The 72,089-nt window shown below is 41.3% G+C and overlaps 1 protein-coding gene across 2 annotated transcripts; it reads right to left on the bottom strand.

Moving 5' to 3' along the window:
* Positions 1-45,718: 45,718 nt before the first annotated feature.
* On the bottom strand, positions 45,719-66,659 carry LOC140196577 (myosin regulatory light chain 2, smooth muscle minor isoform). 2 transcript variants are annotated; one of them, XM_072256031.1, is made up of 4 exons: positions 66,574-66,659; positions 52,602-52,803; positions 51,981-52,142; positions 45,719-46,652 (listed from the first exon to the last, which is right to left on the bottom strand). In XM_072256031.1, the coding sequence occupies exons 2-4, from the start codon at positions 52,783-52,785 to the stop codon at positions 46,480-46,482; spliced, it is 519 nt and encodes a 172-aa protein (XP_072112132.1). In that variant the 5' UTR covers positions 52,786-52,803; positions 66,574-66,659; the 3' UTR covers positions 45,719-46,479. The 2 variants fall into 2 exon arrangements, with proteins under 2 accessions (XP_072112132.1, XP_072112124.1); XM_072256023.1 differs by having other exon boundaries at positions 66,546-66,656.
* Between the last annotated feature and the right edge of the window lie 5,430 nt (positions 66,660-72,089).

The following is a 72,089-nucleotide window of genomic DNA, read 5'->3' as shown; positions in this document are numbered from 1 at the left end:
TTTACCTCAAGGATGCATGCTTAGCCCACTGCTCTACACTCTCCATGCCAACAATTGTGTGGCTAAGCACAGCTCAAATGCCATTTATACATTTTCTGGTGACACAACTACAGTATTGTTGGCAGAATTTCAGATGGTGATGATCAAGCACTGATGATGTGGATTTGATTTCAACATTTAAGATGTTCGGATGTTATGGGAGAGGTATGGAGGCTATGGTCCATGGTGTGGGCCAATGGGACTGGGCAGAATAACAGTTTGGCATGGACTAAATGGGCCAAAGGGCCTGTTTCTGTGCTACAGTGTTCTATAAATAATCCCATTTTATTCTTCTCACAGTCCTATCAACTCAACCCCTTCCCACTCCATTTCTGTAGATCACTTCCTCTGTGGTCTTCCCTTTACCTTTCATGTCAATTTTTTTCTCCTTTATCAGGAATATGCACCGGCCAGGTCTGATCCTGAGGGGATAGCTTTGGCAGTTTAATCCTGTCCTCATCTAAATAGAGAGGCTTGAGGCCTACTCTTGACAGAATGCGGCAAAGATGGGCTTCTGCCTGAACTCCATTCCATTACTTGTCAGTGGAAAGCACTGAGTGATATTCTATTGCACTTTGTAAAAAATTGCCAGACCCTAATTCATTTCTACAGACTACTTATGTTGCCAAAATCAGATGCTTATGTAACCCTCATGTTCTCCTAGTGGCTTAATCTAGGGAAAAGCAGCCTCCAGCCCAGCCAAGCTCGAGAAATCTTGTTTGGGTGGATGCTGCGTCATGGGTTCCCTTGTTACAAACCAGTATCATGAAATAACAAACAGTACATTATGTGCTATTAAACGATTGAGCTTTATAATTGTTAATTTGACTACATGGTTAGTAAAGAAACAAAAAAAAGGAAAAGGGCAAAGAAGAGGGCCCATTCTCATGAAACAATCTAATGCAGCTCACGGTTCCATCCATTCATTCCCCATCGAACTCCTTTGAGCATCGCCAACCCTTGGACCCTCACTCCAAGTCCGCTCCGGCGGTCTACCAACTCTCTCCACTCGCGTCTTCTCTCTTCATCTCTTGCCAACAAAAGACCACGAATCCTTTCTCTCAGGCTCACAGGACAGAAACAACATGCTTCTCATTGGATAGCGCACATTCCAAAGCCCCCAGTATCTCTAGTCACAACGCAAACACAGCTGCTACAGGGAAACCATTGCATTAGCAGTGAATCATTACAGAGAGGCCATTACATTAGCAGCAAAACCTTACAGCGTGTTACACTTACAATGTGGAAAATTCCAGATGTAGAAGTATTTTCCTTTTCTATTTTCTATGCCTGTGTTTAGAAATTAGATAACAACTGCTCTGCCGGAGATGAAGCCAGGGTCAGTGATGCATCAGTTTGTGAAAAGGTGACCCAGTTGCAACGACAAATTGATTTTTTTTGTCTGGAGTGAAACACAATAGAAGCCATTGTTTCACATCACTCACTGTGGTAATTTGACATGGTTCTTCTGGCCATGAGTCACCCTTGTGCCTTGATATGAGTTCTACTTTGGTGACGTGTGACATGATGTCATTCCTTGTGCAATGCTCATTTTGGAATAGGACAAGGAAATATGACCCATTTTGTTCTTGGGGTGCAGTTTGTTGGGAATACTACAACAAGGTGGTTGGACAGCATAGTATTGGACTGTTAATGTATTATTTTTCAGGTCCTTACCTCTAATGAGCACCGATTCCAGCCCAAACACCCTAATCTTCAGACCTACCCTGACCTGGTGATCATCTGAATCAGAGACACTGATCAAATGATCCACTTCCCCAATCCACTCTCTTCCAAAGAAAAACACTGCTATTTTATCTACACCACTTGCAAACTGAAAGTCTCTCAGTTATGTTCTCTATCCTCTTGCCCCTTTCCCACCACTCCAAAACAACTGTCTTTCAAAACATGCTTCTTCTCATTGTTACCATCAGGTAGGAGGTACAGAAGCCTGAAGGCGCACAGTCAGTGATTCAGAAACAGCTTCTTCCCCGCTGCCACCTGATTTCTGAATGGATATTGAACCCATGAACACTACCTCAATACTTTTTTTAAAATTTCTATCTCTTCACCATTTATCTTACTTTAACTATTTAATATACATATATATTCATGCTGTAATTCAATTTTCCCCTATATTTATCATGTATTATATTGAACCACTGTTGCACAGTTATCAAATTTCATGACCTATACCAGTGATATTAAACCTGATTCTGATTCTCCTGTCTCCAACCCATGCCTTTTTTCCCAAAGTGTCAGGCTTCTTATTTATCTACCTTCCAACCCCCACTGCTGGACCTGATTAACTCTGTAAAGCTCATTCCAAACTGTAGGGTTACTCTGCTCCCTTCCCATGAGCGGCTGCCCTCCAAGCCAACAGCTTCCTGTCATAGCACAGGCACAGCCCAGTTGGGCCTATTGTAATATTCTCAGGTGAAATTAAAAACATCATTGGAGGATAAATGGCTGAAGTGGCTGCCAACCCCACATAGCGAACACCAGAATTCTTCTGCAAGTTGTTCTTGAGCACAGATGCTCACAAGAAATGCTAATCTGAAATAGGAAAACATTATTTCTGGCTGTACATGAAGTGCAGAAAAAAGGTCTGATTCATGTAAACAGTTTACTATCAGATTCTGATTGCTTCTCCATCCTTCACTTGCTGGGACTGAAATAGGACACCAAATGATGTTTGTTTTACCTTGACTCCAAGATGATACCATAGGAAAGATTTTACTTTGTCTGAGTCAGATTAAGTTTGGAAGGTGCATACTCTGTGCTGAAATGACAGTAGTTTATATATGCATCTTCAGCATAATAAAGTATCCCAAAGGAACTGCTTGGAAAATTGTAAAAACATAATAATGCACAGATATTCTTGCATTACATTACATTACATTAATTATTTCAATATTCAAAAATTGTCACATTTCATGATGTGTTTTGTACATTTCTAAGAATATTTGTCACCAGATATTTCAATTCTTAAATATGATAATTAAATTATCTGTAATCATTTTCCTGTCCATATTCTCTTGGAAAGATCAATAAGATTAACTCCAAGCCATCTCTTCTGTATTCTGCAGGACCTTTGGAACTTGTGTAAACATTGCACCCTTTGTCAGGGAATCCCCTTCATAGCATGTCAGTTAACTTTTATGTATAATCTGTGTTGTTTTGCAAGCAAATGTGTTCAGACAGCAAGTAATTTGAACCATCTAGATTGCTTTGATGGCATTAACTTAAAGGCAGAAAATGTTTACCAAGATAGGGGAAGGGATTCCTTGTCCTTCTCTAAATAGTACCGTGTAATTTTTTTCATCCTATTTAAACCACCAGAATATATAGACACATTCCCAGTTAAATATTTTTAAAAATATATAATGTTGCTTCTCTATTCTCTGCTGACATTAAGGGTGAAATTTAACTTTAGCAGGAATCCAACGATAAAGTTAGAGTCTTGACATCAAAGAAAAGCTTGCAGTTGTTATAAGGCTCAAATCTATATTCGTAAATTTAAGCTCATTTCCAAGTTGAATACAACTCAGTTAATTAGTTGAGAAGATTCTATTTAATTGTAAATACAGAGGAGTGGACACATTACATGAAATATAGGCAGCACAGATAAGCCAAAAATTCCAAATGCAAAATTATATCACTAAGTGGCACTGTACTGAACAAGAGTTTTGGTTCCTCGATGTACCTGCCACAGAGCGTACTATCAGAGATGTGAGCAAGCATTTAAAAGCACAAAGTCTACTATCAGCTCAACCTGGTCCTTGTTTCAAACACATATACATGTATGTTTTACTTTTAAGGTGATTGGAGGAAAGTATAGGGGTACGTCTGATGTAGGTTTGTCTCACAGAGTGGTAGGTAGATGGAACACACTGCCGGGGCTGGTGATAGAAGCTGATACATCAGGGGACATTTAACAGAATCTTAAAAGGGCACATGGATAAAAGAAAAATGGAGGGCTATGTGAAGGGAATGGTTAGATGTGGAGGGATTGGTTAAAGGGTCAGCATAAAATTGTGTGCCAAAAGGTCTACGTTCAGCATGCCAAATGAGTGATACTTGGGAAAGCATAATTTGTCTCTATTCAGTTTATTTCCTATTGAATTAGAAGCTCCCTTCATTATTTATTGCTTTCCTCAATCCATTGCCTAACTGCATGCTTTCAAAAATAATAAGATTATTTAAGATGAACAAAAATAATAAAGATTATAAAACCAGTCTGAGAATTCATGGCTCACAGAAATGACCCAAACAGTTTCACATACAAATCCAACACATTTTATGTGTTGGATTTGAACAATATTAGCTTCTGAATTGTCCAGGTGGCCGTAAGGTAAAGCCTCAATAAACAGTATTATGTAGAGTATGGAACAAACTGCTGGAGAAAATCAGCAGGTAAGGCAGCTTCTGTAGAGGAACTGGACAGACAATATTTCAGGTCAAGACCCTTCAACTGGACTCTCTTGTCTCTTGTGTCTCCATTATGCAGAGCATAATGATTTCAGGTTTGGTGTTCTGCTTAGTGGAAGTTGTTATATCTGGAAGTCAGGAATTATTGAATAAAAACCACACTGTAGACCTTTTTTTAAAAGAAAATTTAGGGTTTTTTCTGTCCACTAATTAAACACAGTGTTGGCAAAATGCAAGCCACTGCATCTCAATATGTTCAACATCTCAACAGTTGGTCCTGACAAAGGGACTCGGCATGAAATGGTGACTGTTTATTCCTCTCTATCAGTGCTGCCTCACATGTTGAGCTCCTCCAGTGCTTTGTAGTCATTACTCAGAATGTCCAGCATCTGCATAACCTCTTGTGTTAGAGGTGATTCCTACCCTCCAATATTCTTCTGCAATATCCTTCTGAAATGTGGATGACATTAAGCAGGCACTTCCAAGAACTGGAGAGGTACCACCAATATTGTATCTGCAAAATCCTTCAGATACCCTGGCTGGAAAAGCAACTAACTTCACAGTCCTCTTATACAGGCCAACACTTCCAGCAGCAGAGTGCATAAGGCATCAATTCACAGCAGTTTGGTGCTTGAACAGCGGCCAATCAACGATTAGAATTGATTGACAAGAACAAATAAAATAAGGCAGGAGCAAGTTGAGCTGCCATTTTTGGAGCAGCCTTTGTTGGAGTGGACAGTGTTAGAGTGGTTATTTAAGAACTTAGCTCTTCGAACGTTCAGCATAGAGAGGCTTGAGCGAGAGAAGGTAAAAGAGCTGTAGGTAGATTTTTTTCCCCAAGTTTATTAATTGATTCCTTCATTATATTTACACATTTAGAACAGTAGGGATGCCAGGCAAAATAGTTGACTGCTCCTCTTGAGAGACCTCCAGTCACGCAAGTCATGGAGACCTCCAGTCTCTCTGATGACTTGACCTGCAAGCAATGCATCCACCTGCAGCTTCTAATACTTCGCGTTAAGGATTTGCAGCTGGAGCTGGATGAACTCCGGAACATTCAGGAGGCCAAGGGGTTGCATAGGACATATAGAGAGGTACTTACACCCAAGGTGCAGATCACAGGAAACTGAGTGAGAGTCAGGAAGGGGAGAGGGGCTAAACAGTCAGTGCAGAGTACCCCTGTGGCCATCCCCCTCAGTTACAGGTATACTGATGGTGTAGATGACCTAGCAGAGGAAAGTTGCTGACGTCAGTTCTCTGGCACTGAGTCTGACTCTGTGACTCAGAAGGGAAGGGGAGAAGAGGTGAGCTGTGGTGACAGGAGATTAGTTAGTAGGGGAACAGGGAGGAGGTTCTGTGGACAAGAGTGAGATACCCGGATGGTATGTTGCCTTCCAGGTGCCAGGGTCCAGGACATCGCAGGCTGAGTCCTCAGTATTCTTAAGTGGGAGGCTGAGCAGCCAGAGGTCATGGTCTATGTAGGTACCATGACATAGGTAGGGAGGGTGACAAAGTTCTGCAAAGTGAGTTCAGGGAGTTAGGTTCAAGGACAGGACTTCAAGGGTTGTGATCTCAGTATTGCTAGTGAGGCCAGAAATAGGAAGACCATACAGTTTAACATGTGGCTAAGGCATTGGAGTAGGAGGGAGGGCATTTGAATTTTGGATCATTGGGCTCTCTCCCAGGGAAAGTGGGACATGTACAGAAGAGACAGTTTGCTCCTGAACTGGAGGGGTCTATTATCCTGGTGGGTGCTGCATGGGAGGTGGGGTTTACATTAGGGTTGCAGGAGGATGGAAACCAGAGTGCCAGGACAGATAGTCGAGCTGTTGTGGAGACAGATTTTGTTAAGACCTCAGACAAGGTCAGGAATCAAAAGGTTGAGCATTGTTCGACTAATGTTCCGAGCTACATATATTTCAATGCAAGAAGTATCGTAGGAAATGCAGATGAGCTCAGGGCATGGACCAACATATGGAATTACAAGGGGTGATTGATAAATTTGTAGCTTAAGGCAGAAGGAGTCAATTTTAGAAAACCTAGCATATTTATTTTTCCTACATTTGCACACTTAGTCCAGCGGTCGTGGAGCATATGGATCCTTTCTTTGTAGAAGTCGGCGTCTTGGACCTCCAGAAAGTGGTCCACAGCAGGAGTGGTTGATAAGTTCGTGGCCTAAGGTAGAAGGAGATGAGTTATTAACTTCAAACTTTCTGCATTTTCACTCAGAGTTGAACTGCACGTGCCTGTAACAAGAGCTGTATAACTCATCTCCTTCCACCTAAGGCCACGAACCTATCAATCACCCCTGCTGTGGATCACCTGGAGGTCCAAGACGCTCTCGTTACATGCACATGCAGTTCAACTCTTTGAGTGATAATGCAGAAAGTTTGAAGTTAATACTGTAACTCACCTCTTTCTGCTTTAGGCCACGAACTTATCAATCACCCCTGCTGTGGACCACTTCTACAAAGAAGGGATCCATATGCTCCACGACCGCTGGATGAAGTGTGTACATGTAAGAGGGTACTATGTTGAAAAATAAATGTGCTAGGTTTTCTAAAATTGACTCCTTCTACCTTAGACCATGAACTTATCAATCACCCCTCATCTGATATTGTAGCCATGTGAGATTGGTTGCAGGAGGGGCAGGACTGGCAGCTCAGTGTTCCATTGTTTTAGATGTGACAGACAGGGAGGGGTTAAAGGGGGAAGGGTGGCATTACTAGTCAGGTTCTCAAGAGATATTGAGGCTGTGGTTAAGACCAAAATGGAGGTGCATTGGAGGTATAGGCAGGTAGGAAGAAATGAGGTATTTATGGAATATAAGAAATGCAAGAGAACACTTCAGAAGGAAATCGGGAGAGATAAAAGGAGGAATGAGGCTGACCTAGCAGAGAAGATGAAGGAGAATTCTAAGAGATTCTACAGACTAGATGGGCAAAAGGGCCTGTTTCTGTGCATTACTTTTTTATGACTATGACACTGCAGCTCTAATGACACACTGTCAACTCCAGTAGCCAAATTATGTTTGACACCGAACTCCCAATATAGAAGACTCAGTATCTTGAACCCTGTCATATAAAGGCATATCAGCTGGGTGGAGGAAAAGATTCATGGAAGTTCATAAAGCCTCCTTGAGAAAATATAGCATCCCCACTTGACTCTGGAAAATTCTGGTCTTGTGACTGATAAAAGTGGAAAAGGAACATTTGTGTTGGCACAGGACCATGTAAGGGAAGCCCCAGGGAAAAGTGAAGGAGAAGCATTAAAGTACCAAAGTTACCCACTCGTCCATCCCATCAAACATCTCCTGACCCAACTGGGGGGTGGTTTCTGCAAGAACCAGACTGACCTCATCAGAAATCTCAGTACTCTGAGATTTGGAGTGCAAAGAAGTTATCCTTGGCTCTAACGCACTGCCTAAGAAGATGATTCTGGAGAGGTTACTGACTGATCACATTTGTTATGTATACGTAATAACATCTATTAGTCAGTGCATGTCTAGGGTAATTTATTGGGGGAAAAGCTGGAATAAGAAGGTTCAAATTAATTTATTTATCATATGTACATTGAAACATACAGTGAAATGCATCATTTGCTTAACAACCAACTCAAACAAAGGATGTGCTGGAAGCAGCCCCCAAAGTCAGATGACTTTGAAATTCTAGGCAGATCATGCATTTACAGCCAAGAACTTCCCTACACAGCATGGAAGACTGTCCTTGAAATAGTTGCTTGCCACAGAGAAGAGATTATTTAGAGCTCTCAAGGAATGCAAGTACTGAACAAAAAATCTGAAGAAAATGTCACTGGTTGCTACTGAAGCATAACCCTAACTTGCTGTTACTGAAGATTCTGTCCTTGATGATTTGTTCCATTGAAAGCACTCTTGAAAGCATAGTTAATTATTCATCAATTTAGGCTAAAAACACTGTCTCATGTATTTGAATTTTACTACCTGTCAACACAATGTTAGACTTCTCATTCTAGCCTCACAGTTTCCATGATTTGGGGCCATATGCTGGGCTTAACCAATTCACAGACAAAATAGAATGGGCACTGTTCACTCAATGACAGAGTATATCCTTATAAATACCTTTCAGATTAAAACACCATTTACACTTCAGAGGATTTATCAAACAGAAAACAAGTTTTGTTGCTCACATTGCATAAAATGTTTTCAAACTGCAGGAATATCTTGTCCTGATATATCGGACACTTTTTATTTATGACCTTCTTTTTGAAAATCATCAAATAACAATACACCACGTCTTAGCTGGCACAAGGTGAAAGACTGTAAACTGTAAAATGTTTAAAATAACACATTTATGAATGTAGGACCAGATTTTAAAACAGTCAGCCAGCCTAGGAAGGGGGGACACCAAAACAGTACATACAGTATATAAGCAACACACATCAAAGTTGCTGGTGAACGCAGCAGGCCAAGCAGCATCTTTAGGAAGAGGTGCAGTCGACGTTTCAAGCCGAGACCCTTCGTCAGGACTAACTGAAGGAAGAGTGAGTAAGAGATTTGAAAGTTGGAGGGGGAGGGAGAGATCCAAAATGATAGGAGAAGACAGGAGGGGGAGGGATAGAGCCAAGAGCTGGACAGGTGAAAGGCAAAAGGGGATACGGGAGGATCATGGGACAGGAGGTCTGGGAAGAAAGACAAGGGGGGGGGACCCAGAGGATGGGCAAGAGGTATATTCAGAGGGACAGAGGGAGAAAAAGGAGAGTGAGAGAAAGAATGTGTGTATAAAAATGAGTAACAGATGGGGTACAAGGGGGAGGTGGGGCCTTAGCGGAAGTTAGAGAAGTCGATGTTCATGCCATCAGGTTGGAGGCTACCCAGAGCTGCCCATAGCTACACCTTTAGTTTATACGGGTGCCCATAGCTACACCTTTAGTTTGGAGGAAGTGAGGTCTCCTCCCACTTCCTCCAAACTAAAGGTGTAGCTATGGGCACCTGTTTGGGTCCTAGCTATGCCTGCCTTTTTGTTGGGTTTGTGGAACAATCTATATTCCGTGCCTATTCTGGTATCTGTCCCCCACTTTTCCTTCGCTATATCGACGACTGCATTGGCGCTGCTTCCTGCACGCATGCAGAACTCGTTGACTTTATTAACTTTGCTTCCAACTTTCACCCTGCCCTCAAGTTTACCTGGTCCATTTCCGACACCTCCCTCCCCTTTGTAGATCTTTCTGTCTCTGTCTCTGGAGGCAGCTTATCCACTGGTGTCTACTATAAGCCTACTGACTCTCACATCTATCTGGACTATTTCTCTTCTCACCCTGTCTCTTGCAAAAACGCCATCCCCTTCTCGCAATTCCTCCGTCTGCGCCGCATCTGTTCTCAGGATGAGGCTTTTCATTCTAGGACGAGGAAGGTGTCTTCCTTTTTTAAAGAAAGGGGCTTCCCTTCCTCCACTATCAACTCTGCTCTTAAACGCATCTCCCCCATTTCACGTACATCTGCCCTCACTCCATCCTCCCGCCACCCCACTAGGAATAGGGTTCCCCTGGTCCTCACCTACCACCCCACCAGCCTCCGGGTCCAACATATTATTCTCCGTAACTTCCGCCACCTCCAACGGGATCCCACCACTAAGCACATCTTTCCCTCCCCCCCCCCCTGCGTTCCGCAGGGATCGCTCCCTACACAACACCCTTGTCCATTCGTCCCCCCCATCCCTCCCCACTGATCTCCCTCCTGGCACTTATCCGTGTAAGCGGAACAAGTGCTACACATGCCCTTACACTTCCTCCCTTACCACCATTCAGGGCCCCAAACAGTCCTTCCAGGTGAGGCAACACTTCACCTGTGAGTGGATTGGGGTGATATACTGCGTTCGGTGCTCCCGATGTGGCCTTTTATATATTGGCGAGACCCGGTGCAGACTGGGAGACCGCTTTGCTGAACATCTACGCTCTGTCCGCCAGAGAAAGCAGGATCTCCCAGTGGCCACACATTTTAATTCCACATCCCATTCCCATTCTGACATGTCTATCCACGGCCTCCTCTACTGTAAAGATGAAGCCACACTCAGGTTGGAGGAACAACACCTTATATTCCGTCTGGGTAAACTCCAACCTGATGGCATGAACATTGACTTCTCTAACTTCCGCTAGGCCCCACCTCCCCCTTGTACCCCATCTGTTACTCATTTTTATGCACACATTCTTTCTCTCACTCTCCTTTTTCTCCCTCTGTCCTTCTGAATATACCTCTTGCCCATCCTCTGGGTCCGCCCCCCCTTGTCTTTCTTCCCAGACCTCCTGTCCCATGATCCTCTCGTATCCCTTTTGCCTTTCACCTGTCCAGCTCTTGGCTCTATCCCTCCCCCTCCTGTCTTCTCCTATCATTTTGGATCTCCCCCTCCCCCTCCAACTTTCAAATCCCTTACTCACTCTTCCTTCAGTTAGTCCTGACGAAGGGTCTCGGCCTGAAACGTCAACTGCACCTCTTCCTACAGATGCTGCTTGGCCTGCTGCGTTCACCAGCAACCTTGATGCGTGTTGCTTGAATTTCCAGCATCTGCAGAATTCCTGTTGTTTGCATACAGTATATAAGTGTCATGGATTAAATGCCTTTCATTTATGGTCTATTGCTTAAACATCATAGCTTGCTTCAGTTTTCTCCCCCAAAGCAGAAAGATTAAAAATACACACTTCCACTCTGCAGTGAGAGAAGTTATATTCAACAGCCTTGTCCAAGAATCAGAATCAGGTTTATTATCACTGGCATGTGTCGCGAAATATGTTAAATTTGCAGCAACAGTTCAATGCAGTCAACAGAAATTCTGCAGATGCTGGAAATTCAAGCAACACACATCAAAGTTGCTGGTGAACGCAGCAGGCCAGGCAGCATCTGTAGGAAGAGGTACAGTCGATGTTTCAGGCCAAGACCCTTCGTCGGGACTAACTGAAGGAAGAGTGAGTAAGAGATTTGAAAGTTGGAGGGGGAGGGGGAGATCCAAAATGATAGGAGAAGACAGGAGGGGGAGGGATGGAGCCAAGAGCTGGACAGGTGATTGGCAAAAGGGATACGAGAGGATCACGGGACAGGAGGTCCGGGAAGAAAGGCGGGGGTGGGGGGAACCCAGAGGATGGGCAAGAGGTATATTCAGAGGGACAGAGGGAGAAAAAGGAGAGTGAGAGAAAGAATGTGTGTATAAAAATAAATAACAGATGGGGTACAAGGAGGAGATGGGGCATTAGCGGAAGTTAGAGAAGTCGATGTTCATGCCATCAGGTTGGAGGCTACCCAGACGGAATATAAGGTGTTGTTCCTCCAACCTGAGTGTGGCTATCACCTATCACCTGTCCAGCTCTTGGCTCCATCCCTCCCCCTCCTGTCTTCTCCTATCATTTTGGATCTCCCCCTCCCCTTCCAATTTTCAAATCTCTTACTCACTCTTCCTTCAGTTAGCCCTGACGAAGGGTCTCGGCCTGAAACGTTGACTGTACCTCTTCCTAGAGATGCTGCCTGGCCTGCTGCGTTCACCAGCAACTTTGATGTCTGTTAGTTCAATCCAGTACATAATATAGAAGAAAAAATATATAAATAAATCAACCACAATATATGTATATTGAATAGATAAAAAATCATGCAGAAAGCAGAAATAATATGTATTTAAAAAGTAAGGCAGTATTTTTAGGTTCAATGTCCATTTAGGAATCAGATGGCAGAGGAGAAGAAGCTGTTCCTGAATCACTGAGTGTGTGCCTTCAGTCTTCTGTACCTGAGGGTAACAGTGAAAAAAGGGCATGCCCTGGGTGCTGGAGGTCCTTAATAAGGGACCCTGCCTTTCTGAGACACTGCTCCTTGAAGATGTCCTGGGTACTTTGTAGGCTAGTACCCAAGATGGAGCTTACCAAATTTACAGCCCTCCGCAGCTTCTTTTGGTCCTGTGCAGTAGCACCCCACCCCACCCCCCGTACCAGAGAGTGATGCAGCCTGTCAGAATGCTCTCCACAGTACATCTATAGAAGTTTTTGAGTGTATTTGTTGACATACCAAATCTCTTCAAAATCCTAACAAAGTATAGTCACTGTCTTACCTTCCTTATATTTGTATCAGTATGTTGGGACCAGATTAGATCCTCAGAGATCTTGACACCCAAGAACTTGAAGCTGCTTGTTCTCTCCACTTCTGATCACTCTATGAGGATTGGTATGTTGTCTTTCGTCCTATCCTTCCTGAAGTCCACAATCAGCTCTTTCGTCTTACTGACGTTGAGTGTAAGGTTGTTGCTGTGACACCACTCAACTAGCTGGTATATCCCACTCCTGTACACCCTCTCATCTCCATCTTAGACTCTACCAACAATGGCTGCATCATCAGCAAATTTATAGATGGAGAAAATCAGCAAACTTATAGAAAGAGAATTTCTGGGTTAGGAAAAGTTTATCTCACTTTGATATAGCAACTCATGAGCAGCTTTTAATTGGTGGTGGAAAGAAAAAAAAATCATTGGAATTTCTGGCTGATGATTCCATCTCTGCAGACTCATTCCACTTTTCTAGATCAGGTTCATTAGGAGTTATGGACACGCCAATTTCCAGAGCAGGCACCAGAGTAAAGTTCTCTGTGCAGGAAACTTGCTACCATAGCATCCTTTCTTATTTTCTGTCATCCACTAGCCTTTCCTTCCATTAATCTTCAAGTTCATTTCAATCTCAAGGAAAACCTGATTTCTATTTTTTATTTTTGGGCCTAACCAGCATTATGCTTTGAAAGCATTTTCTATTTTCATTACTAAGACTTCCCACACTTCAGCTTTTTTCTCCGATTCCAATATTTTCTCACATCTTCATTTGTGTAAACCTTCAACATGCCAATGAACCCTATGAATCATTGAAAAACTCTTTCATGCCTTTTCCAGGCCTTACAGGGATGATGTCCTATGTGAAGACACAAATTGCTATTGATACAAGTCATTCAGTCATTTGGTCCCTTTGGAGTATTTTAACACTCCCCCCCCCAACTCAACAACTCCCACTTCACCTCTGGTGATGCTGCTTTGATTCACTTGTCTATATCCATCATAATTTGATGCACTTTATTCACGTCTCCTCTTAACGTTCTCTGCTCCAAAGAGAACAGACCCAGTCTCTCTGGTCTTTCCTCATAACTGAACTGTCCTATCACAGCCAATATTCTCATGAATCTCCTCTGCATCATCTCCAGTGCTATTCTATCCATTCCATAGCTTAGTGGCCAGAACTGCATGCAGTCCTCCAGCTGAAGTCTGATCAGGTTATATTAAGTTGGAGCATATCCTTCCTACTTTGGTACTTAATCTCCTGATTAATAAAGGTCAGTATCCTATGTGCCATCCTAACCATGTTACCTGCCTGCATTGCCAACTTTGTAGATCTAGGGACATGTACTCCAAGGTCTCCTATACTCCCTAAGACCCTACCATCCAATGTTTTTTTTCCCTAGCCTCATTACAGCATAAAATGCATTATATCAGATTTGTCTGGATTAAATTTTAACTGCTTTTTTTTCAAAATTCAAATTTCAAAGTAAATTTATTTTCAAAATACATATATGTTACCAAATACAAACCTGCGATACATTTTCTTGCAGGCATTCACAGGAAGTACAAGAAACACAAAAGAACCGATGAAAGACCACACCCAACAGGTAGACAACAACCAACGTGCAAACAAAAAACAAAAACAACAAACTGTGCAAATACAAAAAGAAAAAGAGAAAAAAGAAATAGCAATAATAAAAAATAAATAAACTATAAATAATCGAGAACATGAGATGAAAAGTCCTTGAAAGTGAGTCCATAAGTTGTGGGAACAGTTCAAAGATGGGGCAAGTGAAGTTGAGTGAAGTTATCCCCTCTGGTTCAAAAGCCTGATGGTTGAACCAAGAATTTCTTCTCTTGCTTCTGACAGAACCCATCCAGTCCTGAATATTATCCATCCTTAGCTCACCAAGGCACTTTTTTATGGAGACTGCACTAGAATTTCACCAACCCCTTCAATGAATTCTCCAACTACAAAGTTTATTTCCTTTCTGAATACCAATAAAATAAAGACAATCTTTTAACACCTCACCTATAGTTTATTGCTGTATGTACAGATTAAGCCAGCCAGTGGTGTAGTGACATCCGCACTGGACTATGAGGCAAGTTGTCCTGGTATCGAATCTGGCCAGCATTTTGCATGCTTTCCATCTATTCTGGGTTGAGCATCGAACAAGCAACTCAGCCTTGTAAAAAACACAGACAGATGCTAAAGAAATGGCAAGGTTTCTACCCGACGTGACACAAGGCGCAGAGAGATGCTAACTAATCCACAGATTGCCCCTAATGTGCCTAACTCTTGCCTTGGTTAGTCTTTAGCATATAATATACTCATAGAATATCTTTAGATTTGCTCTAACCCTTTTTGGTAGTGATTTTTCATGACCTCTTAGCCTTCTTAATTTCCTTTTTATGTGCCTCCCTACAACTTTTATACTCTTGACAGGTCTCTCTGTCCTTAGACCTTTTATGTTTCTTTCCATATGTTTCCTTTTCTCCCTATCCAACCCTCAATATCCCTCAATATCCTGGGTTACTTTTACCTGATATCCCTTGTTTTTACCTTTACAAGAACAAATTGGCCCCAAACTCCAGCTATTTGTCATTTGAATTCTCCCTTTTATGCAAGTGCAAACCTATCTGCAAGTGGGTGCTCCCAATGTACCTTTGCCAGGTCTTTCCTTGTTAATGAAATTGGCCTACTCCAAACTAAGACCCTTACTGCTGATCCATCATTACCCTTTTTGATAACTGAATTAAAGTGAGGTGAACAAATTTTGGAACAGGGTATTACATTTTGTTCGTCTACAAGATACAATATGAAGAATTTTTTTCTGTGGGTCTGTCCAGTAACAACCTGATTTCCACAGCTGCCTGTGGTAACAACTTCAACAAATTCACTGCCCTCTGACTAAAGAAATTCCTCCGCATCTGTTTTAAATGGACACCCCTCTATCCTGAGGCTGTGCCCTCTTGTCCTAGGCTCCCCCACCATGGGAAACATCCTTTCCACATCTACTCTGAAGACGGCCTTTGAACATCTAAAAGACTTCAATGAGATCCTCCCTCATCTTTCTAAATTCCAGTGAGTACAAGCACAGAGCCATCAAATTTTCCTTGTATGATAACCCTTTCGTTCCCAAAATCATCTTTGTGAAACTCATTTCATCCCCCTCCGATTCCAGCACATCTTTTCTTAGATTCTATGCGACACTGTGCCATTTATAAACGTTTTTCATCCAATCTGGATTATTATTTGCAAGTGTAGTCACTTTATAATGGGAATAGTCTATGGCAATGAAGAAAGTGCATTAAATAATGATAAATTCAATATTTATATCATACAGCTGAACACGATGGAGGAATGCTCTAAAAAGCTACAAATTCCCCCTCTTGGGATTCAGCTCCAATCAGACTTTCCCAATCTACCTGTATACTGAAATCCCCCATGAGAATCATAACATTGCCCCTTTGACATGCATTTTCTGTCTCCCATTGTAATTTGTAGCCCTCATCATGACTAGAAACTCTTATTTACTTACTCAGAACCTCCTAGTGCTTGCCTAGGCCTGTTGAGCCAAAGCCGGACCACTCCAACAATGACAGCTCCGCTTACACCTCCCTTTCTTTTATTGGCCTCGCACTAATTTCAGCCCTCCAAAAGAAAGTTGAAAGCTCCTGAACTCTTTTGAAACTTTGTGCTGTGTTACCAACCTCTCACACTGATTTCAGCCCTCTATTATGTCACCTCTCATCCTCTTTTGCTCCAAAAAATGAAGCCCTAGCTTGCTCAGCCTGTCCTTCTAAGACGTGCTCTCCAATCCAGGCCTCATCCTGGTAAATCTCCTCAGTACCGTCTCTGACGTTTCCACGTTCTTCCTATAATTAGGTGATCAGAACTAAACACAAAACTTTCAACATTATCTCACAGCTCTTGAAATCAAACCCTGACTAGTGAAGGCCAACACAGCCTGCACCTTTTATACACTCTCACAAACTGTGCAGCAACTTCCTAAACCTTAAGACAGCTTCTTTCTTCCTCTTGATTAGTTGTTCCACTTCACTTGTCAACCTTAGTTTCTTCATCCTACCACCCTTTCCTTGTATCAATGGACAAACCTATCCAGAACCCCCTGCAAGTGCTCCCTAAAAAGTGTTCATATTTCAGATATACGTTGGTTCCCATTGGCTCCATATTATAATTCTCCTTCTGTTAATTAAATATTCTTCTGAATGTTCAGCTGACTTGAAGCTGGCTTTCTGTCTATTGTCATTGGGGCCACTTTACATTTGACAAAATGGGCATTATTAATGCATGAGTACTTAACTGTTACATGACCTCTAAAAGCTTCACAACCATTTCTGATTCTGTTCCACCCAATAGCAATATAAATGCATTTCAGAAATGCCTTCTAAACAGGGTCTGAATCGGAATCTGAATCACTTCATTGCCAATATGTGAAACTGGCATTGAAACCATTGTGGTTCGGTGCCAAACATGCAACACAGGACAAAACCATAACAGACAATCAACAATAGCAACAAACAATTTACAAGACAATAGTGCAAACAGACATGAGCAATCAACAATTAGCAGAATGGTCACATGTGCAAATGTCAAACTTAAATAAATGTGAAAGTATGAACAGATTCAGTAATTATCGACAGAACAAGGAGAGCAGGAAAAACCATTTAACGGATTTTTTTTAATTAAGTACAATCGTGAACAATAGCCAGATCAAAAATGATGATCAAGTCAACTAGTTCCCAAAGAGAACTCTGATAGGCCAATCAGATGGTTCACTGCTGCTCAGCGAGAAAACACAAAAAAAATCATATGTACAATTAAGAAACATTAAAAAAATAATAGAAATACTGGAGTCATGATGAAGTCTGCTGGAGAGAGACATTTATACATATGCTGTCCTCCATAATTCAAAGAGATTGAAGGATAAGGTTGCAGGGTGACAAAACATGGCAGGAGCACTTGGAACTAAAAACTAATCCCTACCGGGAGAAAACAGCATCTGTTGTGCAGGAATAATTAGGGTATTACACCTGAGTGAGTTTTGTTGAGAAACTGAGTAGCTACAGGAAAGAAGCTTCAGGGATGATGTGTAGTCATGGTGGTGATGGAGTTGTTGCTAAAGTTGGTAGAGTCAGCAGAAATCTTTTCACCTCTTTTCTTCACTCTGGTGATGAACAGGTCTTTTGATGTCAGTAGCTGACAGCCGATGATCTTCTCTACTGTGTGGACCACTCGCTGCCACCTGGATTTGGAGAAGGAGGAAGTGACAGGAAACCAAACGGTGATAGAGGTGGTTACAACACTCTCAATCCTGAGTAAAAATTAATCAGAATATGCCCTGAAATGTTATATTTCCTAAGCTGGCATAGGAAGAACAATCTCTGCTGGACTTTGCGAATGATGAGAATAATGTGCTTGACCCCTCCAATGTATTGGTAATGATAGTCCCCAGGAACTTGAACAACTTGAGCACAGATACGGTATAACCATTAATTCGATGTCAGCAGGTCAATCCTCATTTCTACTGTCTTGATAGCATTAAGCTCCAAGTTTCCAAGTTGTTATGAGCACACCATTCTGCAAGAAGGTCCACCTCTCTTTGATAGTAAGTCACATCATTATTAAAGATAAGTCATGTCATTCACAAACTTTAGGCAGGAGAGGCAGCAGGGTTGTGTTGGCTTAGCAACCCAAGTCAGAGCTGTGTGCAGAACTAGGAGACAGAACAAAATGTTGATATTACTCTTATTTCTGGGAACTCCTTGTTCAGAGTTGGGAACCATAAGCTGGTCAAATACATGGCTTTAAGAAATATATTGATTACAATAATATGCAATACATTTGGAGTATTGTGAGCAGTTTTGGGTGCCATATTTGAGAGTGAATGTTCTAGTATTAGGGAGGATCTAGAGGAGATTTATGAGAATGATTCTTGGAATGAAATACAAACATAGTTAAGTAAAGAGTAGTGTTTGGTGGCTCTCGGTCTGTTCTCACTTGAGTTTAGATGAATGAGGATGAATCCCATTGAAACCTATTGAATATTGAAAAGGCCCGGATAGAGTCATAGAGTCGTAGAAAACTACAGGCCCATTTATCCATGCCAAACCATTTAACCTGCCTAGTCCTATCGACTAAAGATAGTCTATATCGACTATATCGACTATCCTAAAGATAGTGCAGAACCAGAGGCCACAGTTTAAGAATAAGGGGTAGACAATTTAGAACGGAGTTGAGGAAAAACTTTTTCACACAGAGAGTTGTGGCTCTGTGGAATGCTCTGCCTCAGAAAGCAGTGGAGGCCAATTCTCTGGATTCTTTTCAAGAAAGAGTTAGATAGAGCTCTTAAAGATAGAGGAATGAAGGGATATGGCGAGAAGGCAGGAACAGGGTACTGATTGTGGATGATCAGCCTTGATCACAGTGAATGGCAGTGCTGGCTCGAAGGGCCAAATGGCCTTCTCCTGCACCTATTGTCTATTGTCTATTGTCTATCAACCCACACCTGAACCATAGCTCCTCATATCCCTTCCATCCATGTACCTATCTAAACTTTTCTTTGACAGGAGGTGGAGAGGATGTCTCCTGTAGTGGGGAGTCTCGGACCAGAAGGCACAGCTTAGAATTCAAGGAAATCCCTTTAGAATAGAGATAAGGAGGAATCTCTTTAGCCAGATGGTGGTGAATTTGTGGAATTCATTACCACAGATGGCTACGGAGGACCAATAATTGGGTATATTTAAAATGGAGCTTGCAAGGAACTTTCAGACTAATCTAGTGGTGTTTAGTATTGTGGCTTTCTGAAGATATATATAGATATTACTGTATAGCCCTAATTGTTTAATGCTGTTGTGTAGTGCCTATGGGATGATATCAGTTGTAGATATTACTGTCAGGACAATGTATACCTTGTTCGTGTTCCAAAACCTTTCAATTTCCTCTTTTAATTCAGCATATTTCTGGTGTTTTTCACTTACTGATTTCTGTAAGATATGTGTGCTTGGAATGACTATTTCTGTTAAATAAGTTGTTCTTGCTGGTTTATCCTGTATTATTATAACCAGACAGTTATTCTGGATTGTCTGAACTGCAATGACTGATCGGTTGTAATATAAATTGCGGTTTTCTGACTCTAAAACTGGAATAGGCTTGTATTTATGGTAAGGTGTGATTTCATTTATGAGTTTGTATTTTAAAGCAAGCTTTTGGTGAATGATGTTTGCCACTTGATTGTGCCTGTATAAGTAATCAGATTGTGTTAAACTGCTACAGGATCATGTAATGTGTTGGATTGTTTCTGTTTCTCTTGGCATTTTCTACATTTATCATTTTGAATTTGTTTGTCTTTTTATTATGTATTTTCGATACTTTTTGTGTTAACCACCTGGTCCTGTATTGTCACAAGGAAAGCTTCTGTTTCTGGGAAGATGTCTCTAACACTGAGCCAGGCGTTCGATGCTTCCTTATCAACATCTAGTCTACTCAGATCATGGAGATGTCTTTAATGGAGGGTCATGCTCTTCTTATTATTATTTCTTTCATTTTGTATTTGCACAGTTTGTTGTATTTTGCACACTGGTTTTGATGGCGGCACACCTGGTTCTCATCAAGACCTGCAGCACAAAAACCCTGGCTTTGCATCCACCCGTTACCAGATCGTTGTTTTAACCAGTGTGGTGATTAACATTCCTGCCCTTAGGATTGTGTATGCTAAGTTTTACTTCAGTACCGAGGTTTACTTGTGTAACTCTGTCACTCCTTGTCAAGATAAGTATTCTAAGTTTTACTTCAGTACCGAGGTTTACCTGTGTAACTCTGTCTCTCTGTATCAAGAAAAGTATTGTCTACTGCTTGCCTTTCTACGCTCTGCATCAAGATAAGTTCTGCATGCCTCCTGCTTTTCTGTTCACCCTCCTGTTTACCATTCAGCTCCAGCCACTCTCACACCCTTGTCTGCATCCGAACTCAATCTCCGTGCCAGTGTCCTGCATTTGGGTTCGCCCCGTTCCTTGCAACATTATAATGAGTCAACCTATAGCTGGGGAAGTGATGACCCCCTACTGTTAGACTGTTTGAGGTAACTTATTTTTTATTCTTTCTTACTTCTCCTCTAATATTTGTATATCTGTGTACTTGTGATGTTACTGTGACATTGTAATTTCCTTTAGGACAGGGGTCCCCAACTTTTTTTGCACTGCGGACCGATTTAATATTGAAAGTATTCATGCAGACCGGCTGACCAGGTGGGGCGGGTAGAGTTGCCAATGGACAAGAGTAGCAGTCAAATACGTGGTGTTTACCCAAGAAGACTACAATGACCATGAAGCCTTGCGTGGGCACCAGTGCACATGCGTGCCCTGCGCATGCGTGTACCTGCCGATTTTTTTCCTGCAAAACGTTTTTGGCGCTTCTGTCCGTGGCGGGGGGGGGGGTGTTAAACACAACCAGAATATAGGTGATCAGTGGCTAACAGACTCAATTTCGTTTCTAAAAGGGTTTATCTAACGAATTTAATATTAAACACAGCGCATATTTTCCTCACATGAATATAGTGGTAAGTCAATTATCAGGGGAGGACAGTGGTGCTTGAAGTAAGTGTTGAACAAACTTCCAGAAGAATTGGCAGAAGCAGGTTCGATATTATCATTTAAAGAAAAATTGGATAGGTATATGGACAGGAAAGGAATGGAAGGTTATGGGCTGAGTGCAGGTCGGTGGGACTAGGTGAGAATAGCGTTCGGCACGGACTAGAAGGGCAGAGATGGCCTGTTTCCGTGCTGTAATCATTATATGGATATATAAGTAAGTCAATAGCATCATAATATTTTAAGTAACGTTTGGATATTAAACACACAGCACATATTTTCCCCGTATGAACATGTAAAATCATTGCAACGCACCAAAATCGCTGAATCAGTGGGAGCCCTGGGCGTGTTTTCCTGCAGCAAGACAGTCCTATCAAGGGGTGATGGGAGACAGCGATACTAGAAGGGGGTTCCTTATGTCCAGTCTATTCCGCAATTTAGTATTCGTTGCATTCATTACAGAAAACTCCGCTTCGCAGAAAAATGTTGGAAATAGAAGCAACGTTTTCAGTGCTTTCATGGCTATCTCAGGATATTAAGCCTTGACTTTGATCCAGAGTGCTGGCAGAGGTGTTCTGTCAAACATATTTTTCATCCCGCCGTCATTTGCAAGCTTGAGAAGTTGATCTCCTTCCCACGCTGACATGGATGATGCGCGGGTAATGACCTTGCGTGCGTAATGGCTCAAGAGTGGCCGTGACAGGGAATGAGGAAAGGTGCAGCTGACTCATATTGCCAAATCATATCGTTTCCTTGCAGCCCGGTAGCTCATGCTTTGCGGCCCGGTACCAGTCTGCGGCCCGGTGGTTGAGGACCGCTGATAAAGTTGCCATCTATCTATACTTTTCTGTGATTCTGTGACCAGCTCAAATTCCAGATTCTCTAGCAGCCAAAAGTGTGTATGGAGGAGTGGTAACACACAAGAGATTGAGGCCAGATAGTGTAGATAGACTGCAGGAATCAAAAAGGGATCATTATATCTGGGATCATGTTCTGGGAGAGTGGCACTGCAGTAGGAGAATGAGCTTTTATAAGAGTGTCAAAATTTGCAGCCTGCACTTCCTCTGTGCAACATGTGGTGTTAGACCTTCATTTGTAACAGCAGCCTCACAGATAAACATTTCATGTGGATGTATATCATGAATAACTCTCCCAAACCGGCTCATTTGTGCACTTTGCTTAAGAGCTTCTGATATTTCTTCTCCAATGTAAAACTACATCAAGAAAAAAATATATGCAGTAACAATTCTGTTAAACATTGTAGTACTGTATACAATGTTTCTAAGTGTATGTAAGGTAATTTTATGCATAATATACTGTAAGTAATCTTGAAGTTCCTGAGGTCTACAAGAAAATTAAATTATGTAGTTATTAAAAGGTCCAGAACAGTGTCTCACAGACCACTTCTCAACACAACAGATAACACGGACAGTCAAAACAACCAGTGCTTATTGGGCCCAGGAGGATAAACAGCAAAACTTTGGTGTTTGATAGCATTCAAGACATTGGAGAGGGTTCAAAGGAGGTTCACGAAAATGATTCCGGGATTGAAAGGCTCATCATATGAGGAGCGTTTGATGGCTCTGGCCCTCTAATCACAGGAATTCAGAAGAATGAGGAGTGACCTTATTGAAACCTATCAAATGTTCAAAGGCCTCAATAGACTGGATGTGGAGAGGATGTTTCCTCTGGTGGAGGAATCTAAGACCAGAGGGCACAGCCTCAGAATAGAGGTACATCTTTTTAGAATGGAGATGGGAAGGAATTTCTTTAGCCAGAGAGTCGTGAATCTGTGGAATTCAGTGTTACAGGTGGCTGTGGAGGCCAAGACATTGGGTATATTTTAGACAGAGGTTGATAGATTCTTGATTAGTCAGGGCATGAAGGGATACAAAGTGAAGTCAGGAAGTTGGGGCTAAGAGGGAAAATGGATCAGCCATGACGAAATGGCAAAGCAAACTTAATAGGTCAAATGCTCTAATACTGCTCCTACATTTTATGGTCTTATGGTCTAGGGTCTAAGACAAAAGATTATTTTTTTTACCGGAAGAGGTGAAAACAACTGTTTTAGTTACAGTACAATGAATTGGTAAATCTGTGTTTTGTATTATTAAGAAACAATTAAGAAAAGCAGTGTTTGCCATGATGCAGAACCCTTCTTCTGCCGTCTCCGTCTCCAAGCTTACTTCTTCGGCAAGGACTCTTCCACCCCCACTGATGACCCATCTTCAACCCTCCTCTTCTTCATGGACACCCCGCTCTAGTCTTCTGCCTGCTCTGGATCTCTTTATTGCTAACTGCCGACGGGACATCAACCATCTCAACTTCACAGCATCTTGTTCCCATTCCAACCTCACCCCTTCCGAACGCTCTGCTCTCCACTCCTTCCGCATTAATCCTAACCTTACTATTAAACCTGCCGATAAGGGGGGTGCTGTTGTAGTCTGGCGTACTGACCCATACCTTGCCGAGGCACAGTGACAACTCGCGGATACATCCTCTTATTTACCCCTTGATCGTGACCCCACTAAGGAGCAACAGGCCATTGTCTCCCACACCATCACCAACTTTATCCGCTCAGGGGATCTCCCATCCACTGATACCAACCTTATAGTTCCCACACCTCGCACTTCCTGTTTCTACCTCCTACCCAAGATCCACAAACCTGCTTGTCCTGGCAGACCTATTGTCTCAGCTTGCTCCTGCCCCACTGAACTTGTTTCTGCATACCTTCCTACCTATGTTCATGACACTTCTCACGCTCTTAAACTTTTCGATGATTTTAAGTTCCCTGGCCACACCGCTTTATTTTCACCATGGATGTCCAGTCCCTATATACTTCCATCCCCCATCAGGAAGGTCTCAAAGCTCTCTGTTTCTTTTTGGATTCCAGACCTAACCAGTTCCCCTCTACCACCACTCTGCTCCATCTAGCGGAATTAGTCCTTACTCTTAATAATTTCTCCTTTGGCTCCTCCCACTTCCTCCAAACTAAAGGGGTAGCTATGGGCACCCGTATGGGTCCTAGCTGTGCCTGCCTTTTTGTTGGCTTTGTGGAACAATCTATGTTCCGTACCTATTCTGGTATCTGTCACCCACATTTCCTTCATTACATCGACGACTGCATTGGCGCTGCTTCCTGCACACATGCTGAGCTCATTGACTTTATTAACTTTGCCTCCAACTTTCACCCTGCCCTCAAGTTTACCTGGTCCATTTCCGACACCTCCCTCCCCTTTCTAGATCTTTCTGTCTCTATCTCTGAAGACAGCTTATCCACTGATATCTACTATAAGCCTACTGACTTTCACAGCTATCCGGACTATTCCTCTTCTCACCCTGTCTCTTGCAAAAATGCCATCCCCTTCTCACAATTCCTCCGTCTCTGCCGCATCTGCTCTCAGGATGAGGCTTTTCATTCCAGGACGAGGGAGATGTCTTCCTTTTTTAAAGAAAGGGGCTTCCCTTCCTCCACCATCAACTCTGCTCTCAAACGCATCTCCCCCATTTCACGCACAACAGATCTCACTCCATCCTCCCGCCACCCCACTAGGAACAGGGTTCCCCTGGTCCTCACCTACCACCCCACCAGCCTCCAGGTCCAACATATTATTCTCCGTAACTTCCGCCACCTCCAATGGGATAGAAACATAGAAACATAGAAAATAGGTGCAGGAGTAGGCCATTCAGCCCTTCAAGCCTGCACCACCATTTATTATGATCATGGCTGATCATCCAACTCAGAACCCCGCCCCAGCCTTCCCTCCATACCCCCTGACCCCCGTAGCCACAAGGGCCATATCTAACTCCCTCTTAAATATAGCCAATGAACTGGCCTCAACTGTTTCCTGTGGCAGAGAATTCCACAGATTCACCACTCTCTGTGTGAAGAAGTTTTTCCTAATCTCGGTCCTAAAAGGCTTCCCCTCTATTCTCAAACTGTGGCCCCTCGTTCTGGACTTCCCCAACATCGGGAACAATCTTCCTGCATCTAGCCTGTCCAATCCCTTTAGGATCTTATACGTTTCAATCAGATCCCCCCTCAATCTTCTAAATTCCAACGAGTACAAGCCCAGTTCATCCAGTCTTTCTTCATATGAAAGTCCTGCCATCCCAGGAATCAATCTGGTGAACCTTCTTTGTACTCCCTCTATGGCAAGGATGTCTTTCCTCAGATTAGGGGACCAAAACTGCACACAATACTCCAGGTGTGGTCTCACCAAGGCCGTGTACAACTGCAGTAGTACCTCCCTGCTCCTGTACTCGAATCCTCTCGCTATAAATGCCAGCATACCATTCGCCTTTTTCACCGCCTGCTGTACCTGCATGCCCACTTTCAATGACTGGTGTATAATGACACCCAGGTCTCGTTGCACCTCCCCTTTTCCTAATCGGCCACCATTCAGATAATAATCTGTTTTCCTATTTTTGCCACCAAAGTGGATAACTTCACATTTATCCACATTAAATTGCATCTACCATGAATTTGCCCACTCACCCAACCTATCCAAGTCACCCTGCATCCTCTTAGCATCCTCCTCACAGCTAACACTGCCACTCAGCTTCGTGTCATCCGCAAACTTGGAGATGCTGCATTTAATTCCCTCATCCAAGTCATTAATATATATTGTAAACAACTGGGGTCCCAGTACTGAGCCTTGCGGTACCCCACTAGTCACCGTCTGCCATTCTGAAAAGGTCCCGTTTATTCCCACTCTTTGCTTCCTGTCTGCTAACCAATTCTCCACCCACAACAATATCTTACCCCCAATACCGTGTGCTTTAAGTTTGCACACTAATCTCCTGTGTGGGACCTTGTCAAAAGCCTTTTGAAAATCCAAATATACCACATCCACTGGTTCTCCCCTATCCACTCTACTAGTTACATCCTCAAAAAATTCTATGAGATTCGTCAGACATGATTTTCCTTTCACAAATCCATGCTGACTTTGTCCGATCATTTCACCGCTTTCCAAATGTGCTGTTATCACATCCTTGATAACTGACTCCAGCAGTTTCCCCACCACCGACGTTAGGCTAACCGGTCTATAATTCCCCGGTTTCTCTCTCCCTCCTTTTTTAAAAAGTGGAGTTACATTAACCACCCTCCAATCCTCAGGAACTAGTCCAGAATCTAACGAGTTTTGAAAAATTATCACTAATGCATCCACTATTTCTTGGGCTACTTCCTTAAGCACTCTAGGATGCAGACCATCTGGCCCTGGGGATTTATCTGCCTTCAATCCCTTCAGTTTACCTAACACCACTTCCCTACTACATGTATTTCGCTCAGTTCCTCCATCTCACTGGACCCTCTGTCCCCTACTATTTCTGGAAGACAGAAGACAGAACCAAAGTAATTATTCAATTGGTCTGCCATGTCCTTGCTCCCCATAATCAATTCACCTGTTTCTGTCTGCAGGGGACCTACATTTGTCTTTACCAGTCTTTTCCTTTTTACATATCTATAAAAGCTTTTACAGTCCATTTTTATGTTCCCTGCCAGTTTTCTCTCATTAGCTTTTTTCCCCTTCCTAATTAAGCCCTTTGTCCTCCTCTGCTGAACTCTGAATTTCTCCCAGTCCTCAGGTGAGCCACTTTCTCTGGCTAATTTGTATGCTTCTTCTTTGGAATTGATACTATCCCTAATTTCTCTTGTCAGCCACGGGTGCACTACCTTCCTTGATTTATTCTTTTGCCAAACTGGGATGAACAATTGTTGTAGTTCATCCATGCAACCCTTAAATGCTTGCCATTGCATATCCACCGTCAATCCTTTAAGTGTCATTTGCCAGTCTATCTTAGCTAATTCACGTCTCATACCTTCAAAGTTACCCCTCTTTAAGTTCAGAACCTTTGTTTCTGAATTAACTATGTCACTCTCCATCTTAATGAATTCCACCATATTATGGTCACTCTTACCCAAGGGGCCTCTCACGGCAAGATTGTTAATTAACCCTTCCTCATTGCTCAAAATCCAGTCCAGAATAGCCTGCTCTCTAGTTGGTTCCTCAACATGTTGGTTCAAAAAACCATCCTGCATACATTCCAAGAAATCCTCTTCCTCAGCACCTTTACCAATTTGGTTCACCCAATCTACATGTAGATTGAAGTCACCCATTATAACTGCTGTTCCTTTATTGCACACATTTCTAATTTCCTGTTTAATACCATCTCCGACCTCACTGCTACTGCACTAAGCACATCTTTCCCTCCCCCCCCCACTTTCTGCAGGGATCGCTCCCTATGCGACTCCCTTGTCCATTTGTCCCCCCCATCCCTCCCCACTGATCTCCCTCCTGGCACTTATCCTTGTAAGCAGAACAAGTGCTACACATGCCCTTACACTTCCTCCCTTACCACCATTCAGGGCCCCCAGACAGTCCTTCCAGGAGAGGCGACACTTCACCTGTGAGTCAGCTGGGCTGATATACTGCGTCCTGTGCTCCCGATGTGGCCTTCTATATATTGGCGAGGCCCGATGCAGACTGGGAGACCGCTTTGCTGAATACCTGCGCTCTGTCCGCCTGAGAAAGCAGGATCTCCCAGTGGCCACACATTTTAATTCCACATCCCATTCCCATTCTGACATGTCTATCCACGGCCTCCTCTACTGTAAAGATGAAGCCACACTCAGGTTGGAGGAACAACACCTTATATTCTGTCTGGGTAGCCTCCAACCTGATGGCATGAACATTGGCTTCTCTAACTTCCACTAATGCCCCACCTCCCCCTTGTACCCCATCCGTTATTTATTTTTATACACACATTCTTTCCGTCACTCTCCTTTTTCTCCCTCTGTCCCTCTTGCCCATCCTCTGGGTTCCCCCCCCTTGTCTTTCTCCCTGGGCCTCCTGTCCCATGATCCTCTCATATCCCTTTTGCCAATCACCTGTACAGCTCTTGGCTCCTCCCTCCCCCTCCTGTCTTCTCCTATCATTTTGGATCTCCCCCTCCCCCTCCCACTTTCAAATCTCTTACTTCCTTCAGTTAGTCCTGATGAAGGGTCTCGGCCTGAAACGTCAACTGTACCTCTTCTTAGAGATGCTGCCTGGCCTGCTGCATTCACCAGCAACTTTGATGTGTGTTGCTTCAATTTCCAGCTTCTGCAGAATTCCTGTTGTTTACGAAAAGCAGTGTTGATTAGCAGCCCTGTAAGAGAAAAAGAGACATTCATAATGAAACAAGAGAATTGACAATTTGCAATATAGTCTTGAGTGCAAACGGTCACTGTTTAGATAGTAAAATAGACAAAATGGCAAGTTGAATGCCACAGGATATATAAGCAACGTAGCCATGTAGAATTCAGCACTTGAGCTGTTCACATCATACTGAAAGTGGAAATAATTTGGTGTTCTTTACTGCTAACTATCTTTCAGAGATTCAGGTTTACAGTATAATGAAAATGCATTACAAAGAATATTGCTGTAAAAGAGCACAAGAGTATGCTGATCAGAGATCAGTTCTGAGAGCAATTGCATAATTATTAATCTGATAGTCTCACAGAAAGCTGAAGATGATTTATGCACAATGGTAGTGCAGAAATTGCAGGATTACTTTGATTCATAACTATTTGAAATAGCAGAAAGATGCATTTTTACAACAGAGGATTTATCCAGGTTTAACAGTTCTGGTGAATTATTAAGTTGTATGCAGTAGGATAGATTTGTGTTATGCACAGAGAATCTTACATTAGTCCTGTCTTACAAAGTTGCAACCTCAATGGCAAGGAATTTTAAAATGTCAATGAATTTTGTCCATATCAGCCATAACAGATGAAAATTTGTAACAAAGTCCACATTACAAATATACAAACTGTCAATCTTTGCTAGAGATGCAATGACAGCTATTCACTGCTGGTCTGGTGTTGAAGAAAACAAAGTAAACTAAAGTAAATTTATTATCAAGGTACATATATGTCACCATATACTACATTACATTTGTTAGAATAAGGGGCAGAAAATAATGGCATATGAACCCAAACTCAAAACAGATAACCAGAGCAGACATAGAAATGTGATTGTTTTCCAAAATGGAAATCTATTCATCAAAAAATGCAGAGGGAGTTTGCATACCACAGAAGTTGATTGGGATAGAGCTTTTTCTCTACTAGTAATAATGGCAGGAAATGGTAAAATTTCAAGATTTAATAAAGGTGAAGATGTATAAAACAGAAGATTGTTCAATCATGGTAGAAACAACTATAGCAATAAATTCTGCCAAATAACTTTGACAAAAAATACACTGTTGAGATATACTCAGATACTGAAACTTCTGAATTAAATAAAATTCATTGTTTATGATAATAGTCAATTAGAGCTATGAATAAACAATGAAAATGAAATCAAATCATTAGAAAGAGGTGGCATAGGTTCGAAAGGTATAGAATTGTTGTGGGCAGAACTAAGAAACTGCAAGGGTAAGAAAAATCAAATGGGAGTTATATACAGGCCCCCGAATAGTAACATAGTTGTAGTCTACAAATTACAACGGGAGATCAAAAATGCATGTCAAAAGGGCAACGTTACAATAGTCATGGGGGATATCAATACGCAGGTGGATTGAGAAAATCAGGTTGGTGCAGTATCCCAACAGGAGCTATTTGTAGAATGCCTTCAAGATGCCTTTTTAGAGCAGCTAGGGGTGCCTTTTTGAGCCCACTAGGGAATCAGCTATTCTGGATCAGGTGTTGTGCAATGAATGGAAATTGATTTCAGAGCTTAAGGTAAAGGAACCCTGAAATGATCATATATATGATAGAGTTCACCCTGCAATTTGAGAAGGAGAAGCTAAATTCAGATGTATCAATGCTACAGTGGAGTAAAGGGAATTACAGAAATATGAGAGAGGAGCTGGCCAAAATTGATTGAAAAGGAACTAGTAGGGATGATGGCAGAGTAGCAATGGCTAGAGTTTCTGGGAGCAATTCAGAAGGTACAGAATAGATACATCTCAAAGAAAAAGACAAGTCAAAGCCAACATAGAAGCCAAACAGAAGCCATTTAATAGAGAAAAAATGAGTGGGAATTTAGAGGATTGGGAAGCTTTTTAAAACCATCAAAAGGCAACTTAGCAAGTCATAAAGAAGGAAAAGATGGAATACCAAGGTAAGCTAACCAAAAATATTAAGGAGGATACCAAAAGTTTCTTCAGATATATGAAGTATAAAAGAGAGGTGAGAGTAGATATCCGACCTCTGACAAATGATGCTGGAGAGGTAGTAATGGGAGACAAGGAAATGCTGGATGAACTGAATAAATATTTTGCACCAGTCTTCACTGTAGAAGACACCAGCAGTATGCTGGAAGTTAGAGAGTATTAGGGGACAGAAGTGTGAAGCTTCCATTACTAGGGAGAAGGTGATTGGGAAACTGAAAGGTCTGAAGTTAGGTAAGTCACCTGGACAAGATGGTCTGCACTTCAGGGTTCCGAGAAAGGTGGCTAAAGAGATTGTGGAGGCATTAGTAATGGTCTTTCAAGAATCAATGGATTCAGGCAGGGTTCCGGAGGACAGGAAAATTATAAGTGTCACTCCACTCTTCAAGAAGCAGAAGAAAGGAAATTATAGGCCAGTTAGTCTGATCTCAGTGGTTGGGAAGATGTTGCAGTCAATTGTTAAGGATAATGTGTTGAGGTACATAATAAAATAGGCTGAAGTTGACATAGTTTCCTTTAGGGAAATGCTTGCCTGAAAAACCTGTTGGAATTCTTTGAAGAAATAACAAGCAGGATGGACAAAGGAGAATTGGTGAGTGTTGTGTACTTGGATTTTCAGAAGGCTTTTGAAAGCGTTGAGGAAGCAGGGAGACTTGCACAGATTGGACGAATGGACAAAGAAGTGGCAAATGGAGTACGTTGTCGGGAAGTATATGGTCATGCAATTGACAGAAGGAATAAAAGCACAGACTATTTTTTTAAATGAGGAGAAAATTAAAAAGTCCAAGTTACAAAGATACTTGGGAGTCCTTGTGCAGGATACCCTATAAGTTAATTTGCAGGTTGAGTCAGTGGTGATGAAGGCAAATACAATGCTATCATTCATTTCAAAAGGATCAGAATATAAAAGCAAGGATGTAATTCTAAGGATTTATAAAGCACATGAGGCCTCACCTGGAGTTTGTGAGCAGTTTTGGACCCCTTATCTAAGAAAAAATGTGTTGATATTGAAGAGGATTCAAAGGATGTTCACAAAAATGGTCCTGGGATTGAAAGACTTATCATATGAGCAGCGTTTGCTGGCTCTGGGCCTGTACTCACTGGAATTCAAAAGATTGATTGGGGATCTCATTGAAACCTATTGAAAGGCCTTGATAGAGTGGATGTGGAGACGATATTTCCTATGATGGGGGAATCTAAGACCACAGGACACAGCCTCAGAATAGAGGGACATCCATTTAGAACGGAGATGAGGAGGAATTCTCAGACTAACCTGGTCCCAACATATCGATGCAGTTATAAAGAAGGCAAGATTGCAGCTATACTTCATTAGGAGTTTGAAGACATTTGGCATGTCACAAATACACTTAAAAACTTCTATAGATGTACCATGGAGAGGATTCTGACAGGCTGCATCACTGTCTGGTATGGGGGAGGGCAGGGCTATTGCACAGGACCAAAAGAAGCTGCAGAGGGTTATAAATCTAGTCAGCTCCATCTTGGGTACTAGCCTACAATGTATCCAGGACATCTTCAAGGAGCGGTGTCTCAGAAAGGCAGCGTCCATTATTAAGGACATCCAGCACCCAGAGCATGCCCTTTTCTCACTGTTACCATCAGGTAGGAGGTACAGAAGCCTGAAGGCACACACTCAGCTATTCAGGAACTGCTTCTTCCCCTCTGCCATCTGATTCCTAAATGGACATTAAACCCTTGGGCACTACCTCATTTTTTTTTAATATACAGTATTTCTGTTTTTTTGCATTTTTAAAATCTATTCAATATAAGTATACTGTACTGTAATTGGTTTATTTATGTACGTATGTATTTATTTATTTATTAATAATTTTTTTCTATATCATGTACTGCATTGAACTACTGCTGCTAAGTTAACAAACTTCACGTTACATGCCAGTGATAATAAACCTGATTCTGATTCCGATTCTGAATTCACTGCCACAGGTGATTGTGGAGGCCAAGCCATTGGGTATATTTAAGGAAGAAGTTAATAAGGTTCTTAATTAGTCAGGGCATGAAACAATATAGGAGAAAACAGGAGATTGGATTTGAGAGGTAAGTGGATCAGCCACGATGAAATGGTGGAGCAGACTCGATCGGCTAACTGGTCTGATTCTGCTCCTATATCTTACGATCTTATGAACATATAGTGACTATGGATTGAGTAGGGGAAATAAAGATGAATTGAGATATAGAGCTAGTGATTACTCTGCAAAATCACACTCGAAAATACCATTCATAAGCAAGAAGAAAAATTAAAGATGCTTTAAAGATACTGCAATTATGGGCTAGAAATTCAATCATAACAATATAAATGTTGGTTGGTGCCATATTTGCTAACATTTCAAATTTCAGAAGAATTAGACATGATAGAGAAGAATGGAGTCATAGTAAAAAGGAGACAACAGCTCTACTGTACTACACACAGCTCATAATGCAATTAGATTATGTAGCAGCTATGGCAGCTTCCAGAATGCAATGACACAATTGGCGCTCAGTCCTTCAAATAAACACAGACAGAAATGTTTACTTAGTTTACAATATGAATATTTGGACCTAGGTAGCAAGAACACAATTCTTAACTTGAGCTAATGGATGATAACTTTCTAGACACAGCAGCAGAAATTGATAAAACAGTATAGATGACTGCTGCTCTGAAACTCTTCTATGAGCAAACACTGAAAGAAGAGATATCTTGGTGGTGGGGATTGGGGGTAAAGTATCATCCCCAGAGCTGAAAAGACAATATTGTTGGATTACATGTAGAACTTACTGACAGTATAGATAAGGAGGATATTGCCAAACATTTAGGAATTCAAACCAAGGATACATAGTTATTAGTCAAGTCAAGACAAGTCACTCTTTATTGTCATTTCGACCATAACTGCTGGTACAGTACACAGTAAAAACAAGACAACGTTTTTCAGGACCATGGTGCTACATGAAACAATACAAAAACTACACTGAACTACATAAAACAACACAAAAACTACACTAGACTACAGACCTACCCAGGACTGCATAAAGTACACAAAACAGTGCAGGCATTACAATAAGTAATAAACAAGACAATAGGCACAGTAGAGGGCAGTAGGTTGGTGTCAATCCAGGCTCTGGGTATTGAGGAGTCTGATGGCTTGGGGGAAGAAACTGTTACATAGTCTGGTCGTGAGAGCCCGAATACCTCGGTGCCTTTTGCCAGATGGCAGGAGGGAGAAGAGTTTGTATGAGGGGGGCGCGGGGTCCTTCGTAATGCTGTTTGCTTTATGGATGCAGCGTGTGGTGTAAATGTCTGTAATGGCGGGAAGAGAGACCCTGATGATCTTCTCAGCTGTCCTCAGTATCCGCTGCAGGGTCTTGTGATCTGAGATGGTGTTATCCGAGATGATGATATTAGCTCTGTATTTTAGATTTACTCTTAATTCATATGTCTGTTAAGAAGTAAAATCCTGACAACTCATTGGGAAAAGTCAAGGGGAAGCAGATGAAGCAACATGAGAAAGACACTACGAACAGCAAGAAGTACAATATGCCTCTGTGATATTCGTGAGACATTTCAAGTCCGTGAAATAAACATTAATTTGTTCAAATTGGAGGAAGTGACAGAACTATCCACATTGGCTGTTACTGTTACCAATTGCATTTAGGGGTGTGTTAGATCATACAAGAAAAATACATGATAATGAATTTATTCTAATAGTGGAACTAAGGCCAACCACTGAAGAGGAAACAGAAGTCATCAAAGAATTGAGCCAGATGTCACATGTTCTTCAGTTTAAAAAAACCATATCTACAAAGTTGCAAAACCAAAGTGTTAAGAAGGTCCAAACTTGTGAAAATGCCAGTCAGCAAAGTGAACTTGTTGTACGCATGTGAAATAGCTTACAAGAAAGGCTAAGCAGTACACTGTATTTCCCCTCGCAACACACACAAAAAATGCTGGTGAACGCAGCAGGCCAGGCAGCATCTCTAGGAAGAGGTACAGTCGACGTTTCGGGCCGGGTCCCATCGTCAGGACTAACTGAAAGAAGAGATAGTAAGAGATTTGAAAGTGGGAGAGGAGGGGTGGATCTAAGAGCTGGAAAGTTGATTGGCAAAAAAAGATACCAGGCTGGAGAAGGAAGAGGATTATGGGACTGGAAACCTGGGGAGAAAGAGAAGCGGGGAGGGGAGCCTGGAGGGTGGAGAGCAGGCTAGGAGTTATAGTGAGAGGGACAGAGGGAGAAAAAAGAGAGAGAGAAAAAAAAGGGGAAATAAATAAAAAAATATTAAATATATATATTAAATAAATAAATAAGAGATGGGGTGTGAAGGGGAGGAGGGGCATTAACAGAAGTTAGAGAAGTCAATATTCATGCCATCAGGTTGGAGGCTACCCAGATGGAATATAAGGTGTTGTTCCTCCAACCTGAGTGTGGCTTCATCTTGACAGTAGAGGAAGCCGTGGATAGACATATCAGAATGGGAATGGGACATGGAATTAAAATGTGTGGCCACTGGGAGATCTTGCTTTCTCTGGCGGACAGAGCATAGGTGTTCAGCGAAACCGTCTCCCAGCCTGCGTCCAATCTCACCGATATATATAGAAGGCCACACAGGGAGCACCGGACGAAGTATATCACCCCAGCTGACTCACAGGTGAAGTGTCGCCTCACCTGGAAGGACTGTCTGGGGCCCTGAATGGTGGTGAGGGAGGAAGCGTAAGGGCAGGTGTAGCACTTGTTCCGCTTACAAGGGTAAGTGCCGGGAGGGAGATCGGTGGGAAGGGATGCGGGGGACGAATGGACAAGAGAGTTGCATAGGGAATGATCCCTGCGGAAAGCAGAAGGTGGGGGAGGGAAAGATGTGCTTGGTGGCGGGATCCCGTTGGAGGTGGCAGAAGTTACGGAAAATTATATGTTGGACCTGGAGGCTGGTGGGGTGGTAGGTTAGGACAAGGGGAACCCTATTCCTAGTGGGGTGGCGGGAGGATGGGGTGAGAGCAGATGTGAGTGAAATGGGAGAGATGCATTTGAGGTGATAATTCTCTGTAACTGTGGCATCATTCTTACATCCCTATTTTCTTCTGAGTATGCGTTCAGTCTGACATTGGTGACTCAGTGGAGATGAGCACTGTTTCCAGACATTCAGGAATTCAAAGCAAGAGAACATAGATATGATTAAGTGTTAAGAGATTTGAGACAGGAAACAAGAAAAAACTTTTCCCCACACAGAGGATGTGGAATTTACAACTGGATTTAGTGATTAAAACAGCAATTGTCAAAATTTAAGAATAGATTAGATAGTGAGTGAAGGATAAAAGGATATTGTTGCATGGGATTAGGATCACTGCTGATATGAAAGATAAACAGCAGCAGATTTTGCTGGGTTGAACTTCCTGCTTTATGTTGTAATTTCTGTGTAATTCAGCAAACAATAATTTGCATTTGCATGACATTATTAACATTGTGAGACATCCTGAAGTGCTTGACAGGTGCATAATTATTACTTAAAAAAATTATACTGAATCTAGGAAATCATTAAAATTGATTGCCCAAAAGCCTAATCAATGAAATCTCCTAAAGGGGCCAGTAAGAAAGGGAGAGGCAAAAAAAGATTGGAAACAGATTTTCATATTTTAGACATTGAAAGGTTAAGGGGATGGTGAGTATTTGTAGGGTGGGAACAGTTCCAAAAGAAATTGGAACCGAAGACACTGAAATTGAAAGAAAACAGAGTTGTCAGAGAATAAATAGACTGGGGCGAAGTTAAAGAGAAAGGGAAGGATGAGATCATGAAAGGTTTTGACACTTTGTTTTACTGGCAAGTTATGGTGGACAGAAAAATAGTGCAAATTAGAATCCTCCCAGCAAAATGCTGAATGAGTTGGAAGTGATGGAAATTGGATGTGTGCAAGCCAATAAAGCTCTGGTACAGTTACACATGTTCAGCCACAATGTCGCGGGTTCAACCCTAAATACAGTACCCTGTAGATAATTCTGACTTCTGGACTGACTCAATGGCAAGATCTGTCATAAATCATTGCCCCAAGGATGAAGGAATTGTACAATTCACCCATGAATAATAGCTACCTATCTGTTGTATCCGAGTGTTGACACCTTTTATTGATCTGTATCCCATCAATATTTTCCATTGCAAATCTCTCTTGATTTCATTGATTCCCTACATTATTTTATTTTGTTGTCATCTTACAAGCTCAAACCCCCCTTCAGAAACTAAAAGAAAAATGTGGGTGTGATCAATGGTAATGAGGGCTGGGTGTCAGTATCCACTACTTCATGTAGCATTTTCCATTCAAGGGCATGGGTGTTTCCATACCACACTGCGATGCAGCCAGTCAACATACTCTGCACACATCTGTAGAAGTTTGTTAAAGTTTTAGATATCGTACTGAATCTCCGCAAACTCTTAAAGAAGTAGAGACGCTGTCGTACTTTCTTTGTAATTGTACTTACATGCTGGGCTCAGGACAGGTCCTCCGAAATAATAACAGCGAGGAATTTAAAGTTGCTGACCGTCTCCACCTCTGATCCTCTGATGAGGACTGGCTCATGGACCTCTGGTTTCCTTCTCCTGAGTCTATAATCAGCTCCTTGGTCTTGCTGACATTGAGTAAGAGGTTGTTGTTGTGGCACCACTCAGACAGAGTTTCAATCTCCCTCCGAGATACATGCTGATTCATCACCGGTTTTGATTCGGCCTATGACAGTGATGTCATCAGCAGACTTCAATATGGCATTGGAGCTGTGCTGAGCCACCCAGTCATAAATCTAAATCGATCAGAGCAGGGGAACTAAGCTTACAGCCTTTCAGATGCACATAAATGATAACATGATCTAGTTTCACAGAGCAAGGATGTTTTCACTTATGTCTTGAGGAAAATGTGTTCCACAATCAGTATGCCAAAGAGACTATTTGGTTACGATCGTATTACTTCTTGTGGGGACTTGCTGGCACAAATTAGTTGGAGTGTTTACAACAATGACTGCACTTTACATGAGAAAATCTGCAAGGGATGTAAAAAATATGTTTATAAAATATCATTCTTTCTGTAGTATTTTACCCAAGCATGATTTGATGATGAATAGTGACACCTGAACACTATCCATCCCCATCTTTTCATATATGGTGCAAGCTTATCATGAGAGAGTAATCAATACTGGAAATCCAGGCTGATTTTTTCCCGCTATTGCAAAGATGTCAAATTCAATGACATTATTTTTCACTATCGCAAGGATGTCATTTATTACCTGTATTCCCAGCACTGTTGAACTATACTTACAGAAACAATAACCTATTAATATAGTTCACAGGAAATATTTTAAAACATTATCACATCAAGCCACATAAGGAGGTCATAGCATCATAGACAGTGCATGGAAAAAGGGTTCTCAGCCGCCCAAGTTTTTGCTGACAATCAGAATCAAAATCCAGATCACTTACAACAGAAGTGAAGTCGTGGAAGATGTTGGAGTCAATTGTTAAGGATGTGGTATCAGGGTACATGGAAGCACATGATAAAATAGGCGAAGTCAACATGGTTTCCTTAAAGGAAAACCTTGCCTGATAAATCCGTCAGAATTCTTTGAGGAAATCACAAGCAGGATAGACAAAGGAGAATTGGTGGATGCTGTGTACTTGGATTTTCAGAAGGCCTTTGACAAGGTGCCACATGTGAGACTGCTGAACAAAATAAGATGAGAAATTACAGGAAAGATGTTACCATGGATAGAGCATTGGCTGATTGGCAGGAGGCAAAGCATGGGAAGAAAGGGAGCCTTTTCTGGTTGGCTGCTGGTGACTAGTGGTGTTCTACTGGGGTCAGTGTTGGGACTTCTTTTTACGTCATATGCCAATGATTTGGATGACAGAATTGATGGTTTTGGGGCCAAGTTTGCAGATGAAACGAAGATAGGTGGAGGAGCAGGTAGTGTTGAGGATGCAGGGAGGCTGCAGAAAGACTTGGACAGATTAGTAAAGTGGACAAAGAAGTAACAACAAATGGAATATATTGTCAAGAAATGTATGGTCATGCAGTTTGGTAGAACGAATAAAAGTATACACTATTTTATAAACGGGGAGAACATTCAAAAATCCAAGGTGCAAATGGACTTGGGAGTCCTCATGCAGGATTCCCTAAAGGCTAATTTGCAGGTTGAGTCCCTGGTGAGGAAGGCAAATGCAATGCAAGCATTCATTTCAAGAGGACTAGAATATAAAGTAAGAATGGAATACTGAGGCACTGGTGAGGCCTCACTTGTATTTTGAGCAGGATAGGGGCCCTTATTTAAGAAAAGATGAGCTGACATTGGAGAGGGTTCAGGAGGTTCATGAGAATGAAAAGTTTATCAAATGAGGAGCAATTTGATAGCTAAAAATTGATGGCTCTGGGCCAGTACTTGCTGGAATGTAGAAGAATGAGGGAGGGTCTCAGGATCTCATTGAAACCCATTGAATGTTGAAAAGTCTGGAGATAAAGTGGATGTGCAGAGGATGTTTCCTTTGGTGGGGGAGTCTAGGACCTGAGGGCATGACCTCAGAATAGAGGGACATCCACTGAGAACAAAGATGAGGAGGAATTTCTTTAGCTAGAGGGTGGTGAATCTGTGGAATTTGTTGGCACTGGCGGCTGTGGAAATTAGGGCACTGGGTATATTTAAGACTGAGGTTGGTAGGTTTTTGATTAGGCAGGGCTTGAAAGGTTAAGGGGCAAGGGCAGGAGAATGGGGTTGAGGGGGAAATGGATCAGCCATGATGGAATGGTGGAGCAGGCTCGAAGGACCGAATGGCCTAATTCTGCTCCTATGTCTTATGGTCTTATGGTGATGGAAGGAGTTGTTTAGGATGTTGTGCACTGCCTACTTTCTTTATTCACGGCCTCTGCAATGTACTCATTTGCTGACTTGGGCGCTCAGTGCTTTCCCAGACTCTGTGTTCAGCAGTCACTGTTCAAGGAATAATGATTTTTTTTCAGTGCCTTAACATACATGTTCCATGTTGTACATATCTCATGATATCGCTTCTCTCCAGTAGATCACAAATTTTGTTTTCAGATTTGAGGTCACAATTTTCAATGATTCTTTTGCTTAGTAAAGCTTAACCAGCTGGTACTGGGGCCTAAAAGCTGCTAATGAATTTTCAGTTTTGATGCTTGCTTTCATCTATAAGCAGCTCTCGAGATATAGCCAGTGGTCCATGTTTTCCAGGGTCATCTTGTGAACGCTTATTGTTGGAGAGCAGCGCTGTGCAGCAGGGACAATTTGATGGATAACCTTTGTCTAGAAGTTGTTGACTATAAGTTTCACTTTTTTGTATGTTTTATCAAAGTAGTGATGATGACTTTGAGCTCAACCTCAGTCATGCGCAACCATCAGCATTAATGCAGTTCATCTACGGAGGGTTGGCTAACCTTGGTTCTAGAGTGTATGTGCAGGAGGTTGAATAGCTTCTCTTTAGTTCTGAAGATTACAGGCAGTAAGGCAGTAAAATGTACACCCTTTGTAACTGTAAAATTTTAAATCATAATATGCATTTTCTTGCTGTCCCATTGGGTTAAATCTGCAGCCATTAGGTTCAGCTTTTTATGTATCAATGTACATAAAACCCTACTGCACAGGAACAATCCACAACAGGATTCATATCCCTCCATCTGTTTTGCCTGTTCTTGTGCCTGTACTATTGTCTCTTAAATGTTAATATTGTTCTGTTTCTGCACTCCATTAGCTCCACCTAACCCCAATCAGCATATTCTAGATTACTATCACCCTATGTAAAAATTTACCTTACAAATCTCCTTTAAACATTCCCACACTCACCTGAAAGCAATGCCCTCTTTTATTTGACATTTTCACCATTGGAAAACTGCTGTCTGCACCTCTCAATTCTTCCATCAGCCTTCAACACTCTTGAGAAAAAAAGTCCTAACAAATTAGTTGTTGCAAGTGTCTTATTTGTTTTATTTTATGCATTTTCATATAATTGTTAAATGTTGTTGATTATTGTTTTATGTTGCACCAATATACCACAGTAAATTCTTAATATATGTAAATATATACAGCAAATAAAGTTGATCCTTGATTTTCTAGTTTCATTTTGCAATGTGTGATATGTTGGCCTGGGAGAAGGTACTGATTTGCATATCTTTCTATTGGATATGAAGGAACTCGTGGAGAGTTTGTGCTGTCTTCCTAGTATCTTGAAATGCCTGTTGTAGGTAGTGCAACATCGAAAGCATAGAGAGCAAGGATCACTACTGACATGGGATTTGTGCTGGGTCTGTGGTATTGATAGCCATATATCCTTTTCCTTAGTTGACCAAATGTTGGGGTACCAAAGATGACTTGATGCATATTATTGATGTCTGTCTTCACTGAGAATAGGCCACTGAGATATGAGAAGTCATCCATGTTGCTGGGATTATGATCAGATGTGAGGAGTTAGAAGACGGTCAAGGTTAGCAGACAAATACAAGTGTTAGCAAATATTATGACTGAAACTCTGGCTAAGCATATGAGCACTTAATTTGCTTACACTGGATTTCTGTACTGTAATGTTAAAAAAAGAATTTTAACTGTGTAAAAATACAAGATATCCCAAGCATGCTACAGGAGCATTATCAAAATAAAATCAACATTAGGTTAGAGAAAGTGACTTGAAAGGCAGCAAATGCAGCATACTGTGGTTGCTGGAAATCTCATGGTTTGCAAGCTGTTCAGCAAAACAGCAATCCATCTAATGGCCCAGTGATAGGAGTCAAAGGAACTCCCCGAGAAGTAAGACACACATTGCTCACTCTGCATGAACTATTTGAATGCTCCACTAGCAGCTCAACAAATACTCAAAGAGAATGCTTTTACAGCACTTTACTGATAGTGGATACAAGAATGGGCAACATCCATGTCTGGAACTGAAAAACCCTGGCCTCCAACTTTTAAAGATGCGAACTTACTTATATGTTAATTTACAGTATTTTCCTTGCTTCAGGTTTAACATTTTCACTTTTTGCTTGTACTGCAATCTGTCATTTGTCTAATGTACAGCCTAGCGTCACTGTATGGACATACATTCAATCTATGTATATAGGTTATCGTATGTGTTTATATTTATTATATTTTATTATTATTATTTTCTTTATCCTTTGTGCTGCATTGGACCTGGAGTAACAATTATTTCATTCTCCTTTTCATTTGTGTACAGGAAATTACATTAAACAATTTTGAATCATGAATCTTAGATGTCCTTCACTTTCTTTAGTGACACCTAGTGCCAGAAGTACAAGTATACAGCATGAGATTACATTAAGTTTATACACATACAGTACTGACTTACCATGTTTTAGCATTGTTCAAAAATCAATATTTGCAAATGTCCACAAGTTTACTGACCTATTCCCATATTACAGCCTCCCAACCAGACACTACCTGTCCACAGACATCATTGACTCCTTTTGATTCAAAGTTCTGTATGAACTGTTGATCCTTCCAGTACCCTATCCTTTGAATAGGAGCCAGCAAGCCAAGTCCATAGTTTATTAAACCCTAGACATACAACCCCTGATCCTATTTTTATGTACGTGTTGTCAATTGATGCCTGTGGAGGAGACACTGAGAACCACCGACTGGGAGTACAAATATTAGAGTAAATCACTTCTAAGCTGCCTTGCCAACAACCTCCTCCCCCACAGGTAAACCAACAGATATCACCCACCCAATTCACCCTTCTGTAACACACTAACTACATAGGCTAGACTTAAAAAAGAACACCCAAATGAAAGATTTAACATTTAAAGACTGCATGGTAAAAACAGAGTTTTTTCAATAAAGGGAATTTTAAAAGATATTTATAAATTACGCTGCCCTCCTTTTCAGGCAGTTACTTGGGATTGAGTTTGACTTGCTTCACACAGTTCTGTGGGTTTCAAAGCAACCCCTATGCCCACATAGATAGTTCAATGGAGCAAGGAAAAGTTGAAAGCTAAGGTGGTGGACAGGTCACTTGGGAAGTTATATAGTATTCTAACACAAACTCAAGGTTTGCGGTGCACTCCAAATGTTGCCTCTCACTTTGAACAGTCATGGACTAGGAATTTGCAGGAGTTAGTGGGGATGCTGCACTTTCTGCTCCTGATTACAGCTAAAGAGCTTGGAAAACAGCACAACTTAGTAGTCCAGTGACAAACATACAAATAGCATGGTCTGCAGCTCTAAGACAGGTGATCTCTGCTATTTTGCTGATCGAGCCTGTCACTAAATTATATTGAACTGAATTGCTTGTTTCTACCTCACTGAACTTGCATCTGCATACCTCAACTCAGTTTTCTCCCCCCTGGCTCAGTCCCTTCCTAGCTACATCCATGACATATCACATGATCTTGATCTTTTCAATGATTTCAAGTTTACTGGACCCCTCTATTTTCACTATGGATGTGCAATCCCTATACACCTCCATTCCCCAACAGGTAGATCTCAACTCTCTCCATTTCTTTCTGGCCACCAGACCAAACTGGTTCCCCTCCACCACCACTCTCCTCCATCTAGTGGAACTTGACCTCACTCTCCATAATTTTTCCTTCGGCTCCTCCCACTCACTTCAAACAAAAGCTGAAGCCATGGGTACTCACATGGGTCCTAGCTGTGCCTACCTTTTTGTTGGCTACGTGGAACAACTTACACAAGCTTACACTAGTATCACTCAACACACACACGAAATGCTGGTGAACGCAGCAGGCCAGGCAGCATCTATAGGAAGAGGTACACTCGACGTTTCAGCCCGAAGTGTCAAGTGTCGAGTGTACCTCTTCCTATAGATGCTGCCTGGCCTGCTGCGTTCACTAGCATTTTTTGTGTGTGTTGCTTGAATTTCCAGCATCTGCAGATTTCCTCGTGTGTGCTAGTATCATTCCCCACCTTTTCCTACGCTACATCGATGACTGCATTGATGCTGCTTCCTGCGTCCATGTGGAGCTTGTCAACTTCATCAACTTTGCCTCCAGCTTCCAGCCTGTCTTCAAATTTACCTGACCATTTCCAGCACCTCCATCCCCTTTCTCAATCTCTCTGTCTCTATCTCCGGAGACAGCTTATCTACTGATGTCTATTATAAACCCACTGATTCTCACAGCTACTTGAACAATACCTCTTCTCCACCCTTTACTTGTAAAAATGCCATTCCCTTCTCTTAATACATCCGCCTCCATTGCACCTCCTCTCAGGATGAGGCTGCTCATTCCAGAACTAAAGAGATGTCCTTCTTCATAGAAAGGGGTTTCCTTTCCTTCACCAAATGCTGCCCTGAAACATATCTCTTCCTTTTTGTGCCTGTCTTCCCTCACTCCATCCTCCCGCCACCCTACCAGGGATAGGGTTCCTCTTGTCCTCACCTAACACCTCACCACCCTCCGCATCCAGCACGTAATTCTCCATAACTTCTGCCATCTCCGACGGGATCCCACCAACCACCAAGCAGATATTTCCCTTCCTCCACTTTCTGCTTTCCATAGGGATCCATATGTGACTCTCTTGCCCATTCATCCTTCCTCACTGACCTCCCTCCCAGCACTTGTCCTTGTGAACAGAACAAGTGCTACACATGCCCCTACACCTCCTCCCTCACCACCATTCAGGGCCCTAAACAGTCCTAGGTGAGGCGACATCTTCATCCGTGAGTCTGTTGGGGTTATATACTGTGTTCGGTGCTCCTAGTGTGGCTGCCTGTATATCAGTGAGACCCAACATAGACTGGGAGACCACTTCACCGAGTACCTACACTCCATGTGCCAGAAAACCAGGATTTCGAAGCAGCCAGCCATTTTAATTCCACTTCCTATTCCAAAATGTAGGTCCATACTCAAGTTGGAGGAGCCACACCTATATTCCATCTGGGTATCCCCCAACCTGAAGGCATGAACATCAATTTCTTGAACTTCCGGTAAGGCCCCTCCCCCATTCTCCCCTCATCTCCTTACCTGCCCATCACTTTCCTCTTGTGCTCCTCTTTCTTCCATGGCTTTCTGTCCTCTCCTATCAAATCCCCTATTCTCCAGCCCTGTTATCTCTTCCACCTATCAACTTCCTAGCTCTTTACTTCACCCCTTTGCCTTCCCAGTTTCATCTATCACCTAGTGTTTCTTCCTCCCCTCCGCCACCTTTTTTTCCCCCTCCAGTCCTGATGAAGGGTTCTCAGCCTGAAATGTTGATTGTACTCTTTTCCATCGATGCTGCCTGGCCTGCTGAGTTCCTTCAGCATTTTGGATTTCCAGCATCTGCAGATTTTCTTGTCAATGATGTTTTTTTTTGCCTTCTTGCACAACATGCAGTTTGGAGAGTTTTTAAGTGGTACTGTTTCCAAGCCGAGATAAGTTTGGAAATTGTATGTGAAGGGATAACCAACTACTTTTGCACTGCAGTGTGTAAATTGTAAATTATGAAAAAGGTACACTTGCCCCATTTCATTGTCCGGTGACAAAGCTTACTCTATACATAACCCCAGAGCTTTAAACGAGCAGCCCTGCTATTTTTTGTAACACAATTTTAATATTTATTTCACTTTAAACTCCATCCTGTACTAGGGAAGTCAAACAAGTTTAATGTGATCATAACATTTTGTAAGTCAAAGACAAAACATTTAACTCTTCAGACTGAGGTTTACACAAAATTACTCAACTTTGCATTGTTTCCAAGGCCAAAACTATGATCTAATTAATAATCCATTAGTGGGCTTCAGAGATATATTCGTAAACTTTATGAAGCACGCTTGGAGGATGTGGTATAATGGCCTGATTCTGCATTATACTCTCGAGCATGCCACATTTCTGCTGAACATACAAGTAAAAAAATCTACAATGCCCATTTACACATTTGTAGGTAGCATGAAATATAGATAGAACCTGCCACTGCTAACTGATAAGTACCATACATCCTTCCTGATAAACCATTGGGTTGATTTTAATGAAAATACAAGAATAAATTTAGGAATTAATTCAGGAATTTTTTAAGCTGCTGAATCAGTGTTAAAACAGTATTGCCATGGAACAAAGTCAACTCATCAATTTTGTTTCAGTCATGTTTTAAGTACAGTACTGAGAAATCAGTCCCAATTCTTTCAAATTATTTTCCAAGTACCTCTCCAATTCCTTTTTGAGACCCAGGTTTAAATAGTCAGTTCTAAAATCTTACCTACTGTGCAAACACTGATGGTTTTGCTTTATAGGTGCATGCTGTCCAAATCAATTGAGACGTTTATCAAGTCTTAGCTGTGATCAAACAAATTGCACGATTTAAGAATCTGATTGAGAAATGAATGCTTGGAAAAAGCATGATCACACCAAATCATACCTAATTGTATCTGGATAGTATTTTATTGAAGGATGATTCTAATCTTTAACAGCTATACTATTTAAATAATTTAAACACACATTTAGTGCATTTTTCTCTTTTATTTTCAAGTCATATTTGACAAGGACATAAATCTGAACAGGAAGTACAATCAAAAATAAGGCAAAACAATTCTACACCAACCAGCATCACACAGGACACTTGGTGCTACTTAAGATACAACAGAAAAAAAACGGAATAAAATCTGAACATTAAATTGAAGTTTTGTCCTTTGGATAAATTTTTCATAATACCAAGATATAGATCCACTCTAAGCTTTACAGCAATCAAGTATTGCAAAATACCAGACTGATTAGATGACTTTTCAGCAAATTTAGCTTCAAGAGGAGCCATCTAAACTAAACAAGACAACATACTGAAACTTGCATACTGAGTGCTCTCACCATTATATCATGATCTCCAATACAAAAAGCTGCTTTTTTCGGACATAATCTTAAATTAATCTAAGAGTAGTTTTCTTTTTGAACTGAACTACTTTGATCAGATTATACTGAGTGTGGGTACATTTTCCCTTCCTATTGTACTGCAAACCACACTAAGATGACAATTTTAAAAGATTTTAAGTTAAAAAAAAGTTTCAGAAAAGGCATTTCATTTATGATCCACTTCTATACTTTGTTCCCTGCCACTTATCTTGCACTTACTCCAAACATGTGCAAAGTGTGCCAACATGACTGGAAAAATATAAATATGAGAAAAGCAGTATTTTGGAAGGCATGCAATATAATCCAATAGATGTAAATTTTGCTAAGTAAAAGAATGAATAGGAGCTTTTGATTTCTTTAGTCATCTTTGTCTTTAGCACCATGTTTCAGTATACGGGTAAACTCAATATAGTTGAAGTTGCTCTTGCTGTCAATTGGTGCTTCTCGGAAAAGTTCATCAACTTCCTCATCAGTAAATCGATCTCCCATTGTTGTCAGCAGATCTCTCAGGTAGTCTTCCTGGATATAACCTGTAAAAATATTTGCAGCAATAAAAAGCAAATTAGTTTTTCAACAGAACATCATTAGCATAACTTGCAAAATGCCTTCATACATGCTCATACGTTTTTAACCTCAGAGACAACACTAAGCACCCTAAGAGTCAGCTTCTTCAAACAAAAAATATTCAAGCCATTCACATTGCTTCTAGGAGCACAGTACAAAAACAACATTTACAAAGTATGGGTACAGGAAATGTTACCCATTTCCTTATTCAGATATTTGACAAAGGAGGGGTGGGTAAAATAACATTTTCCAGAAAATTATGAACAGAAATCCACAAATAAATCTAAAATTTATTTCAATATCCTTACCTTCTCCCAATTATTACACACAATTTCTACCAAGGCCAGATCCTCCATGAACAGCAGTGTGACTTTTCTAAAATTTGGCTCTGATGTTTGAACGTTCTCCCCATTTATATAATAATGTCTGCACGATTGTTCCTTTCAACAAAATGCATCATACATTTCTTGACACTGTACTCCATCTGCTACTTTTTGCCAATTATTCTGCTGCAATCACATTGCTTCCTCAGCACTACCTACCCCTCCATCCATCTTTGTATCCTCTGCTCAAAGCCAGCAGTTCCATTATCCAAACCATTAACAATGTGAGAAGTAGAGGAATCAGTATTGGGACCGGAGGAACACCACTAGTCACTGGCAGCCAACCAGAAAAAGTTCCTTTTATTCCCACTCACTGCTCCCTGCCTGTCAGCCATTTCTCTATCCATGCCAGTATCTTTCCTGTAGCACCATAGGATTTTATCTTGTTAAACAGCCTCATGTGGCACCTTATCAAATGCCTTCTGAAAAACCAAGTGAGTGACACACACTGCCTCTCCTTCGTCCACTCAGCTTGTCGCTTCCTGTCAGGCAAGATTTCACCTTCACAGAAACCATGCTGACTGACTTATTTTATCATTAGTTTCCAAGTACCCTGAAACCTCACCCTTAATAATCGTCTCCAACAACTTCCCAACCACTGGTCAGGCTAACTGGCCTACAATTTCCTTTCTTTTGTCTTCCTTCCTTCTTAAAGAGCGAAGTGACATTTGCAATCCAATTCTGAGACCATGGCAGAATCAAATGATTCTTGAAAGATCATGACCAATGCATCAGTAATCTCTTTAGCAACCTCTCTCAGGACCCTAGGATGTAGCCCATCTAGTCTAGATGAACTTATCCACCTTAAAGTCCTTTGAGACTGCCTAGCACTTTTTCCTTTGTAATAGCAATGGCATTCACTCCTGCTCCCTGACACCCACAGACCTCTGACACACTGCTTGTCTTCTACAGTGAAGACTGATGCACTGCACACATTTAGTATTTCTGCCATTTCTTTGTCCCCCATGTGACAAGAATACACAATAGATTAAGATGTTAGCTGTCCTGTGTGATCAGCAGTTGGTCTGCCACCTGTCTTCAGGAGAGAGAGAGAGAGAGATAGATAAGGGAAACAATGGAGCAGCATTTGGAGATGTGTAATGAAGGGACAGGAGAGAGAATAACAGAAGGAGAGAGCTGTCTAGAACGGCCCCCCCTTTGAACCCTGAACTGTTTCAAGTGATGGACAGGCGATTCCCCAGCAGGGGGATAAAAAGGGACAGGTTCGCTAAGGCAGGACAGATTTGGTAAGTGCATTTAACTGTCATGTGATGGAAAAGTATAGTGATTATACTCACATTTATACGGATGGTGTGAAGGAACCTGAAACAGGAGTGACAGGGTTTGGGGTGGTAATACCAGGAAAAGAAATTGGAATCAGCAGAAGAACATCTAATAAGTTAGGGGTGTTTACAGTGGAGATGCTGGCAGTGTTGGTTGCGTTGCAATTGGTGCAGAAAGCCAGACAAGCCAAAGCACTGATATGTTCAGATTCATCCTCAGTTCTAGCAAGTTTAAGGTCTTTTCACACAAACAGTCAGCAAGATGTACTTTATGAAGTCCTTCAGTTAGTTACAAGAATTGCAAATCAGGGAGGTCAGGTAAAATTTCTATGGGTTCCAGCACATGTGGGGTGAAGGGGAATGAGAGGGTGGATGAGTTGGCAAAGAGGGCGTTAAAGAAAGAAAATGTGGAAATGCACATTAGCATCAGTAAAGCAGAGGTTAAGTGTGTAATCTGGGAAAAAGTCAACCGAATGTGGCAAGAAAGATGGGACAGGGAGGGGAAAGGGAGGCATTTATATCAAATACAAAAGAGTGCTGCAGTTACTAGGGTAGGTAATGGAAACAGAAGAGAGGAAATTGTGTGGACTAGGTTAAAGCTGGGGCATTGTGCATTAACCAAAACATTGAAAATGGTAGGGAAACACCAGACAGGATTGTGAGAGGAATGTCAGGAAGAGGAATCAGTAGAACATGTAGTTCTGAGTTGCAGGAAGTATGGGATACAGAGAGAGATGATGAGAAATAAATTAAGGGAGTTGAGGATGCAGGAATTCACATTAAAAGGGTTGCTGGGCATGGGTGAGAAGAGCACAAGTCCGGGTATTTTTAGCGTTTTTAAGGGGTACAGGGTTTTTTTTAATAGAATATGACGAATAAACAGGAATAGGATACTAAGATGGTCAAAGATGGGAGGGTGAAGTGTAGGTTTGTGTGTGTGTGTGTGTGTGTGTGTGTGTGTGTGTGCGTGTGCGCGCGCGATTGAGTGAAGGGATTTAGAATGTATGTCTAGTGCACATTCTGGAACAGGGGTGGTGGTAATGCACCATTAAGCTGGATGCCAACCGCCGTAAAAGAAGATACAGACAGACAGAAGGCAGGACACACACGACACCCGAGGTAACGAGACCCTGGAAGCGGTGCGCCTCTCACAAGTCGGTGGGAAGCTTTTGGACGGCTGATCGCGGGATCAAGCCATAAACGCACAGGGTGGAAGGCACGATCGGCAGGAACCTGGTGTGTGTTCACACTTGCCTGGGTGCCAGGTTCAGCGCAGGGAAACGATCGTATCTGGAAATGGAGGGGTCATGGTCGGTGACCTCAGATGACATCACAAAGGACTCGCCCGACAGCTGACTGCGAAGGTCTGTGTGTGGAAGCTGTGTTGAATATTCATTCGTTTTGCTCTCTCTCCTCCCCCCCACTGTCCATTGCCATGGCAACGATTACTGCGAACTAAATTGAACTGGACTTTGTGTCACTTTGAAACTGGTCATTTACCCCTAGACAACGATAGAGCTTGATTAATCTTGTTATCTTAATTCTGTGTACATGTGTGTTTATCATTGCTGAGCTGTTGCATTCATTATCCTTTTGATTAGAGTACTGTGTTGCTTGTTTCTTTAATAAAACTTTCTTAGTTCTAGTAATCCAGACTCCAACTGAGTGATCCATTTCTGCTGGTTTGGCAACCCAGTTACGGGGTACGTAACACCCATTACTACCTCACCCGCATCATTTTCCAGCAGACCAACATCAACTCTCACCTCCTCTTTACACTTCATGTAACCGGAAAAGAAATTTAGTATCTTGCTTTATATTATCAGCTTGTTTACCGTCATTTCAGCTTTTCCCTTCTTATAGCTGTTTAGTTGACTTGTTGGATTTTAAAAGCTTCCCAATCATCCAATTTCCCACTCACTTTTGCTATCTTATATGCCCTTTCCTTGGCTTTTATGCAGTCCTTAACCACACGGTTGTCTAACCCCTGCCATTTGAGAACTACTTCTGTGGGACATGCATATCCTGCACCTTGTGAACTATTCGCAGAAACTTCAGCCATCTCTGCTCTGCTGTCACCCCCGCCAGTCTCCTCCTCCAGTTCACTTGGCAGGCTCCTCCCTCATGCCTCTCCCTCTGAAATTGCAGTACGAATTCAATCACATTATGATCAATGCCTCCCAAGGGTTCCTTTACATTGAGCTCCCTCACAAGATCCAGGTTATAACACAACACTCAATCCAAGATGGCCATTCCCCTAGTAGGCTCAAGCACAAGCTGCTCTAAAAAGCCATCTTGTAGGTATTCACAAATTTCCTCTTGTGATCTGACACCAACCTGATTTTCCCAATTCCCTTGCATATTGAAGTCCCTCGTTACAACTGTGACATTACCTATTGCATGCCTTTTCCAGCTCCCTGTGCAATCTCAACCCCTCATCTTGCCTACTGTTTGGAGGCCTATGATTCCCATAATGGTTTTTAAACCCTTGCAGTTTAACTCCACCCACAAAGATTCAATATTCTCTGACCTTGTTAACTCTTTCTAAAGACATAATTCCATCTCCTACCAAGAGAGCCACACCATCACCTGTGCCTTCCTGCCTGTCTTTTTGATACAAAGTATATCCTATGATGTTAAGCTCACAACTATGGCCTTCTTTCAGCCTTGACTCAGTAATGTCCACACTGTCATACCAACCATTCTCTAATTGTACCACAAGTTTGTCCACCTTATACCGAATGCTATGTGCATTTAAATACGGTACCTTCAGTCCTGCATTCTTCATCCTTTTGAATTTTGCTTCTGTGGAACAAATTTTTTGCTGTCTGCATCTAATCATTGGTTTGTCCTTCCTAACTTTCATGTTACACCCATCATCTACTTGTAAACCTGCGGGCACATCCTCATGCAATATTGGTTCCCATCCTCATGCAATATTGGTTTAAACCACTCCCAACAACTCTAGTAAATGTCCTACACTAATATTGCATTCCCCCCACCCCCCCGCCCCAGCTGCTGGATTCAAGTGCAACCTGTCCCTTTTGTACAGGTCACATCTACCCCAGAAATAGATCCAATTATCCAGAAATCTGAATCCCTACCCTCTGCTCCAATTCTTCAGCCACTCAACATATGGACTTATTTTCAAGGGCTCTTTATCTTCTGTTCTCTATATTTATTATTAATTTTCTCATTTGTATTTGCACACCTTGCTATCCTTCGCACATTAGCTGTCCATCCTGTTGGGTGTAATCTTTCTTTGATTCTATTGTGTTTCTTGGATTTAATGTGCATGCCCACAAGAAAATGAATGTCAGGGTTGTATTTGGTGACATACACATACTTCGATAATAAATTTATTTTGAACTTTGAAGTGCTTCAAAAAATTCAACCCTCAAAATGGGTGTCAGGAAACCTGCCTTAGGGGAACACATGCAAAACAACGTGCTCCTAGAATAGTTCATCCCAGATGTACTGGGAATTATGTAGGGATCTGGGTTTCTGACATCTCCCATGTCTACTTCAAACGGATGCACCGTGGTAACTTGCAACTGTGAAGGCACAGGAACAATTCTGCCAGTCATGAAGGGCAAGGCAGCAGTGCCTCAAAGGTTTTCCTAATTACCTGTTCCTTCTTCATCAAAGCAGGCAAAAGCATTTCTGATTACATCTTCAGGATCTGTTCCATTGAGTTTTTCACCAAACATTGTCAAAAACATGGTGAAATTGATGGGCCCCGGGGCTTCATTCATCATTGCTTCTAGGTACTCATCAGTTGGGTTCTTCCCTGCAAAGGATTTATATATTGAGTTGTACTTGTCATACAAGCAGTACATTCATAATGATAAATTAATGGAAATCACAATGTGTCAGAGGAATAAATTCAGACTGCACAGAGCATTCAAGCATTGGAAAATATTATTTGGCAAAGAGACCAGGTTTTCTTTTCAATTCTTCAAATGGAATTATAACACAACACAGAATCTTCCAATTGGCCCATATCAGTTTGCTACTGGAAATATTAAACTTGGGCTCTCTGCATTTAATGTTTAGGGCACTAGCAGGATGCAACATTTTCACAAAAAAGAGGAAATAAAGAACATTACAAAACAAGAGATGTGAACCAATTCTTGCTAAGGAACGAAGCAACCAAGTTGGCAACCAATCAGATACAATTTTAAAATGAGCGAACAATTATTCAGTTATCTTGAGGCAAAATAATTACAAAGGATAATGTTAAAATTACCAAGAGAAGCCAACATGTCATGTAAATCCTCTTTATCAATAAAGCCATCACGATTCTGATCAATCATGTTGAAAGCCTCCTTGAATTCTTGAATCTGCGACTGATCAAACATAGCAAATACATTGGAAGTTGCGCGCTGAGGGCGCTTCTTGGTGGTCTTTCCCTTGGCTTTTTTGCTTGACATGGTGACCGTGTATCGTATCTAGGGAGAGAAACAGATGAGATTATACAATTCTGAAGATGAACGACAAACCTCTCAAAAAATATAAAATAGGCACCAGATTTCAAACAGATGGATTCTTTCAGAACTAGATTTATTGATAGTATTTTTCAGTTTAACACTGGATTCAGTTAATATACAGTGAGAAATCCTCTAAACGTATTTCTAGCCTATATGCAGTGATGTGGAGGGAAACATGACATTTAATCAGCCATCAGCAAGGTGGCTTTAAATAGTGGAGTTGAAAGATGCTGCAGACTCCAAAAACAAAACAGCTTGGTGGTAATATAAGGCCACCTTAGTTCTGTGATGCAGATCCAGATACTTGAATGATGAGCTACTCTCAAGATTTTATAGCCTATAAGCTATTCCAATGCTCTTGACAGTAAATAGGGAAGCATTAAAATAACACATTGCCTGATGTTTAACTACTGTTGTTACATAGACAGGACTAACTTGCTTTGAAGGAGAGTCCCAAAGATTGCAAAAAGGATACTTAAATAGTTTCCCATGCTTTGCCTGTCTAAAGCTGATAAAATTAAATTAATTGTGATGGAGCAGATAGATTCTTTATCGACCACAAAGGAAATTAGTGTCACAGTAGCATTACAAATGCACAGATGTACAAATATTAGAATAAAAAGTTACTTCAAACAGTTTAACAGGAGGGGCGCATCACCTCCCAGGCTACAAGTTGCACCATTATAGAGCCTACTGGCCAAGGGTAAGAATGACCTCATATAGTGCTCTTTGGAGCAATGCAATTGTCTCAGTCTATTACTAACAATGCACCTTTGTTTGGCCAAGATGGCATGCAAAGGGTGAGAAACACTGTCCAGAATTGCCAGGATTTTCCATGGGATTCTTTGTTCTACCACAGCCTCCAGGGTGTCCAGTTTGACTCCTATAACAGAGCTAGCCTTTCTGACCAGTTTGAGCCTGTTGGCATCACGCGTATTGATGCTATTGCCCCAGCTCACCAGTGCACAGAAGATTATACTGGCAACAACAGACTGGTAGAACATGTGAAGAAGAGGCCTGCATATGCCAAAGGACCTGTCTCCTCAGGAAGCAGAGTCGACTCTGGCCCTTCTTGTAAACAGTCTCTGTGTTGGAGTTTTACTCAAGTCTGTCATCCAGGTGCACCCCCAGATAATTGTAGGTTCTCATCAATAATAACAGGGAGCAATGCAGGATTAGTCTTCCTAAAGTCCATCACCATCTTACTGATGTTGAGCTGCAGGTAATTTAGCTTGCACTATTTGACAAAGTCCTTCAGGGCCCTGTATTCATCCTTCTGTCCTCCCTTTTATACACCGAACTATTGCTGAGTCATCAGAGAGTTTCTGCAGATGACATGACTCAGTGTTGTATCTAGAGTCCAAGGTAAACAGGAAGGGAGCCAATACAGTCTCCCGTGCTGCTTACAGCCATGTTTGACATACAGCTCTGAAGCTGCACAAACTGTGGTCTGCCAGTCAGGTAGTCCATTATCCAGGATACAAAAGAAGTGCCAACCAGCACTGAACAGAGCTTTCTCCCAGCAATGAGGGTTGTATCGTACTGAAGGCATTTGAGAAATCAAAGAACATTATCCTCAGTGCTGCCCTGCTAATCTAAATGGGAATAGGTTCTGTTCAGCAGGCAGATGCTTAGAAGCAGCATCCATCAAGCTAGCACTTGATTCAGTTTTAGGCTGCATACAAGTATTAAAGTTGGACCACAATTGCTTAGTGATACATCACACATGCAGCTATTTTATTACATGCTGTATGTGGTTAAGCTGTTGGAAAATTTATCTACCCTAAATGTTGCTTCAGAAACAGCAAAAAAGTGGCAGAAAAAATCCAACTCTAACTACTGCAAGTAGCAAAGCAGTATTAAACTTGCTTTTAAGTCTGCTTTTCATGTTAAGTGTGTTTCTGGAACTGTTAGAGCCTGTGATTTACAGTTTAGAGATCCACTGACTGATCCAGTGCTTTGCTGTTTCTGAGAATATTCCGGGAAGTGAGCGTGGGCTCCAACCCTTAAGACATTGAGGTGAAGAAACTTCAAGACAGAGCATGAGCTGATGTTCAGCTTCATTTGGCTGATTAAGGCATCCATTATTCACAGTTTAAAGCTTCAAGGAAGATTAAAATGTCGAGGCGAGTGCGGAACGTGAGCAAGAATTCAGCGCTACCCATTTTTTGATCACTGATGAAATCCCTCTACTGCCAGAGTAGGAGTTAGGCCTCTGTGTTTGTACAGCGACTTTCTCTTTCGATGATGTTGGAGGACGTTATGGAGGTTCTGAGGTTCTTTATTTACAGATTTGGACTATGGACTTTTTCAGTCCAACGGTTTCTATATTGTGTGATTTCACCCATCCTTTCTCATTTTTCTGTGCAGGGTGAGGGAATTGGGGGGGGGGGGGGGTCAATGATCACGTTGCCTTAGTTCTTGTGTGTGAGGGGATGGGGTTGCTGTTTCTCTTTGAACTGACTTCAATGTTTTACTTTATTTTGAGGCTATCTGGAGAAGGCAAATCTCAAGAGTTGTAAACAGCATACAATGAATCTTTGATACCCACCCAAATCTCCTTCCCACAAATCTAATGAAAAGTTCTGGGAAACTACCTACTTAATTCAGGGGACCCTATGACAAAAAGAAAATATGCCAGGGCAGATTTCAAACCACACTTGCTTTTACACAGGACAAGAATACCATGCTTAGTGATAACCCAAAAACACTAAAATAAAATGACTTCAGAAGTAATTCAGTTGTGACCGTGAATGACAAGGCAACATGTTGATATATTATCAAAATGTTAATATATTATCAAGAATTTTAATACTACAGAGAAGGACATTTGGTAACATTAAATTGCAGTTTAGCTTTAGGTGAATTTACAGAGTACTAAAAAAAGTAACTGATACCTTTAGTGCCAGTTCTAGCACACAAAATCCTGGAGGAACTCAGCTGGTCAGGCAGCATCAATGGATGAACAATGTTTAAGACTGAGACCCTTAATCAGGACTGGAAAGAAAGAGAATATGGCCAGTGTAAAAGGTGGAGAGAAGGGGTGGAGCAAGAGCTGCTGGGTGATAGGTGGATCAAACTGAGGGGGATGATATGCAGGTGAATGAGGGCAAGAATGAGAATGATGTACTTCCATTTTTCCTCTGCACAATTTCGAATAATGCTCAAATATACTCATGAAAACAGATTACTGCATAACAGATTAAAGCACAAGAATAAAATAGCTTTTGAAGACCTTGGCGATGATTCCTCAAACATTACGCCTTGTAGCTAGTTGCATCATTAACAAAAAGATGTTTTAAATAATTGGATACTGAACAAGTTTGCAACAACTTTCTTTAAGATTAAGAGAAAGAACTGTATTCACAATTGAATCTTTCATATCTTCAAGTGGTCCCAGAGTTTTATAGTCCAATATTTCAAACATCAATTTGAATACATTTATCAGAAAATGGGGCTAATAATTTAGTTTTAATTAATAGGCAGATACTGGCTAGACTAGGAAGAATACACTGTATTGAAGGTCTTACTGCAATATTTCTGTCTCAGGGAGGAACAGATAGCTTGGTATAACTGAGCTACTGGGCATTCAGGGCATGAATGATACCAATGCAATGAATTGAAATTTTAGAGCATGCATTCAAATTAGATATGTGATCTTAAAAAAACTGACCTACTTTAGCTGATTTTCTAGATCAAGCCTAAAAGGATGCACACACTCAGCTTCTTCACGGTAAGATTCACAATAGCAGAAAAACTGAAACTAGTCCAATCAATTAAATCTGTATTTTAATTGTACTACTTTCCATTAGTTTAATGATTATGCCTTTTAAGTGCCTTACATTCCAGGGAACACACAAAATGCTGGAGGAACTCAGCAGGCCAAGAAGCATCTATGGAAAAGAGAACAGTTGACGTTTTGGGCCGAGGGTCTCAATGCAAAATATCAACTATACTGATTTCCATGGATGCTGCCCAGCCTGCTGAGGTCCTCCAGCATTTTGTGTGTGTTGCTTGGATTTCCAGCATCTGCAAATTTTCTAATGTTTGTGATTAGACTGCATTCCAGGGAAAGTTATTTTCAGAATACAGATAGGAAACAGAATATGCAATACAAACCAAACTAAATAAATTCAAGACACTGAATTTAGCAACTGACACAGGTAAATGAAATCAGAAGTTGACTTCATTCATTTCTAGAGGACTACAACATAAAAGCAAAGACATAATACTGAGACAAGACATTGGTCAGACTGCATTTGGAGTACTGTGAGCAGATTTGGGCCCTATATCTGAGAAAGAATATGCTGGCATTGGAAAGGGTCCAGAGAAAGTTTACAAGTATGACTAACCTCAGGAATAAAAAAAGTTCTTGATGGCTCCAGGCTTGTACTTGCTAGAGTTTAGTGACAGCTATATTTTACTAGAAGTTGAGAAGACGTACTATGTCACTAAAGCCTTGCAAATTTCTACAGGTGTACTATGGAGCACATTCTAACTGGCTGCATCACTGTTGGAGGAGCCACTGCAAATGATCAGAGAAAGCTGCAGAAAGTTGTTAACTCAGCCAGCACTCACCTCTCCAGTATAGAGTACACCTTCAAAAAGCAATGATTCAAGAAGGCAGCATCTATCATTAAGGACCCCCATAGTATGCCCTCTTCTCATTGCTCCCATGAAGGTAGTGGTACAGGAGCCTGAAGACACAGTCAACATTTCAGTTTCTTCTCTTCCCCCCGCTGCCCCAAATCAGACTTCTGAATGGATAATGAACCCATGAACACTACCTCACTACATTTTTTGTTCTCCTTTTGCACTACTTAATTTATATATTTATTGTAAGTTATAGTTTTTTTAAAATTATGTATTACTGCCACAAAAACAAATTTCACAACATATGTCAGCAATACTAAACCTGATTCTGAGAAGAGTAACTTGGGGAATCTAATTGAAACCTAGTGAATATTGAAATCCTTAGAAAGGATGAGCAGAGGATTTTTTTTTATATATATTTTAGAGATACATGTAACAGGTCCTTCTGGCCCCATCAGCCCCCCAAAAAGCAACTCACCAATTTAATTCCAGCCTAATCACAGAACAATTTATAATGACAACAGACTAAGTGCTACGTCTTTGGACTGTGGGAGGAAAACAGAGCAGCCAGAGGAAGAATATACAAACTTTCTTACAGAGGATGACAGAACTGAAGTCCGATGCCACGAGCTGTAATAGCATCATACTAACTACTATGCTACGTGACATCCTCATGGAATTTTCCATGAGTGTGAGAATCCAAGAACAGAGGGCACAGCCTCAATAGATGACCCTTTAGAGGAGAGATGGGGAGGAATTTCTTTGGAGAGATGGTGATGGCATTCATTGCTGGACAGCTGTAGGGGCAAAGTTATTGGGTAGATATAAAGCAGAGGTTGATAGGTTCTGGACTGAGGATAAAAATGTTTACAGGGAGAAGGCGAGAATAATCTTGAGGGGAAAACTATATCAGCCATGATCAAATGGCAGAGTAAATTTGATTAGCGGAACAGCCTAATTCTGTTGTTATGTCTATTAGTAAATTTTCACCTTGCTTTTTAACAATTGTGTTGTCTTAGTTGATATATGATCTCAAAATGGAATACGAAATTGTTGTATTCCTAACTTGTTAGCCAGCTATCCTAAAAGACAAACAAGTCAGAAATACTTGCATAATTGCAAAAAGCATGTCACATCATAGCTCACCAATGGAACATTTGTTAAGTTTGACAGATTTCCCAGAGATCAATCATTTGTCATGTCTCAAGGACAAAGGAGGGGGAAAAGCAAACATGTGACACTACATATTTATGAAGTTTCTTGATCTTCACTGATATGAATTGACCTTAATCCTACAAGAAAATATTTCAGTGATGGTTCATGTTCTTGGAAGACAGTGCAATGACTCATTGATATCAGAATAGACTCCAAGCTTGTGTGTTTGAGCAGGCAAGCAATGCTCTTAATCAAAATGTATCCCTCAGCCAAAGGGAAATTAATCATTGGATATTATCAGATTTGGCCACAGAAACTTCCAAAAAAGGAGTGGCTGACTGGCACTACATGCAACCTCTTTTTTTCCACTCTCCTTACAACATCTTTCCATAAAAAAAATACTGAATTAGAATTTTGGTCCAAATTAGATCATTTATTTTCGTTAATTTTCCCTATTAAATACAATTTTCACTGCAGTTGTATCATCTCCATTAAAAAAAAATCTGTTCTTTGGGTCTGTGTTAGAACTTAACCAGTGTGAGGCATTATTAGACTGAGAGACTTGGGCAATGACAATCGTAAATAGGCCAAGAACTAATTTTGTAACCATTTTAACAGTGGAGAAAACACAAATGCTAGGAGACAAAAATGAGGATTCAGAATCAATGGATCACGTATTTCCATTCAGATGGCAAAAGCATACATGCAAGCCTAGGAAGTCTCAGCAATACTGGGTGGGGGTGTGTGCACCTGCGCAGTGACAGCAGCAGTATGGCAGTGGACGTCAGATTAGATGGCAACCTCTATGACATCAGGAGGCTCCACACAACCACCAAACTCTGTAGCTGCAGTATGCAGACAACTGCGCTCTTGTGGTCCATACTCCGGAGGACCTTCAGACTGCCCTTGTTGTGGTGGTGAGAGCGTACAGCAGGATGGGGCTGACTGTCAATACCACTGAGACAGAATTGGTTTGCCAATGGATAACCAGTGTCCCACCCACTCTTACCTGCCTTCACTGTTGGTGATGAAAAGCTGTCAGTAGTGCCATCTTTTGAATATCTGGGAAGCATTCTCTATGAGCATAACGGCATTGACGACGACATCCAGAGCAGCATTAAACAGGCATCAGCTGCCTCTGGGAGACTTCCGCGTAGAGTCTTTCAGAACAGGAGCCTTCGTCCCTCCACAAAGGTCGTCGTATGCCAAACGGTCTGTGTCATCACCCTCCTTTATAGCTGTGAAGCTTGGGTAATCTACAGCGCATCCTGAGAATTACCTGGTGTGAGCGGGTGCCTCAAACTGAAATACTTGTAAAGACTAGCTGCAGGAGTATTGAGGCCATGATCACCCAGTGTCAGCTGCAGTGGCTGGGGCACCTGATGCCCCCATGTTGACTACCCTGCAGTATTACAGGTGTCACCCGTTTTTCCAACATTCGCTTTACAAAACCTCGCTGTAACAAAAGACCTACATTAGTTACCTGCTTTCGCCAACAGAAGGTGTTTTCAAACTGTTACAAAAAAAAGGCAGCCAAGCTCCTCCCCTGGAACTGCATTCTAGCTGGCACTGCTTAAACGTGTGCCTGTGAGCACCTGTGCTTTATGTGGATTTATTTTGAGCATCTGTTAGCAAGATGAGTTCTAAGGTATCGGAAAAGCCTAAAAGAGCTCGTAAGGGTGTTACACTTAGTGTAAAACTAGACATAATTAAGCGTTTTGATCGTGATGAACGAAGTAAGGACAACCTGAGTTTGACTTGTGGAAGTTGACGAAGATGATATTGAAGAGATTTTGGCATCCCAAGACCAAGAACTGACAGATGAAGAGTTGATGCAATTGGAAGAGGAAAACAATCGAAACTGAATGCAGTAGCGAACGGACCGAAAGTGAAGTCGTCCAGGAACTGAACGTAAAGCAACTGCGCGAGATTTTTGCTGCAACTGACAATGATTGCAGAAAAATATGGCTTTAATTTTGAAAGAGTACGTAGGTTTAGGGCATATTTGCAGGATGGTTTGAGTGCTTACAAAGAACTGTATGATAGAAAAATGCACGAGGTTAAGCAGTAAAGCATACTGTCGTTTTTCAAGCCTTCCACATCAACCATAGCAGACGACGAACATCGACCTCCGACATCGAGGCAGGCAGACATAGAAGACGACCTGCCTGCCTTGATGGAAACAGACGACGATGAGATGACACTCCAGAGTCCCACCACCCCAACCTCCGACGACTCAGCTTAACACACCACCAGTGTGCTCGCTGTCTTCCCGATTCCGTTAAGTGATACTACACTGTACATACGTTATTTCTACTTTATATAGGCTGTGTATTTTTATGTGTTATTTGGTATGATTTGGCAGCTTCATAGCAAAGGTTACTGGAGAGAGTGCTTCTGTCAAGAGCGCTTGCGTGAGATTTTCGCTACGGTGGACAGTGCAATGATTGCAGAAAAGTATTTCTACTTAATTTTGGCTGTGTATTTATCATATCACTCCTGCTTTTACCATATGTTAATGTTTTAGGTTTTGTGTGTTATTTGGCATGATTTGGTAGGTTATTTTTTGGGTCTGCGAATGCTCAGATTTTCCCCATATAAATAAATGGTAATTGCTTCTTCACTTTCTGACATTCCAGCTTACGAACCGTTTCATAGAAACACTCTACCTTTGGATGGCGAGGGAAACCTGATACGGCCAGCTACATCATGGTCGACGCTCAGCTGGAGGGCCGAAGAAGTGCTATAAGGATCAGATGAAGAATGCTTTAAGGAAGTGCAAGATCAGACCCGAGGCCCTGGAGGATGTTGCTGCCGACTGTACCACTTGGCGACAGCTGTGTAGGGACGGGGTTCGTATTCTGGAGATGGAAAGAACAACCAGGAGACAGCAGGAGAGAGCCAGGAGAAATGCAGCCATGGTTGCCACCACTACCACATATACATGTCCCACCTGCAATAGAGCTTGCGGGTCCAGGACAGTACTGTAGAGTCAAAGATCTCACCGTTAAAGGAGTGAATGTCGGCATCGGATCTCAATGGACAACCGAAGGGGTGGGGGTGTGTGCATGTCAGAGCCCTCACCTGCCTTTAACCATTATTCACATTTGAAAGAGCACAATATCAAGGAACCTGAAGCATCATTGTATGGATGTTCAGCAAAGCAAACAGGTCAAGTTTTATGGGATGCTATCCTGTTCTGATGGCTCTTCGTACAGGCCACTGTAGCATGGCGATTAACACAACTATTACAGCGCGGGGCGACCCAAAGTTCAATTTCAACATTCTCTATATGCCCCCTCCGTAGAATGGATAGGTTTCCTCCAGGTGCTCTGGTTTTCTCCCACAGTCCAAACATTTACCAACTAGGTTAACTGGTGATTGTAACCTGGCTTGTAATCTAATTAATCTGGTTTGTCACGGGTTGCTGGTATGGCTCAAAGGGCTGCGCTGTGTCATTAAATCAATAAAATATGTTTGGCTTATTCACAACTCGAATATGAATGTTAACCTAAAAGATCCAGGTTCAGCTAACAACTGCAGATACCAATCAGAACACTACACCAGGCAATGAACAAGTATTAGCTCACCACTTCACCTTATCCTTGAACACCACCTCTGAACTCTTTTTGACATGTGGCAATGAACAGAATCTATGAATGGTGTGATGAGCCATGTTGACCTATCACGGCTATATTGAAATGGAACACTCACCAGTTGTCGGGATGTAGTCAGATTTAATGGTGAATCTAACTGCAGCCATCTGGTTGATCTGCACCCCACTAAAATGAACTTTGATATCAGAACAATTTGGCTGCTGAAGTAACCCATTAAGTCTATTACCATTGCTTCTCCAACCTCTGCTGAAGTATTAAAAGCAACACTTTCACATTCAAGGCCTCATTGCTTTAACTTGGACAATAACAGTATTTCTACATTAAGTACAAATTCTGAATATGTAGCTGCTATCACGTGAAACCACTATCATAAGGATTCCAAAATTTCAATACCATAGCCCATCTCCATCTTTTAGGTAAACTAAGATCAACCAAAGCTCCCATTCTAGAAAACAAAAACTTGACAAGTGCCCAAGAAATGTTCTTAATATCTTCAGTGAATAATTTTCCAAAAATGTTTCTGATTAGCTCATAGTCTCATACAATACTAGCAGTCTCAAATGATCAGGCACGTTGAACTCTTTTAGAATTTAAGGTCCAACCAAGGCAATTCACCCACTTTCTGGCCAATGTTACGCCCTTTTAACAAAGCCTCTATTTAAAAATTCTCATAGATATTACAATATTTGTTGCTTCATAAATTCTTATTATTAGGCAATATCATACTCTGCAGCCTTTAAACCAACTGCTCCATAATTGGCAGTCAATCAAAACAAATTGCATTACTAAGCCCTACCATCAATTTTGAAGACCTCTCCTGGTTTGAAGATTCACAACTGTGCCTTCTAGAAATTAGAAAAGTTGCAAACTGGACTATGGTTATGTACATCTGTAGGAAATAGCAAGAGTGAAGAAATTTAACACCACCATTTCAGAGGTATCTATGGTAACTGCACAAGTACATGCCTTTACATATTTGGTATTTGGAAAGGGTACTAGTCTCAACAAAAAGCTACATCACATGATGTATTTAACTACAAAGCTCAATTGCTTTGTGTAATCCATGCTGTCCTTTAATGAAAGTGCACAGAACATTTGCAGTAGGCTTGCATTTGTGCATCTTTTGCGAAGAAACCTCCCAAAATGCTTTAGCCAAAACTAATTTTAACTGCTATCACTCTGTTGTAATAAAACAATGCCATGGTCACATGTCCAAAAGACTCCCACAAGCAGCAGTGACAGTGATTAATTAGATCATTTCATTGAGTTGGAGGAATATAAATTCACCTTTAAATCAGGGGGAGGTCCATTACATTTGAAATATTCCTTGAATCCCTTTATTCACTTAATAGTATGCAGAGTGCAACATGCCAGACAGTGCAGCATTCTCAGACAAGACTTGTGCTATCAAGTTTCCAAAGCAATACTTCAACTTGCAGTATGTTGCAAACGATGGGAAAGATTTTAGAATAAATTTGCCATATTAAATTTTCAGAAGCTGCTACATCTTCCAAAGCTACTTTGTTCTCCAAAGTTGATATAGTGTGCAACTACTTCTGGGCATTCTAAAGAGCAATGTAGCTAATGCAGTCACTGAAACATTGTTGACAGCTTTTCTTTTTGTTCCTATTTATGGCTGAAAAGGTTTAACCAAGGACGAACAACTGCAAATTTCCAGTATTAAAAATTAAATTCCTTACTGATTTGTAAAAGGTCAAAGGACCAAGAGCATCCCTTAACTTCAGTTACAGCTTAAGTTTGAATACAAGAATCACTTTCCAAAACAAGTGCTGGGCTATGACTCATTTTTTTAAAAACAGAGACAGGCTTCAGCATGTACTGTGCAAAGAAAGACTGAACATTGTGCTCATAAGATTCATGCTTAACTCCTTCAAGAACAGAACCCATTACCGACCTTTATAAATATTCACATTTTAATGAAAAACTGCTCAAAGAAAATTTACAGTATGTCTTTGCACAAGGGAGGGGTGGACATAGTCAATTATGCAGTAAAATCATTCACCTTTTTGCATGTCTGAGAAGTTCAATCTTGTCACCCACATTTACAAACCCCAAGTTAAGTCACTTCAACCCATTCACCAAGAACTTCCTCTCAATTCAATTTAAAGACAATACAGAGCATTAAAACAATGAATTTAAGATGAACATTTATGAAAACACTGGTCAAGCTCCAACCAGCATAGTGTTTAATTCTGACTGAGACATTGGAAGGCTATCAACACAACAAAAGGTCCACAAGCGATTCACAAGAATGAATCCTAGTAAGAAGAGACTTTAATTACAAGGGTAGATTAATTAGAAGGTCAAGGGGAAATTTGATGGCAGTGTATAAATCAAGATGTCAGGGCAAGTGGGTGGTGGGAAGCTGTTTTATTTGGCAGAAGGGTTGAAGATGAGAGAGCAGAGATATAAAAGAACAACTTAACAGTAGGTTCTAGGGCAGAAAAGCTCACATGCATGTACATCTGAACTCCTGCATATTTCAACGTCTACACCAAAGTTGACTGTCTTTATAAGCCTGTAAGTGCATTCCAGGTAACTGAGTGATACTATTCACAATTCACTCAAATGATGAAAATATGAATCCAAAGTTTGATCTTTTTATAACCTTTTGTTCCTCACAAACTAATTCTGGTTTAGTTAACTCAATAAAACTCACATTCAAATTCAGAACAAACTGGCATGAGATCTCAACTTCAATCTAAAGCAGCAATACCAGTCATGCTGCCAACTATTTTCGCCCTTGTTTGTTAAAACAATAATTTTGCTCTTTCCGCAAAGCATTGCATTTCTCTTCAGGAATGTACTCAGCAGCCTAGCCAGTTACCAGTGCATCTCCTTCTATAGCTATTTCAAACACTGCACTCATTACTCACCAAATCTTTCCTGGAAAATCAGCCATTTTAACTGTTCAAGGCTCTCTCAAAAAAATCATTACATCTCTTCCAGAACAGTAACAGCAGTACCTTCAGGAGCACCAGAACCATAGATGCTCATCCTCTTTCAGCCTACAGAATAGTCTGAAGTAATTACTAAACCTTAGCAATATTAATAGTTTGAAGAATAAACTGATTCTTTCAGGTTCAACGGTGGGCATATTTCCAAGTCTAGTTAAAACTATTTTCAAAAGAAAACACCAACTTATATTAGTTTTTGCATGTAATTGATCACAATGTCAATATCAGAACTTAGCCTTAAAAAAAAGACACAATCTGTCAGATAGGAAGACCAAGTTCTCTTTTCTTCAAGGCACTGAATTTTGAGCACATCGTAAAAGAAGCCCAAACCATCCTCTGGTATTTTACTCTTTACAATACTTTTTCCTTTGACTTGAGTTATTGCAGCCTGTAATCAAAGGTCAAAACACCTCCTAAGCCCACCCAACTCAGCACAGAACAAAATATGGGACTACTTTGTGAACTTCAGTACTTGTTTATTAACTGATGGCAAAGTTAATGCAAGTTGAAAAACATAAGCGGCAATGATTCTACAACGTACTACTTAACCACTCACCACCTGCAGATTTAGAAGCAGAAAGTGAGCTACACCATTTTCTCAAAAGCAGATTCTCAGGATTTGCAGAAACTTAAAACGTAACGAAATGACAATTTTCTGAAGGTTATAACAAGTCACTGAAATCTAAGCAGGTGCAAACTGTAAAAAAAACAGGAATTAAGTGTCTTCTGTGGAAAAGTGTGGCAGATCCCTGATCGATTACATGCAGAAAAAATAAGTTTAGTACAAGTTGTTTTCTTTTTGCAAATATTTTTAAATAAAGTTGGAATTTTGACTACCAATGAACTAAAAGAATCAGTTAATTCAAACTTAACGATGCTAAGGCTTAGTAGTTGTTTCCTGCCATATATGAATATCACACCAACTTTTTCTATCAAAACGTACCACTTCTCAATAGTACTTACAACCTTTAACCATTCTCATCTACCTTGTTTGTAAAAGAGGTGTACTAACAAATTGCATGCACCCTAACAGTGAAAACAACGCTTTAAGATAAAAATCAACATCTTCAAATTATTAGTAAATCGTCCATTAGCACTACAACAGTCTGCAGATGCTGCCGGACCTAAGTAACATCTTTTTTTTTCCAGAATGCAGTGTTTAGTTTTGGAAGCAGTTTATCATTACTCATGGCCTTAATCACAGACTAGAGCCGAAGCCAGGAACCGATGGGCGGCGGCCGACACAGCCGCCGCTTTCCCCAAACTCTGTCCTCCGAGCTCAGACTCGCTTCGACCGCGAGGATTACAACTGCTATTTCTCAAACGCCTGGGATGGGGATTAAAGGATGAATTCCCTTACCCAAGCTCACGAAGAACAAACACTCTACCTCCTGCAGCCGATCAGCGCCGCCGCCCCACTTCCCCGATAACACAGAACCGGGACCAACCGCCGGAAATGCCTTCAGCTGCTTCCGGTATTTACTGGAGGGGGATATCACTTCGACTCACCACTGTTATTTCACTTTGCAGTACGTAAGCCGTTTTATATTGAGGAATAAGGGCTGAAGCATATACTTTAATACTCTGATTTAACAATTCCCCATTATGGCTGCTGTTTTTTTCCCCTTTAACAAACAACAGCGGTTCTATCTTTACCCTGGTGGACCTAAATGGTACAGCCGATGACGCGATGACTGCATTCCAATAGCATCGGGCGCGCGCAGTGGAGCTTGAGATGTGCCCTTATTAGGCAATGGAACGTGGGCTTCCTGCGCGTCATCGCGCGAGGTGTGGGCGGCAGGCCAAGCCCGTTGGTCAGGTGTCTGGCCGCGCTGGAAATATCCAGGCAGCCTGTGTGGAAAGGCCAATATCCCAGTCGGATGACTTCTCAGATCACGTAGGAGTAGCTTTAGTCACCTAGACCAAGGCAGGATAGGTCTGATTAGTTGTGAACAACGCTTGCGTCGTTTCCAGTTCCGTTTCTTGTTTTTTTAACAAGTTGGACTCAGATATCCCACCCTGCAAAAACTCATTTAACCTCATAGCAGTCTGTGTCAATGAATTTGTTAATTTTGCAAGACATCAGATTCACAAGTGTTTTGTGAGACAGCTGACTTCTGAATTCTGTCTTAATATGCCATGTTCACAATAGCTGCTGTCTTGGTTGATGAGCAGGCATAGTAGCTTGCCTGTGTGCTTACACACCTGGAATGGCAGGTTATGCTCAACGATGAAAGATGTAAAGTACACCTCAGCTCTAGTGACCTTCTCTATCAGAGTTTGGTTTTCTGCTGAAAAGAACTGTGCAATACTTGAGCAGCCTTCCCTGTGCTAAGCCTCCCTAATATGTTGTGGTCACTAAAAGAAATAAAAGTATAAGGTGTATCCTTATTACAGACATGTGTTGCTTAACGTCCATTTGGACAATGTCTGATTGCATATACGTCCGTAGTCACACACAAACACACATTGCCTGCAATAGTCAGGATCAGAACTTACTTTCTTACATCAAAATGGGGGATTTTAAATGAGTGATTTAGAAGTTCTGTATCTTAAAGTTAAAGTTTATTGTTATCTGGCTGATTGTCCACAAAGGAAATAACCTCTGTCTGGACCACGGTGTAGCCACAATACATATATCATGCACACCATATAAAACAATATGTTACCATATTAGTTAATAAAGTGTAATTCAAAATGCATATAAAGTGCGCAGCACAGGTAAAGAGCTCGCTGCCCTAATGATGAGACCTCGGTGGGGGCCGGGTATTTATTAAAATCGGTTTTTCTTCTGAAAACGGCTGCGCTTAAACCCAGCCCATCACGGGCTTCGATGTACCTGTAAGTGGAAGTGTTTCAGGAAAAAAAAAACGAAGAATTTGCTTGCGAGCGCGTTTTTGAAGGTATCTCAGCGGACTGTTTTGGAATTTCGCTCCAATTTAAACCCCGCTCTAATCCCCTTTAAGACGCCAACGTGCCCTGCCCGTATAGGACAGCCTCACATAGTCAGGTTGTCACCGCCAGCCTTGGGAATTTCTTTGCCAGGCTTTTGTACTTCATCACCAACAGTTGTCTGGATGATTTCAGCGTCATTACAGACGGCAGTAACTGAACTGATGGAATATGGAAGAGAGAGGTCGACTGTAAAGCCCGCCCATGGAGAAAACTGATAGGTCTACTTACCACAAAGAGAGATCAAGCAGGATTCATTCATTTTCTTTCTTTTTCTTCCCTCTCACTTTCCCCCTCTAAAAAATTGATTTCCGAGACATTGTATATAATTTGCGGGCATCAGGGAGCCACAATTGATACGCGGGAGACTCCCAGGAGAGGTGGGATGTCTGTGGACGTGAGTTTGCTGAAGCCCAATGGAACAGAAATTAAAACCCTCTGTATCTTGCTAGGTAATTAAACTTGAAGACAAAAATAACTCAGGTGTAGTACACAATAGCAACAACATTATTTGGAATAGGAAGAATGTCACATAGGCCTTAACTGAAACATCATTATCAGGTGCCGTACCCAGTTTGAGCTTTGACTGCCATGGCCCACACACTCCCGTTTTGGGTCGAGTGGATCAATTCATTGGTATTCATTTCCAGTTCTCTGGCTGCTGTCTCCATCATCATTTGTCTTTGTCTTCCTCTTGCTTTCTTCCCTTCAATCTTTCCCACAATTACCATGCATTCTAACTCCTCTTTCCTAATTACGTGTCCAATGAAGTTATGTTGCCTTTTCATGATCTCATACATTATTTCTCTTTTTGTGTTTGCTTTGTTCATGACATCCTCTTTAGATATTCGTTTCGTCAATGATATTCTTTGCATCCTCCTCAAAAACCACATCTCTGCTGCTTCAATTCGTTTCCTCATGTTAATAGATACTGTCCAACATTCTGAGGTATGTAACATAACTGGATTAACGTAACACTTCAGTATTCTGAGGCAGGTTGTCATGCCTAGTTTAGCATTGGTCAGTATACTTTTCATTCTCATAAAGGTGTCTTTTGCCATCTCTATTCTTCTTTTGATGTCCATGTCGCACCAGCCATCTGATGTCACCCAGCTTCCTAAGCAGCAAAAGTTCTGCACTTGTTTTATGTAATATTTCAAATAACTTATTGTGCTTCACTTTATGAAATGCTTTTGTGTAGTTGATAAAACAAACAAATCTTTTTACACTTGAATAGCTCATTCTGATAGTATCCTTAACATCAATATTGCATTTCTTGTACCATTGTCTTTCACAAAACCACATTGTTCTTTACCTATTTCAGCTTGTATCTTACTTTTGGCTCTTGTCATCAAAATTCTTAGAAGTACCTTGGTGATATGACTCATTAAATTTATGGTCCTATGTAATTCACATTCTATTGCTCCAGGTTTCTTAGGAAGAGTGATAAATACTGATTTTTTTCATCTCTTCTGGTATTATTTCAGTCTCATAAATGTCATTGATTAAATCAGTAAACATTATATGAAATAAAAAAAGATAGCTGACTGCAGTATTGGAGATAAGAAACCAAAACTGGAGAAAAGCTGAGATCTTGAAGGGATTTACAGATGAAAGAGATTAGAGAGATAGGGATCATTCAACAAACAGTATAAACCTGAAAACTGGTGATGAATAATAAATGAATCCATGAATATCTGGAATTATGAATCCATGGAATTATGAGGGTTACGTGAATTTTCAAAGGCATTCCACAATTCAGTTAAATGATTAACTATTTAATGACCTAAACTTAACAAGATTTTTCACTCTCGTTTACTTAGAGGTATTCTCTGAGTTCCAGGTTATTTTATTAAATGTGATAGATCCTTTTTCATCGGTCCAAATTCACAAGAAAATCATATAAGAGCTCTGAAAGACAGCCCAGGGTAATAAGTAAAATCTCTCCCTTCTTTTGACCAGGCTACAACAGTTGCAAACCTCCAGTTCTGACACACTATTCTCACATCTGTACTTGTTTTATGTCTTCCCTGTTTATTCTCAGCCTGAAGATAGGATTCTCCTTCTTTTTGGATATCACCATACATTCTGTCTTTTGCAATTGATAGATAGACCCATTTTTGCACTTTCTTCAACAACTATATCAATTAAGTTTTGTAGTTCTTCCTCCGTACTTGCAATTAACACAGTGTCATCCGCGTATCTGAAATTATTGAAATTATTGAGTTTTCACTGCCAACTTTGATTTCCAAGATGTGATTATTTTTTGTAATATTGTTTCACTGTACACATTAAACAAATCAGGGGAGAAAACACACCCTTGTCTAACGCCTCTCTTAATTTTCATAAACTGACTCACTTCAAAAGAAGAATAGGGATGGCAAAAGACACCTTTATGAGAACGAAGAGTATACTGACCAAAACTAAACTAGGCATGACAACCGCCTCAGAGTACTGAAATGTTACGGTTATTCAGTTATGTTATATGGATCAGAATGTTGGACAATATCTAGTAACATGAGGAAACGAATTGAAGTAGCAGAGATGTAGTTTTTGAGGAGGATGCAAAGAATATCATGGATGAAACGAACATCTAACGAGGATGTCATGAACAGAGCAAGCACAAAAAGAAATAATGTATGAGACCATGGAAAGGCAACTTAACTTCATTGGATGTGTGATTAGGAAAGAGGAGTTAGAATGCATGGTAATTATGGGAAAGATTGAAGGGAAGAAAGCAAAAGGATGGCAAAGACAAATGATGATGGAGACAGCAGCCAGAGAACTGGAAATGAATACCAATGAATTGATCCACTTGACCCGAAACAGGAGTGTGTGGGTGTTACGAACTGTAACATTTTAGAAACAAACTAGCAGCAATAGAGTTCACACTGGAGTCTGGTTTTGATGTTAAAACCACTATCTTTATTAGTACCTACTTATAATATAGCAACTTAACCAAGGTAAACAAAAGTTAACAGTGTTATGTGTATGTGTGTGTAAATATAACTCCCAGACTATTGAGCTCGGGGGAACAAGGCTTAGAGTCTTCAGATGGTAAAGTAGGAAAGTTCAGTTCATCCAGGGAAAGAATGATGGGGGAGAGATATTTGTAATCCAGGGTGAAACGTAGAGAGAAGACAATTACGTCGAATTCCACAGGTTCCACGATGGTAATTAATAAATATCAGCTGTCGAAGATCCTCTGTCAAGCTGTTCCAAATCCACATACAAATTACCACCAGAGTGATCTGTCACAGGAATGTCGTCTTCAAAGGGGTTACCACATAACATACCCAGGCAAGGGTTAACTTCGAGTGGTCCCACAGGACATTCCTTAATACACTCCTATGGGTTGTACGAAGTGACAGCCACACATTCGATGTGCACTGGATCGATGAACAACCCACCCTTGTGGGTATAGCAGAGTTCCAAAACCCCAGCTTCGACAGGCTGGAGCTGCTACCCTTTTTCATATATATATATATATTTCCCCTCCCCCACCTTTTTAAAGGTAAACAAGCTGCATATCGGTCACTGAACAACATCATAGTCCTGCCTCACTGAAGCGCTCTTTTAAAGTGAAAGTCCACAATAAACAAAACCTATGGGTTCGTAACAGTGGGTCATGGCAGTCAAAGCCCATTCTGGGCATGGCACCTGATGATGATGGTGGTTCTCACATCTGAGGAAGGGTGGAAAATTCTGACAAATCTCCTGCAGTGTTGATCTTTACTCCCAGCCAGAACACTGCCAAACATTTTAAGATCTTGTCATTTAGTGTGACATTCTCAACTAGTACCTCACCCTGGTTTCCTGACTTTACATTATAATCTTTTTGGCTCCTAACCAGTCACATAGCTTCTTGACAGTGCTTTTACTATCTATATTTTATAGCTTTATATCTTATACTTTATAGTTCCCTGTTCTTTATTTCACAGTGCTGCACCAA

The sequence above is a fragment of the Mobula birostris genome, chromosome 1 (genome assembly GCF_030028105.1).
Source record: "Mobula birostris isolate sMobBir1 chromosome 1, sMobBir1.hap1, whole genome shotgun sequence".
NCBI classification, from domain to species: Eukaryota; Metazoa; Chordata; class Chondrichthyes; order Myliobatiformes; family Myliobatidae; genus Mobula; species Mobula birostris.
Note: the sequence above shows the minus strand (reverse complement) of the source record. Positions and strands in the feature narration are given on the sequence as shown.

Bases quoted from the DNA above. Each gene is read 5' to 3' on its own strand.
- LOC140196577 (XM_072256031.1), bottom strand. From the start codon at position 52,785: ATGTCAAGCAAAAAAGCCAAGGGAAAGACCACCAAGAAGCGCCCTCAG. The intron at 52,143-52,601 runs GTAATTTTAACA...AATCCTTTGCAG, and splicing joins TGACATGTTGGCTTCTCTTG to GGAAGAACCCAACTGATGAG. The intron at 46,653-51,980 runs GTAATTAGGAAA...ATATTTTTACAG, and splicing joins CTTTGATGAAGAAGGAACAG to GTTATATCCAGGAAGACTAC.